Source organism: Diaphorina citri, unplaced genomic scaffold, assembly GCF_000475195.1.
Source record: "Diaphorina citri unplaced genomic scaffold, Diaci psyllid genome assembly version 1.1 scaffold726, whole genome shotgun sequence".
NCBI lineage: Eukaryota > Metazoa > Arthropoda > Insecta > Hemiptera > Psyllidae > Diaphorina > Diaphorina citri.
In genome coordinates, this window is record NW_007378159.1 from 2,326 (window position 1) to 74,286 (window position 71,961).

Below are 71,961 nucleotides of genomic sequence, written 5' to 3' on the forward strand. Positions count from 1 at the left end.
TGTTCAAAAAATTATCAAGTGCATTTATTACTTGAGGAACTGAGGGCTCTGGAAGGATTTCTGAAAAAAGATAGTTCTATTGGAGGTTGGAGTGGACGAGAAACACTATTTCGCTCTGTCGTCGGCCCGGGGATAATATTGTGGCGGTGATTCCGATGGTATTTCCTCATTCCAAGTCCTTCAAGTCAAAATGTCACAGACAAATCGGACAAGACTCACAGGAATCAAACATTTTCACAAACCTCACTGGTGTAATGTGAGCCTCAGGCTTCACCCTTCACGGTTATACGAGAATGAAGTTCGTAGAAGCTTAACCCAACCTTTAATGCTGTTCGCCACTACACCTAAGCCTCAGAAGCTTCACCTTTCACGGTTATACGAGAATGAAGTTCGTAAAAGCTTAACCCAACCTTTAATGATGTTCGCCACTACACCTAAGCCTCAGAAGGGGCTTTTTGTGTACATACTTACGGAGTCAAGCTGGATACATTGACATTAAACTTCTCTCAAGGAAAAATATTGGTCCCAGTAATGGTTTACCATTTTCACAAACCTCAGTGGTGTAATGTGAGCCTCAGGCTTCATACTTCACGATTATACGAGAATGAAGTTCGTAGAAGCTTAACCCAACCACCTAAGCCTCAGAAGGGGTTTTTTGTGTACATACTTACGGAGTCAAGCTGGATACATTGACATTAAACTTCTCTCAAGGAAAAATATTGGTCCCAGTAATGGTTTACGTGTTAATTTGGACATTTTTGTCTTATTATTAGTAGTATTTTAGTCTCTCAAGCCACACTCCGAGTTTGGGCGATTTCACAACTTAACCCTGACCGTATGAGAGGCTAGCCATGTCACCTGACCCCTAAGCAGTGCGGCGCGGACCCAGTGAGATTCTGACCTTGCGGAATTCTTATTGTGCGCGCGAGAACCCATCATCCTTGCGTGGAGTTTTTAGGTCTTGGTCTAGTTCAAACCTTGGTTTTGAATTCACAGTTTTTGTTCTGCTCTTAACCCTTTCTCTTCGTAACGGGTTGCCAGGGCCATACCGTAATAATGCATTGTCATAATATAAAGGTATTCTGTAAGACCATACGGTGATGTACTGTCCGTAAGGTATTCTTTACGGTATTTTTATACGGGCTCCATCTGAATATTCTAAATCATCCATTGCCCTTGGAGCTTTTTATATCATAAACTTTGGAAACGGGATACCATGTCAAGACAAGTACTAATTAATGCTTTAGTATTAATTAATGATACCTTTTTATTTCATGTACCAATTGAATATCATGTTTTGTCAAAACAATAGCATCCATGAATTTCTAACACCGGAAGGGAGAGTAAGTATCCTGTTCCAACTCAACAATAATAGATCCTTTGACCAGGTGTAAGAAAGGGTCAAATGCCTTTGCAAGGTCTGACAAAGCCCTCAATAATGTTCTGTTATGTTGGGCATTTCTCTTTGAAGAACTGTTAGCCTTTGTATTGATTGTTGCTTTTATATGACTTATGGGTACAACTGTACTTTTCAATATTTTCAAAGGTACAGCTATTGTCATAATATAAAGGTATTCTGTAAGACCATACGGTGATGTATTGTCCGTAAGGTATTCTTTACGGTATTTTTATACGGGCTCCATCTGAATATTCTAAATCATCCATTGCCCTTGGAGCTTTTTATATCAAACGGGTTACCCTTGAATAGAACTGTGTCTAATAGATATTGTATCTCAATAACTCTACAACGCTTCGGACCGTTTGGTTTGACTTAGGAGAAATTTTGTACCCCACTTTCATTCTTCGGCAAATGATAGAAATTTGGTTGTTTTTGGTCCCCTAGTTACTAATTAATGCTTTAGTATTAATTAATTATACCTACTTATATCATGTACCAATTGAATATCATGTTTTGTCAAAACAATAGCATCCATGAATTTCTAACACCGGAAGGGAGAGTAAGTATCCTGTTCCATATATTACATTAAACTGACCATCTGGGACTATCTGTGAAATGTGAATATAACTAGTAGGCTTCATTTCCACTAAAGAAAATTGAGGGACTGGATTATGGACAAATCATGACAGTGATCCACTGTGCTATATTGCAATCAAGCAGACTAAAAGCAACTTGAAATTCTGCAAATATTTTAAGGCCAGCCACTCACTATCAGGTAGAACTGTGGCCTAACGTAGACAACTTCCAATAAAAGCTATTTATCGATAAATCTGCTCATAAAACGCTTCAGGCGTCCATTTTATGGGAAAGTTTCATACGAAATTTGCCGGTGCATCCAAGACCCACTCGAGCTCGAGCGGGTTAACTCGGAATCGTAATTTGAATACGAATCATGTTAGAATCACCTTGTGGCACCCAATAAAAGCTATTTATCTATAAATCTGCTCATAAAACGCTTCAGGCGTCCATTTTATGGGAAAGTTTCATACGAAATTTTCCGGTGTTCTGGTAGAACTGTGGCCTAACGTAGACAACTTCCAATAAAAGCTATTTATCTATAAATCTGCTCATAAAACGCTTCAGGCGTCCATTTTATGGGAAAGTTTCATACGAAATTTTCCGGTGCATCCAAGACCCACTCGAGCTCGAGCGGGTTAACTCGGAATCGTAATTTGAATACGAATCATGTTAGAATCACCTTGTGGCATAGACAAGATGACAAATGGTGCTAGGACGTCTCAGCCAGAACAGTTAAAGCATAGTCTCAACACCAAAACCTTCCAATTCTGGGCGATCTCGAACCAAAAATTCTTCTTCCCCGGACTGCAGTCCAGTGTGACAGAAATCAGCTCGCGTTCAAACGTTCAGTCCCGGTTTACACAAACCTCAGTCGGAGTTTTGACCTCAGATTTGGATTTTTCACAACATTTTACGTAGGACCTTTTATTAATAATATTTTCCCAATTGCAACTCCCCCATTATGTTATCTTTTATAGGTATTGTGATAATTCTCGCCTTGTCACTTGCCTGTTCTGTGTCTGTTGTTATCACAAAAACTGAGTGAGGACTGACGGGAGGCTTGAGGTATGGACTGAACAGGTGTTTACACGTTCAAACTGGGTTTGTTAGGTCACTCCGCAATTTGGCCACCTATTATTACCACATCGAATGACCTATATTCTCAACTCATCAAACCTTGATCTTTCTACCTATAGCTATCAGGGATCAGGATTTGAGTAATTCAGATTAGGCCACTTTAGATGAAGTGACCTGAAATGTCCAAATCGAGCAGTTATTTTCTCAAAATGGGAGATCGCGGTGTCTTTTACTATTATTTTCAGATTTCGATTGTAAACTTACAGACAAACAGAAAACCTCTGTTATTAATAAGATAGTTTCATATAAAATTTCATGTAGGTATGTAGGTACCTACTTATAAACTATACAAAATCATCTAACAATAAATACCTTTGTATATAAAAACACCTATTAAATAATAAGGTACAGACTACAGACGATGTGGTAGCATATGCTGCTAAATAGCAGGAAAGCCTGTATATTAGGGCTATACAACCTGATTTCGAGGTATAATCAGTGTTTACCATATTACTGATATCGATTTCATAACGAAATAACGACTTCAAGTCTTAACCCTGCTTTGCGGACTCAAGTAGTGAACGGAGCACCCTGCTTCTCCTCGCGAACGAACCGCCGATTGGATTTCACCTTGCATTGTTTCGGATCAGTGTTTACCATATTACTGATATCGGTTTCATAACGAAATAACGACTTCAAGTCTTAATCCCGCTTCATTGTTTCGCAACATTCCGCGTCAGCACATTTCTGCCATCAGGAAAACAAATCCGCTGACTTAACCATTATAGTTTGCTGACTAACCTAAATAGTTCTGCGTATAGGTGACATAAGACCTTCTCGGGTTAGCCATGGTGTTTATTTACTTTTTAATGTTGTATAATAGTAAGGATTACGACGACCATTTTGGTTTCTAGCATGCTGATCGGTTAGTGTTTCCGCATTCTACGGAGTTCGTTCCAAGAAGAGAGCCATGCTGCTTGAAAACAAATCTATTGACTCAGCCATGTTGCTATGTTGTTATTCGATCTTGCGCGCTCTTGTGTCATTTGATCTTATGCCATCTTTAACCCTATATGTCATGATATTTTTGTTTTTGACCAAAAAAATATATAATGTGAAAATAGGCTTCCTAAGACTATTCCAGCTTATTTTTTTTAATTTGGTCAAGGATTACGACGACCATTTTGGTTTTTAGCATGCTGATCGGTTAGTGTTTCCGCATTCTACGGAGTTCGTTCCAAGAAGAGAGCCATGCTGCTTGAAAACAAATCTGTTGACTCAAAAAATCATAAAATATCTGAACGCCCAACATGTAAAATTACAACTTTTTTGTTCGTTTAAGATCGAAAATTCATGTACAAAACACACAACTATAGCACAGGACAAAGTTTACGGCCCCCATTAAAGTTTATGTCCCGAAACTGAATCAAAAATTGAATGTCCTACGACGAAATCACATTTTTTAGCTGGGAAAAACCAGACAGCTATAATATAGGTACATAATACCTAGATATATATAGATTCGGCGCGAATTCAAAACAAACTACCTCATTTTTTGTGCGAAATCAAAATCCATTAAACTATTGTACAAAGTTACAAACCTATATGTGCATTATCGTTTAAAATTCACCACAAACTCCTAAATTATCGTTTTTTTTCAAGATAAACTACCGCTATTGTCGTCCAAGCTCACCAACTATGTACTATAAACTACGAGGGTAGGTGACCACAAACTTCGGTAAATCGTACGAACTCAAAAAATATCGTTTAAAATTCATCACAAACTATCGTATAAACTCCTTAATTATCCTTTAACTAAAACCACCACGCCAGCCTAGTTAGCTTAGTTGGTAGTGCGTCTGCCTTCTAAGCGCTAGGCCGCGGGTTCGATTCCCGCCCGGGGCGGATTTTATCCTGATGGGATAATGTTCGTTCTCGGAACGGCTGGCTTTCTCCTATCCTGTCTTCCTTCTCTCTCCGATTTCGGGACGATAAGACCCTAGAGTTACAGTTCCCTCTGTCAAACCTCTTAAAAAAAAAAAAAAAAAAAAAAAAAAAAAAAAAAAAAAAAAAAAACAAAAAAACAAAACTCTTTTTCTTTACTAAATTTTTCGCTGTCACAGTCCAACCAAATTTTGTTTCGCAAATTTTCTTTGGCAGTTAGTTGCTCTCTAACTTTTTACGGTACTTTTTACTCCAATTATTTTTTTACTTAAATTACTTTCCGCTTATTTTTTTCCAAACTAAAATTTTTCTTTCATTTAATTTTTCGTTGGTAGTTTCGAGCAGCTGTGCATCAACTACGCCAACGAACACCTGCAGTACTACTTCAACCAGCACGTGTTTCAATACGAACAGGAAGAATACAACAAGGAGGGTATTCGTTGGCGCCATATTGAATTCTCGGACAATACGCTGTGTCTGCAGCTGGTCGAGGGGAAACCCAATGGTCTCCTGTGTGTTCTGGATGATCAAGCCAAGTAAGTTTTGAATAGAATAGAATAGAATAGAATAAGGAGGGAATTCGTTGGCGCCATATTGAATTCTCGGACAATACGCTGTGTCTGCAGCTGGTCGAGGGGAAACCCAATGGTCTCCTGTGTGTTCTGGATGATCAAGCCAAGTAAGTTTTGAATAGAATAGAATAGAATAGAATAAGGAGGGAATTCGTTGGCGCCATATTGAATTCTCGGACAATACGCTGTGTCTGCAGCTGGTCGAGGGGAAACCCAATGGTCTCCTGTGTGTTCTGGATGATCAAGCCAAGTAAGTTTTGAATAGAATAGAATAGAATAGAATAAGGAGGGAATTCGTTGGCGCCATATTGAATTCTCGGACAATACGCTGTGTCTGCAGCTGGTCGAGGGGAAACCCAATGGTCTCCTGTGTGTTCTGGATGATCAAGCCAAGTAAGTTTTGAATAGAATAGAATAGAATAGAATAAGGAGGGAATTCGTTGGCGCCATATTGAATTCTCGGACAATACGCTGTGTCTGCAGCTGGTCGAGGGGAAACCCAATGGTCTCCTGTGTGTTCTGGATGATCAAGCCAAGTAAGTTTTGAATAGAATAGAATAGAATAGAATAAGGAGGGAATTCGTTGGCGCCATATTGAATTCTCGGACAATACGCTGTGTCTGCAGCTGGTCGAGGGGAAACCCAATGGTCTCCTGTGTGTTCTGGATGATCAAGCCAAGTAAGTTTTGAATAGAATAGAATAGAATAGAATAAGGAGGGAATTCGTTGGCGCCATATTGAATTCTCGGACAATCCAGTTATATTTTAGTATAGGATGACAGGAACAACCCTTTAGCTGTGTAAGTAGGTCATATTCCTAGTTCAAGATCAATTAGGGTCGGTCGTCTCAAAACCTTTGAAAACAAAGACACACTCCAAATCAACAACACAGACATACTTGTGTGTTTCTTCTCAAACCTCCACTCTCCACCATCACCCAACAAGCCAACAACACACTCGAAAACGTAATAAATTGAAAATCCCCAAGAAAAACACTCTTATATTCTTTCTCCATGGTAGTGTGGGATTTAACAATGCACAGGTGAGGCTAGGATGAGTTATCCAGTGCCGAAGGAGACTGACACTAAAGGAGAAATAACCTGACGTTTTAGAATTTAGACTGATATTACAGAGCATCAAAGGATAGTGTTTGTTTGAGGGTTAATTTTCCTATGCTTATGTAGAATAGAATATACCCTGTTTATACTGCCAGAATGAGAAAAGTCCCTTTACTCTAGAGATGGGTAATACTGAATGCATTCACGATCCGGATCCGCGGATACGGATCGAGCGTCGATCCGATTACTTCAGTGAGTACAAAAGTATTCGAATACTTTTTACTCGTAGCTTTACTCCCGCAGTCTAAACAAGGTCTCATGTATTTGGTACAAAATAGGTGTATTTTTTATAAATTAAAACCTTGCTTAAATTAAAAATAGGAAAATTAAAAATTTCATAGGAAAATTAATTTCCATTAAAAAACTTCATAAAGAATACTACAATTGGAAGAAAATACACCTCTGTTACCCGTTCTCAACTACGAGTGGTTATGTGAGCCCTATTTCTCCACCACTTTCCTCTAATTCCAAACTTCCTAGTTACTTCTAATAGATCAGTTGCGCTTACTTGGGTGATGTTTCAAAGTCATAGAGCAGGAAAAATGAGAACCAACTGATTTTTTCTTTTTCTTCTACGACTTCTAGATCCCGAGATAAATCGATTTAAAAAATACCGGTAAATCGTGAACTTTGACGTCACGTTGTTCAGTAACACGTAACACCAGCCTTTAATCAGTGGAAAAAAAGCCTCTAAGGAGTCCCCAAAGACTCCATTTATGTGTGATTCTGTCGAGATAGAGTTAAAACTGAGAACTCTTTTCGTTCAATAGATCAGTTGCGCTTACTTGTGTGATGTTTCGAAGTCATAGAGCAGGAAAAATGAGGACCAACGGAATTTTTCTTTTTCTTCTACGACTTCTAGATACCGAGATAAATCGATTTAAATAATACCGATAAATCGTAAAGTTTGACGTCACGACATATGCTCCCGTAGGCGATGACGTCATAACTCATGACTCCCGCTTCGTTTGTTTGTGCGCAAGCGTTTCTGCGCATTTTGACATTAAGTCTGACGTCACAACTCTTTGAACTTTTTAATTAAAACGGCAATTAAAAATTGAAATTTGTTTGTGCGCAAGCGTTTCTGCGCATTTTGACGTGAAATCTGACGTCACAACTATTTGAACTTTTTAATTAGAACGGCAATTAAAAATTGAATTTTCGACCTTTTAAAGTTACTTTTTCGGAGTTTTGACATCAGATTTGGATTTTTCACTATTTTTTACGAAGGAATCAACCATTTATTAATAATTTTTACCCATTTGCAACTGCTCCATTCCTTGGGTCGATATAATCCTGTTTGATTTTCCGACATGTAACAAGTAAGCCCTATTACGGCAAGTAAACCCTATTGCATGTTTACATCCTGACATGTATGCTAAATGGATTATATAAACGGGGAGTCAGCCAGCGGCTCGCGGCGGGCGGCGGTAGCATGTTCCCATTGTTCACTGAAGTTAAGCAACGTTCCTTGTGGTTAGTAAGTTGAAAACAATTATGTAAATGTTTTAAACAGTTGAACGCCGAAACCTTAGTTGTTAAGTTGAGAAATTGAGATTTTTTTAGAACTATTATGAACTTATGTCCATATAGACTAAATAGATAAATAAATTATTAAAGACCAGTAAATAACTAGTATAGTATGGCTGGGGATTTTACACAGGGAGTATACCAGGCTGAAATTTCCCTTGCTAATGAAATAGCAAAGGTCGAGTGCGAAGAGCATCCACTCGTAGTACCTATTTGTAGACAAAACCAAATGTCAGCCCAAAGTAATCACCCTGGTTTGGGCAGAAAAACGCAGACCTCGTCCAATGTTTAGTGTAAATAGTACATCCACCAATTTTAGTGCAGATAGCACCTCCACCAATGTATGGTTTGCTAAATTATTGTTTTTCAAAAGGATAAGCTTCAAAAGAATATATTAGATTTATAAATTAAAATTATATAAACATAAATAAATAAATAAGAAAAAAAAGTAATAAAAGTTGTTTGAAATGTCAAAAAAAAAAAAAAAAAAAAAAAAAAAAAAAACATCTATGAAAAAAAAAAAAAAATATATATTTTGTAAAAATAATAAAAATAAAAATAAAATAAAATGTTGAAATAAAACCCTGTGACCTAAATTAATACGTGTACAGTTAATAATTTTCTTTAAATTAGGTTGGGTTAGGTCTCTTTGGGGGATAAGACCTTTAGAAACAAGGAAAATACGTAATAAAAAAAACTATCGATAGTTATCGATGGCGCCGACTATCGATAGTTCTCCTCCTCTAGGTCATACATTTCGCGTCTGTTAGCGAGTGAAAGAAGACCAAGTGCTGACTCAACCAAATAGTAACTGAAGTTCGTACTATCAATATTGCTATTGCTCATCTTGTATTTCATCATTCTGAGAGCTATGTGTTGAATTCGCTCGATTGATTTGGAATGAACTTCATATCCTGTGCCCTAAATCACCAAAGTATGGAAAAGTATTTACAATTCCATATTTCGATATGATTCGTCCAAATTCAAAATTCTGCTTTTCCATTGGCTATTACACTTGTAAGATACTTTTCCATACTTTGGTGATTTAGGGCACAGGTATGGTTCTTTCCCAGCTTTTTCCTATCCTGTCTCTCCTGGATTTAGGGACGATAAGACCTCAGCAGTACAATTCCCTCTGTCAAACTTCTTTCACCTCTTTTGAAAGAAAGGCAATTTTGAAGTGGACCAGAACGTGTAACAATGAAAATCAGGGCTTAAAAATCGGTGACAATGAAATACTGAAATGGAGATTGGAGGCGACAAAAAATTTTTTTTTTATGAACTTATGTCCATATAGACTTTTATGAACTTATGAACTTTTATGAACTTATGTCCATATAGACTAAATACCTACCTAGATAAATAAATTATTAAATACCAGTACATAACTAGTATAGTATGGCTGGGGAATTTACACAGGGAGTATACCAGGCTGAAATTTCCCTTGCTAATGAAATAGCAAAGGTCGAGTGCGAAGTACCTATTTTTAGACAAAACCAAATGTCAGCCCAAAGTAATCACCCTGGTTTGGGCAGAAAAACGCAGACCTCGTCCAATGTTTAGTGTAAATAGTACATCCACCAATTTTTAGTGCAGATAGCACCTCCACCAATGTATGGTTTGCTAAATTATTGTTTTTCAAAAGGATAAGCTTCAAAAGAATATATTAGATTTATAAATTAAAATTATATAAACATAAATAAATAAATAAGAAAAAAAAGTAATAAAAGTTGTTTGAAATGTCAAAAAAAAAAAAAAAAAAAAAAAAAAAAAAAAAATACCCAAAATGAACGAAATTATTTACGTCTCAATTTCGATCGAAGAATTTTCGTTCGAAAAAAAAGAATCATATCGCTCTAAATTACCTCAACCTCGTTCTCCGTTGAACGAAAAACGATGTTTGATCAAAAAACGTTCCATAAAAAACATCGGAGCCGGTAAAATAATCCCCACTCCTCCAATCAGTTTTGGTAGTAAAGAGGTGTAAATTGTGTTCGACCGAGGGGAGGGGATAGTACGATCCCATTGAAAGTAAACGTACGTTGCGGACGGCGAGACACGCTCAGAGTACTATCTTGGCCGTCTATAGCGGACACTTTTGAGGAAGTTTGGAGCCTTTACAGTCCTTTGTTAGAGCTGTCTGAAGGTGATTTTTGTTTTGGCCTGAAAAAGTGTCCTTCGCCAAATCAAACCTGATTTTCTATTGCGGACAGTTTTTTTTTCAGCAAAATTAACTTAAAAACAAACACAGATTTAACCGAGTTCTTGAGGTTGGACCGAAAATTAAATTCTGGAGAAGCTCCTAGTTCATTCCTAGACAAAATAATAATTATGAAACGAAACAAAGTCTAACCAAAAGGGACTAAGAAAGTGCCTCTTATTTAAACCAAATATTGGTGGATGTGCTATCTCCACCAAGTTAACATTTAATGACGACGAAAGCAATTTACTGCCTTTGTAATCTGCATGACTGCGTCTGATAAGGTTCTTTTCAATCCAGCCCAGTTAACTTGGAGGGTAACACGCCTGCTTTGTACGCACTAGGTCACGGGTTTGATTCCCGGCCGAGGCGAACTTTATCCTACACAGGATAAGGCTCGGTCTCGGAAGGTGGCTTTCTTCCATCCTGTCCTTTTTCTCTCTATTTTGGGACCATAAAACCTCAATAGTAGTTACAGTTCCCTCTGTCAAACCTTTTGAAAAAAATATTTTTTTTTTTAAAAAAAAAGGTTCTTCTTTCCCTCCGAAAGCTTTGAATAATTTGAGGAAAGTCCGGCCGAATAACAACGCTCTGGAAAGGAGAATTTGAGAGCCTTGTGGTAGTTGTGGTCCTCTTCAATGAAGAATGGAAGACTGAAGACTTGGTCCCAGTAGGGTCAGCACCAAAGCACGTGGTCCTACCTGAGATTGTGAAGTTGTATTCTCTTTCCCCTACTTCGGGGATGAGAATAATTAGAGGCATTAAATCCCATTTGATTTTTTCTCCACCTACAAAGGGGATAATTTTTTAGAGAAAAAAAAATCGGTATAAAAACCATTACCAACTAATGTTACCAGTAATTTTCAATTGAAAAATTCGAGAGATCACATCGATTTTTATTTTAGAATAATTAGAGGCATTAAATCCCCATTCTGTACAGACGAGGCACATTTGATTTTTTCTCCACCTACAAAGGGGATAATTTTTTTAGAGAAAAAAAAAATCGGTATAAAAACCATTACCAACTAATGTTACCAGTAATTTTCAATTGAAAAATTCGAGAGATCACATCGATTATTATTGATTTTTTTCTTTAGATTTTTTTATAAATTTTCGTATTTATTTCCGAAAAAGACTCCTTTTTCATTTCACCTTTTTTTTAGAAAGCCAATTTTTGGAAGAAAATTCAGCTTCCAAATTTTCTTCATTTTATAAATGAACAATTGAATTTATATGCCCATTTTATTGATTTTTTTTCCTTTCGATTTTTTTATAAATTTTCGTATTTATTTCCGAAAAAGACTCCTTTTTCATTTCACCTTTTTTTTTAGAAAGCCAATTTTTGGAAGAAAATTCAGCTTCCAAATTTTCTTCATTTTATAAATGAACAATTGAATTTATATGCCCATTCTTTTTGAATGATTTAGCTTTATTTTTTTCAATGAAAATTAATTTCCCGTGTGTTTAATTATTTAAAAACAAGACATTTTTCAATCTAACTTATTTTCATAGTGCTTTTTCATGTGTAACTTTTAATAATCTTACCCTGTAAATCGGATTTACAATAGCAATTTTATCCTAAAACAAAACATTGAATTCTATTACTGTGTATTTTATAAAAGTGAATTTAGTGAACATTTTTTTTTTCAAATGACAACCTTCAAAATTTAACAAACTTCTTTTTTCGTGTGAACTTTTAAGTACAAATTTTGTGACCTCGACAGCAAATTCCCTCTTGACAATGTTTCTCAACAAATTGGTGATGGGTGCGTTGACAAACGTCAGATGTTTGATCCTCTTCATCTCCGTCCTTGTGTTGTACAAGATCATGTTGTACATCAAAAAAGTCCGCTCTCTGCCACCTGGCCCATGGGGTTTGCCCATCATCGGCTACCTTCCGTTTTTGAAGGGCGATGCACATATAAGTTTCAAAAATCTGAGTGCCAAATACGGGTCCATCTTTAGCACGAAGCTGGGCGATCAGTTGATTGTGGTTCTGAGTGACTATCGACACATTCGAGAGGCGTTCCGCAAGGAGGAATTCTCGGGCCGCCCCCATACAGAACTGAGCAGTATTCTCGGTGGATATGGTAAGTTTTGCATTTGATTTACTTCTTATTTTGATGAATATCATACAAACTACTAAGTTATATTACTACTACTATTGTATTTTGATTCATTCTTTGATTGCAATCCTTTAAGTACGAATTTTTGGATGGAAGAAAGTAGAATGGGCTTTTGAAGTAGGAGTACCTATATATCTTTAAATTAGCACAAATCCTACAATATAAGGACGAAGAACAGGCTTTTAAAGTAGAAATAGTAAAAAAAAAAAAAAAAAAAAAAAAAAAAAAAAACGGTGAAAATTCAATTCAAAATTTAATTGTGCTCATTAAGAGACGACTGTATCAAATGCCTTTTTAAAATTCAACAGGATTTTCTGTGTACATTGCCAATGATCTATTAAATGTCATAACCATATGTAAGTTGATATCATCTAGTTTGCCAATCTGAGTTCAATAAATTCATTGGCCGCCTAGGAATTCCACTTAGCTGCCTCTCAAGGCCGGCGTTACATCTGGTGATTTAGATGCCACTAAAGTAATTCCACTAAAGTTATTACTATTCCACTAAAACTATTACTATTCCACTAAAGCTCTTGCTTCGTTCGAAGACCCGAGAGTCGATTTAGTTCAAAGCTAATCGATTGGGAAATTTCCAAGCGATGTTCTCTTTTCCTACACATTTTTCTTGGTTATCATGTTATCACCATTGGATTCCTTAAAGAGACCCCCTCTTGCTGAAGTTTTTGCAAGGTAAACCACCTCAAAGTTATCTCTGAAACCAAGTCAAAGTACCTCTTAAACCAAGTCTAAGTATCTTATGTTGGAAGTAATCTGAGAGCTAGCTATCAGTTCCAAGACATATTGCTTGGTCGATTTGGAGTCTATGCTAATATGTAATGTCCCATTCGGTTGAAGAGTTGTTCAAAGTTGTTTTCATTGAGATCTTCAAGTATTCCAGTTCTGATAATGTTGAGTTCACTCATAATGCCAATGCTCTTGATAGAGTACAAACTACTAACAGTAGTAACACTTTACCTATTACTGCTTCTTATAATGATACATTGATAGTAATACTACTACTTATAGAGTATAGGCTACTACTACAGTTACTACTTCTACTATTACTTTTAATAAAACATTGATAATAGTGGCACTACTTCTACTTATGATACTCTTCTTAATAGTAATATTACTACTGCTTCTAATAAAACATTGATAATAGTTATATCTACTAAATTTACTACTTCTTATGATATGTTAATGATAGTTTGATAGTGCTAGTGATATCTACAATAACTACTACTTCTAATAATGATATAGTACTGATAGTGGTACTGATAATGTATGTAGGTACATGATATACTGAGTAAGGTCTTCGGACGTATGTATTTAAGATGGTTTTGCACGGTAGCATTGAATTGCCGACTTGTACGTACACTTAGATGACTCACCTATACCGAGTAGGATTAGAAGAGAGAATATGTAGTTAGTAGTTATAGTTAGTTAGTTAGTTATCTAGGATACCTACTAATGAAGATAGTCATAAAATAGGCAACTTACCTAGAATCTAGAAGAACTAATAAAGGTTGGTAAATGAATAAAGGTTAGTATAAAGATTAAAGATAAAGGCCGAAATGGGTTTTCGACCTGCTTAGTAGGTACATATGTATTAAAAACAGAAGTAAATATTAAAAAAACAGACATGAACACTTAAAAAAGAACCTCAAATATAATAAACAGTCTTGATGAGTCCCATTTTGTTAACACCTTCTGGGAAGAGTGACAACGTTTGTTAAGTTTCAAAGATAATATTTTCAAAATTTGTCTGCATTTTGCTTCATATATTCTTTCTGGTGAAAGAGTGCCTCAACTTTTCCAAGCATTTTCTCAATTTCCTCTTCGTAATTTTATACATACCTATTTAGGTAAAACCGCCTCTGTATACTTAACACCTAAACCTATACTGGAACTTATAAACACTAACATACATAGATCCATAGAACCTATAAGCAGTGGTTTACAATAGGATAAGAAGAGAATAGTTGTTAGGGAATCTATTCAAGACACACAAAAAAAACAAAGTTTTACAATACTCCAACCATATACAGAATAGATATACTAAACTAAACAGAATAGACAATCTATTCAAGAGACTCAACAAAAAAACCGCACGTCCTTTATAAGCCGGCCGGAATCAACAATACAAGAAACTAAGTCAAGGTCGGGCGCGAAATTAATTCACGATGTGTTGTGGAAGCAGTCGCGAACCCTGAGCTACCTGTAGGTGCTGATATCAAAGAGTGGATGCTAGAGAGATTACGAGTAGGTATACCTATCATAGAAGAAGAAAATCGTGATAGGGATGCCATAATTGAAAATTTTAATCTTCAGCAGAAGATTGTACTCGTAGAAGAAAATTAAATTATGAGATGAAATCGTTTTAAAAAAAAAAAAAAAAAAAAAAAAAAAAAAAAAAAAAAAAAAAACTACAAACCTGGAAGCAGTCGCGAACCCTGAGCTACCTGCAGGTGCTGATATCAAAGTGGATGCTAGAGAGGTTACGAGCATACCTATCACAGAAGAAGAAAATCATGATAGGGATACCATAATTGAAAATTTGAATCTTCAGCAGAAGATTGTACTCGTAGAAGGAAATTAAATTATGAGATGAAATTATTTAAAAAAAAAAAAAAACATCAAGGATAGACTCGCTTTCTCAATTTTTTGTCAAAATTGAGTAAGGTCTTCGGACGTATGTATTTAAGATGGTTTTGCACGGTAGCATTGAATTGCCGACTTGTACGTACACTTAGATGACTCACCTATACCGAGTAAGATTAGAAGAGAGAATATGACTGTAGTTAGTAGTTATAGTTAGTTACCTAGGATACTAATGAAGATAGTCATAAAATAGAATCTAGAAGCACTAATAAAGGTTGGTAAATGAATAAAGGTTAGTATAAAGATAAAGGCTGAAATGGGGTTTTCCACCTGCTTAGTAGGTATGTATTAAAAACAGCACTTTTCTCTCAAAGGTCCGTGTGACCTGCCGTGCAGCTGTTCTCACAGTAACCTTTCGGAGTGGCGTCATTTTTGGGTTCGTTGACCCAGGTGTTTTTTTATGCAAAGGACCCCAAGGATGGTTCTGTTTGACGTTCTAATTTTAATTATCCTGAAAACATCTTAGGGATACCTTTTGTGTCCATGGGCAGCTGTCTCTTGTAACTTGGGAATCACCAATTATTCGTAATTAGGTGCTTATCTTAAAATAAAAATCGGTGTCTTTTTACCTTCAGATTTTTGAAAGTGATGGGCCAGGTATAGTCCTCTATTAAAATTACTCTATTTTACCACTTGAATATAATTCATCCTAATGTCAAATTGGTAACCTTCTTTTTCACCCCTCTCTCCCTGACCCACACGCAGTCCACCAGGCCCAACGTTACCCTTTCGTCCCCGCGTTTTTTCCAGAAGAATTGTATCAGTTATAATTTTCATTTTATTTAACCTTTTCGTCCCCGCGCTTTTTTCAGAAAGAGGTCAACGTGTTCCTCAAGTCTCTCCAGGCGCAAGCGGAGCTGTGCGGCGCCACCGGTGTTGACGTCAACCCTCTCCTGGCCACCTCCATCTCAAACGTTATCTGCTCAATCGTAATGAGCGTGCGGTTCTCCAACGAAGACCCTCAGTTCAAACGGTTCATGCATTTGATAGACGAGGGCTTCAAGTTGTTCGAAACGATGGCCGTGGTGAACTTTCTGCCGTTTGTGAAGTACCTGCCTGGGTTGAGGGAGACTCGCAAGACGTTGTCCAAGGTAAGCGAAACCCTTAAAAAATGTAGCCAGCCTAGTTAGCTTGGAGGGGTGTTGGGTCTCCTTAGGAGATTTAAGAAGTGCTAAGTCGTACGAGAGTTTTCACTTTTCAGTTAATCCCAGCCAGTCTAGTTAGCTTGGTTGGTAGTGCCTTGTTAGCGCTTTTTTAGTGGCATTCCTTTCCGGGGTCAAACGGTTCATGCATTTGATAGACGAGGGCTTCAAGTTGTTCGAAACGATGGCCGTGGTGAACTTTCTGCCGTTTGTCAAGTACCTGCCTGGGTTGAGGGAGACGAGGAAGACGTTGTCCAAGGTAAGCGAAACCCTTAATTACAAACAAACAAACAAACAAACAAACAGAGATCTCAAGTTAAGTAAAACCATGTAAAAAATGTAGCCAGCCTAGTTAGCTTGGAGGGTGTTGGGTCTCCTTAGGAGATTTAGAAGTGCTAAGTCGTACGAGAGTTTTCACTTTTCAGTTAATCCCAGCCAGCCTAGTTAGCTTGGTTGGTAGTGCCTTGTTAACGCTTTTTTAGTGGCTTTCCTGTCCGGGTTCAAACGGTTCATGCATTTGATAGACGAGGGCTTCAAGTTGTTCGAAACGATGGCCGTGGTGAACTTTCTGCCGTTTGTCAAGTACCTACCTGGGCTGAGGGAGACGAGGAAGACGCTGTCCAAGGTAAGCGAGAGCCCTTTATGCCTGATCTTGACATTTTTTTAAACATATATTTAAATATATTGAAATAAAGCGGCTGCCAGTCTTTGGCTGGTTGCAAATCACAGCAAAGTCAGTTAATCCAGAGATTAAGTCAGTTAATACGGGCCTGTGTAAATCAAAGGGGTGACGTCAGAGGTGGGGTTAATGCCTATGGCATTCTATACCACCCCACCCTAATGGATGGAACAGCTCTAACACCCAATCTTATCAAAGAGAGTTTTCACTTTTCAGTTAATCCCAGCCAGCCTAGTTAGCTTGGTTGGTAGCGCGTCTGCCTTGTAAGCGCTAGAGCGTGGGCTCGATTCCCGCCCGGGGCGGATTTTATCCTGAACGGGTAATATATTCGTTCTCGGAACGGCTGGCTTTCTCCTATCCTGTCCTCTCTTTGATTTCGGAACGATAAGAGGATAAGACCTCCGTCGCTTCGTTACAGTTCCCTCGATCAAACCTCTTGGTAAAACTTAAAGTCATCGTGTCTTCACCCGTATGTGTCACCTATTTTCCAAAGCCACCACTGTCCGGGTCGAATTTTATCCTGAACAGATAATGTTCCTTCTCGGAATGGCTGGCTTTCTCCTATACTGTCCTCTCTTCGCTTGTGGGACGATAAGGCCTCCAGTTACAGTTATCTCAATCAAACCTCTTCAAAAAAAGGTCCTCCCTCTTTTGTTGTAATGTCTTCCGAAGTATGTAGATTGTAGGTATTATGTAATTAAACCATAAAATACATGAGACCTTTTAAAGGGACTGCTGAGGTAAAGGGATTTTTTAGTCTCATTCGAGCAAGTCTTTATCTGAACTGTTACTCTGGAGTTTCCCAAAGTCACCGCCTGTCTTAACCCGTTCCTCCCCTATTTTCCAAAGTCACACTGTCTTAACCCATTCGCTCCCTCTGTTCCAGAACCGAGTCGAAATGGGCGCCTACTTCCAGGAGAAGATCAACGAGCACCGCACCACTTTTGACGCCTCCAACATTAGGGATATGCTCGACTCCTATCTGTTCGAAATCGAGAAGGCCAAGATGGAAAACCGCAGCGACCAACTGTTCAACGGCAAGAATCACGATCGCCAAATGCAACAGATCATCGGTGAGTAGTTGAATACCAACGCTTGAAGCGGTGGTGTCGAAAGGTGCCACCGATGGACTGGGTTGATTAGTAGCTGGACTGCTTTTTACTTTCCTTTTTATACACAAAAAGGCTCCAAGGCTTAGGTGTAGATGCAAACAGCCCTAAAGGATGGGTTTAGGTTATGTGAAATAAGGCCTTTTTAGACTATTGGCATAATGGGACTTTTTAGTATTAGTAGCTGGATCACTTTTTTGTACACAAAAAGCCCACTCTGAGGCTAAGGTGTAGGGGCAAACAGCCTTATAAGATGGGTTTACCTTATGTGAGGCCTTTTTAAACTACATATTGGCATAATGGGACTTTTCAGTCTTAGCCGACAGTATAAATAAAGTATACGAGTAACTATTGAATGAAAGTAACATAATTCCAGATGAAGTTGATGGCAATGGACAGAGAACAATGGCTGTCTCGACAAGGCGATGCCTTTAGAAGATGATGATGGCTGCAATAATGAAAATAATCTATTTAGCGGTTTCAACTAAAAACATAATTCCAGATGAAGTTGATGGCAATGGACAGAGAACAATGGCTGTCTCGACAAGGCGATGCCTTTAGAAGATGATGATGGCTGTAATAATGAAAATAATCTATTTAGCGGTTTCAACTAAAAAGCTAAAAAGCAAAGACTCTACTTAAAAAAGTTCATAGGGTAACAAATTGAAAATAGTAAAAACTTATCTAGGTCCCATGAACTCAGAATACTGAGGTGCATTTTGCGTTTCAACCTGTGCTAATAAGAGAAAATCTAATTAGACTCTACCAGAAAAAATAAAACATGCTGGATGTTTTTAGCCACAATTACCAATATGCCAATGTTGTCATGCGCAGTAAAAAAATGCCTCACAAATTCAAACACTTTTTCCCACCAATGAATTCTCTAATCCAAATTCTCGTTGTGGCCATACTATGCGTCGAGATAGATGCGAAATCAAGAAGAAACCAAACCGAAGCCAACCTATTAACCGTCACTGCTCGCAAAGGAAGAAATCAAAGAAAAGTGGCAAATCCAAGTCAAAAGAACAGCGACCTGCTAAACATGAAACAGAGGAAGGAGAAAACAAGGTAGTCGCGTCGAGATAGATGCGAAATCAAGAAGAAACCAAACCGAAGCCAACCTATTAACCGTCACTGCTCGCAAAGGAAGAAATCAAAGAAACGTGGCAAATCCAAGTCAAAAGAACAGCGGCCTGCTAAACATGAAACAGAGGAAGGAGGAAACAAGGTAGTTGGTATGCTGCGCAAAATCTCCCCCTTCTTAAAAAAAGCAAAACAACCCTCGAAACGAACCGACAGTTCACAAGAGGAACTCTGTACGAAATATGGAAACACAAGTCGATACCAGACCGCCAGGAATACTGTCACCTGGAGTGAAAAAACCCCACCGGGTTCCGACAAATATTCACAAAGTAGATATCGAAGACGAAACGGATCACCCTATTTTATGAGTGACATGCGGAGTGTTTCCTTTCCAAAATCCAATACAACCGACTACTTTAAATTTAACCAGGAAGAGAGCACCAAAAGACATTTAGACTCTTTTTGCGGATCAGGTTACACGCCGAGAGCAATCTGCAGATCCATGTCAAGTTATAGAACAAAGCCCGACTCTGACTACACTTCATCCAAATCAATTTACAAACCCAGATCATACATGTCACAATCAAATTCTGCTTCAATAGAGAGTGCGTCAAAGAGAAGAAACTTCAAGTCAACTACAAAACTAGGGCCGATACCACTAGCAACCTCGATATTAGTAACAAAATCGTCTTGTTACTGCAGCCATTGCTTAGGAATGACAATGTTCCGACCCGATTATTGTAAGAATTTTCGAACCCTGGGACAAACCTCTCAAAGAGCACACCCCTCGAGAGGTCCTAACAATGGAAATCTATCAAACAATGCCATTCCACATTACAATAGCCCAAAGAATTCTATCCAGTCCAGCGATGAAGGAAGTTTCAGAGCAATGCAAGGGCCAAACAGAACAGCCAGTAGCTCTAACAATCGTATGGAATATAAGGATGATATTGCCAGAGATGACAGGAATAAGTAACAAAATCGTCTTGTTACTGCAGCCATTGCTTAGGAATGACAATGTTCCGACCCGATTATTGTAAGAATTTTCGAACCCTGGGACCAACCTCTCAAAGAGCACACCCCTCGAGAGGTCCTAACAATAGAAATCTATCAAACAATGCCATTCCACATTACAATAGCCCAAAGAATTCTATCCAGTCCAGCGATGAAGGAAGTTTCAGAGCAATGCAAGGGCCAAACAGAACAGCCAGTAGCTCTAACAATCGTATGGAATATAAGGATGATATTGCCAGAGATGACAGGAATAACTATAGCAGAATACCCAACCAAGATGATGTGACGAATACCTATAGCAGAATACCCAACCAAGATGACACGAGGAATACCAAAAGCAGAATACCCAACCAAGATGATGCGAATCTAGCTGCGCACTCTGCGCAGTATCCCGTTGTCAGAAGAAAAACGTCATTGATGCAAATTTTATACCAATCGTTTCCTCTTTCCCCGCAGGCGATCTCTTCTCGACCGGCATGGAGACCATCAAGAACACCCTCCAATGGTCTCTCGTCTACATGATGCACTACCCGGCCGTCGCAAAGGCCGTCCAGGACGAACTAGACACTGTGGTCGGCCGCAACCGGCTGCCTACTCTGGAGGATATGCCGAATACCCAACCAAGATGATGCGAGGAATACCTATAGCAGAATACCCAATCAAGATGATGCGAGGAATACCTATAGCAGAATACCCAACCAAGATGACACGAGGAATACCTATCGCAGAATACCCAACCAAGATGATGCGAGGAATACCTATAGCAGAATACCCAATCAAGATGATGCGAAGAATACCTATAGCACAATACCCAACCAAGATGACACGAGGAATACCAAAAGCAGAATACCCAACCAAGATGATGCGAAGAATACTTATAGCAGAATATCCAACCAAGATGATGCGAAGAATACCTATAGCACAATACCCAACCAAGATGACACGAAGAATACCAAAAGCAGAATACCCAACCAAGATGATGCGAGGAATACCTATAGCAGAATACCCAATCAAGATGATGCGACGAATACCTATAGCAGCATACCCAACCAAGATGACACGAGGAATACCAAAAGCAGAATACCCAACCAAGATGATGCAAGGAATACCAAAAGCAGAATACCCAACCAAGATGATGCGAGTCCGAGAATTTCATAGCACGCATCAGATAGGAATGTAAAGAAGAATGAATGTGAGATTCTGTGACCAGGTGACTAGACACCGTCAAAGTACTATCCCGGATGTCCCAAGTATTCAAGTATATTTTTAGTATGTATTTAGAATATTTAGATATTTAGGCTGTCCTAGGTATTCAGGCACCCACTGTAGCTGTGTCGCTGACAACTTCAGCAGGGGCGATAGCACTTTGAATGCACCGCTTTCTAAATGGAGCGCTAAAGTAAAGCAACGATGTGCATGGTAAGCTTTCGGATGGGTGACCATCGGGGCATTCGCTTACTGGCTTTTCCCAACCCCACTCAGGCTGGGTGGGAGTAATGTGAGAAGCTGGGCAGCTTGTTGCCCAATGGTGGGTGAATCTTTCGTCGCTAAAAACCTTTTCGGGTATACATCAGTGACGTTAAGCAGTAATAGAAAGTAAATAAAAAGTGAGGATATAATTCAGTTCCTGTCTATCGACTGGAACCCATACTAGGACTAAGACCCATAGTCCATACAATTTAGATCGAAGGATATTACCTAAATAGAATGAAAGGGGGGGGGGATAGGGAGACTATAGGTATATCTAGGCATTGTGGAAATGATTGAGGATTTTAATCGATGTCGATCGACCATAGAATGATTTAAAATCCAAATCGGTATCATTCATAAGAATTTAAGATCGATCCGGCCTGCGGGGACACTATACGGGCCCGACTTTCAGTACTCGATACTACTCGATCCCCGGTACTCGACACTACTCGGTACTCGATACTACCCGGTACTCGGTACTACTCGGTACCCGTACTACTCGGGTACTCGAACTACTCGGTACCCGTACTACTCGATTCCGGGTATTACTCGATACTCGGGTATTACTCGACAGTCGAGTAATACTCGAAAAGTCCGGGTACTCGAGTACCCGAGTAATTGGGAGCACTAACTACTCGGTACCCGTACTACTCGATTCCGGGTATTACTCGATACTCGGGTATTACTCGACAGTCGAGTAATACTCGAAAAGTCCGGATACTCGAGTACCCGAGTAATTGGGAGCACTACACCGAGGCCACCATCTTGGAAACGCTGCGCCGTTCCAGCGTTGTTGCCCTGGGCACAATTCATGCCGTTACACCGAGGCCACCATCTTGGAAACGCTGCGCCGTTCCAGCGTTGTTGCCCTGGGCACAATTCATGCCGTTACTCGGTAAGTTAAATCAGCTACCGTCTAATATTTGGACAGAAAAGAACCATTCATAAGGCAATAAAATTTCTCTTATGATTCATGCCGTTACTCGGTAAGTTAAATAAAGATACACAGGCGTGCTTACTGGAACTTGGCCCGGCGCACTGCCGTGCGCTCAGATCAGCTACCGTCTAATATTTGGACAGAAAAGAACCATTCATAAGGCAATAAAATTTATCTCAGGGAGTTCCCTTTATTCATGGTTCTTTTCAGCTTAATGTATATTTTATTTACCTTTAAACAGTGTTTTTCCGCCACTCACGCTCAGACGGTCTGAGCGTCTGAGCACTCGCACTCGGGCGGTCTAAGCGTCTGAGCACTCGCACTCGGGCGGTCTAAGCTTGAGTGTCTGGCGTTTGAGCCTACTTCGTACTTATCACAAATCTCAAGACATTCTGGTTTTCATTTAGGCATGTTGGGTACTTTGCCCACTAATAGTATAGGTTCAACGCCCTCTTTAAATGTGAAACACACAAACAAATCTTACACCAAGAACACAAACGAGTACCAAACCGGCAATTGGACACCGAAAAAAAAACTGATGAGACCAAATAACCGCGCTTTCTGCATCAGCGAAAAACACGATACCGAAAACCTCCAACCTGGACACTATTGGTACCTACTACAGAGTCTACACACCTAGGAGTGTCTCAAAACATGCAAACAAAATACCAAATACTTTTAAAAAACCTACTACTCCACTACTACAAACCTAGGAATATCTGTAAACACGAACACTATCCTAAGAACCTTACTAGATACTCCACACAGAAAAACCTTACTACAAACTTTACTACTTCGCACACACACATACATACAACTCACTACAAAAATTGTTGACACATCGATTCGTTCCAAACTATAACCGCGCTTTCTGCATCAGCGAAAAACACGATACCGAAAACCTCCAACCTGGACACTATTAGTACCTACTACAGAGTCTACACACCTAGGAGTGTCTCAAAACATGCAAACAAAATACCAAATACTATTAAAAAACCTACTACTCCACTACTACAAACCTAGGAATATCTGTAAACACGAACACTATCCTAGAACCTTACTAGATACTCCACACAGAAAAACCTTACTACAAACTTTACTATTCGCACACATACATACAACTCACTACAAAAATTGTTGACACATCGGTTCGTTCCAAACCAAAAAAGTGTTTGATAATACTAGTAGATACTATCCACTAAATCCACTTAGTAACGGCGTAGTATAGTGGATTTAGTATTCTAGTGGATTTGTAGTTCAGGTTAATAAACTTTGGTCCTGGACGACTACCTTGAGACACGCCGGGCATAGGGGTTTACCATAGGAGAACTCGACGATGTTAAATGCTAGAGACTAGTCCGAAGTTGGAAGGCAAACTTGAATTCAAATTAAAGACTTGATAAGATATTAGTTTTTTTTTATACATGAAGTGAACAATATACCTACCTAATATGTAAACTTTAATACAACTAGATAAACATTAGTCGTTTTTTTTACATGAATTGAACAAGATATCAAGATAATTATGTACACCTATGTATGTACATACATAAAGTGTTACACGAGGTTGTATTAGTGTTTAGTGTTGGTGACAAACGAAGATTTATCTTGTGGTTTAATCGAACTTTATATTACCTGCTTTGATGGTGTAGAGATCGCCTGGTAAGCAGGGGGGCGTTAGTTCAATCCTAGGCGAGGCATTTTTACCATTTATTTGGGGATATTGGGAATTTGAAAACATAATAATGGAGTGCTAAAGGTTAGATGTAACATGTAAATTACATGTAACCTGCCATAATATTTCAATGAATGAATTGAATTGTTAGGACTTTGGCGCTAGTGATGGTGTAGAGATCGCCTGGTAAGCAGGGGGGCGTTAGTTCAATCCTAGGCGAGGCATTTTTACCATTTATTTGGGGATATTGGGATTTTGAAAACATAAAGGTTAGATGTAACATGTAAATTACATGTAACCTGCCATAATATTTCAATGAATTAAATTGAATTGAGTTGTTAGGACTTTGGCGCTAACTTCACATAGTCTTTTCACTTAAGTCCATATAATTTTACTATTATTCAAAATTATTAGTTTTTCTAACCATAACGGTTTTTCCTCTTCTGTTGCCCCGCAGGGATGTCAAATTCAACGGATTCACCATTCCTAAGAACACCCAAATTGTGCCCCTCCTCCATTTGGCGCTAGCTTCACATAGTCTTTTCACTTAAGTCCATATAATTTTACTATTATTCAAAATTATAAGTTTTTCTAACCATAACGGTTTTTCCTCTTCTGTTGCCTCGCAGGGATGTCAAATTCAACGGATTCACCATTCCCAAGAACACCCAAATTGTGCCCCTCCTCCACGCAGTTCACATGGACCCTGAACTTTGGGAATCACCTGAGGATTTCCGCCCAACCCGGTTCCTCACGCCTGAAGGCAAAGTTACCAAGCCTGAATTCTTCCTGCCTTTTGGAGTCGGTAAGTTATTTTTTTTTTTTTACTTTCCATTACTTTATTTATTTTTCTTGAGAAAAGAGCTATTTGAAGGCTTTTGAGGTATTGTACTGCGGTATTTTGTGAGATTTTCTTTCTTCGAAGAGTTTTGATAGAGGGAACTGTAACAAGAGAGCTCTTTTCATCCGTACATCGAAGAGAAAAGGAGGACAGATCGGAGAAAGCCAGCCAGCGTGTATGCCTTTTCACGGAGCCGAATGTTCCACCAAAACGCGTAGAAGGCTCTTCCTAAAATTGAGACGAATCGTGTCTTTCCCACCTTAAGACATGGGATGTGTTCTAATCCACTCGACTCATAAACGTTTTTCTAATGTATTTAATTCTAATGGAAACGTTTGATTCCTGTTTGTTTCACAGGAAGGCGGATGTGTCTGGGAGACGTTCTGGCCAGGATGGAGCTGTTCTTATTCTTCTCTACTCTGATGCATACGTTCGGGATTGAGTCACCACCGGGACAACCACTGCCTAGTCTTAAGGGCAATGCTGGAGTCACCATCACCCCTGACAGTCACAAGGTAAGACAACCTTGAGTCACCACCGGGACAACCACTGCCTAGTCTTAAGGGCAATGCTGGAGTCACCATCACCCCTGACAGTCACAAGGTAAGACAACCTTTTTTTCCTCTTTTAGATATATTTTTACTATAATTGTTTATATCCCTTCGTAGATTCGTATAAGCTTAACCCATCTTTTTGGGGGCAGTTGCCCCTACACATCAGCTTCCTATATTCCTTCCTTTTACATCACTTCCTTTTATACCAAAAACTTCAGCAAATAGGTCAGCGAAAGTTTGTACGGTAAGACAACCTTTTTTTCCTCTTTTAGATATATTTTTACTATAATTGTTTATATCCCTTCGTAGATTCGTATAAGCTTAACCCATCTTTTTGGGGGCAGTTGCCCCTACACATCAGCTTCCTATATTCCTTCCTTTTACATCACTTCCTTTTATACCAAAAACTTCAGCAAATAGGTCAGCGAAAGTTTGTATACGTGCCTATTGAGGAAACTGCTTCTTCTTGTTCTGTCTTCAGTAAGTCTTCCTTTTCTCTTGATTCTTTTCCAATCTCCTTAGTTTGTCCATTCAAGTCCATGCTTCTTGCACAAGTCTTCCTTCTCTCTCTTCTTAGTTGGTCCTCCATCGCTTTTCTTTTTCTACTCCTTCTCTTTCTTCTCTCTTGATTCTCTTTCAATCTCTTCTTAGTTCGTCCTCTATTGGTTCTTGATCTCTGCCAGATTACTTAAGGAGGTCTTCCTTTTCTCTTGATTCTTTTCCAATCTCCTTAGTTTGTCCATTCAAGTCCATGCTTCTTGCACAAGTCTTCCTTCTCTCTCTTAGTTGGTCCTCCATCGCTTTTCTTTTTCTACTCCTTCTCTTCCTTTTCTCTTGATTCTCTTTCAATCTCTTCTTAGTTCGTCCTTTATTGGTTCTTGATCTCTGCCAGATTACTCAAGGAAAAGGCTAGCAGGAAAAGTACTTCTTGATGAGATTAACGTTGTGTGTGTTTTTCTTTCTTCTGAATACATTAACACATCGAGTACTATAACAGTCGAAAGAAAGTATCCAAAATTGTGTTCATTTAAATAGTGTTCGTATTTTCTTGGAATAGAGAAAAGTTGTCCAATCTAGAGCCCTGGTATAAAACGGGGTTCCTTTTTAGCTTTTTACAGAGAAAACTCTACAACACTTCAAGGATGTTTTTTGTTGGATAAAAATGAATTTAAAAAAAAAATCGAATTGAATTGAATTGAATTGAATATATCCTGTTTATTCTGCCAGGATGAGACTTAAGAGTCCTTTTACCAACCGAGATAACTGAAAAACGATATGCTCATGTCCACTAAAGTACCAAAACTGCTTCTTCTTGTTCTGTCTTCAGTAAGTCTTCCTTTTCTCTTGATTCTTTTCCAATCTCCTTAGTTTGTCCATTCAAGTCCATTGCTTCTTGCACAAGTCTTCCTTCTCTCTCTTCTTAGTTGGTCCTCCATCGCTTTTCTTTTTCTACTCCTTCTCTTCCTTCTCTCTTGATTCTCTTTCAATCTCTTCTTAGTTCGTCCTCTATTGGTTCTTGATCTCTGCCAGATTACACAAGGAGAAGGCTAGCAGGAAAAGTACTTCTTGATGAGATTAACGTTGTGTGTGTTTTTCTTTCTTCTGCGTACATTAACAGATCGAGTGGTATAAAAAAGCACTTTTATTGATCATTTTTACTGTCATTAGCTCATTACCATAATTATTATTATCATTATTATTTTAATTCTTATCACTGTCACCATTATTATGATAAGTATTATTATAATTTTATTATTATCATCATTATTATCAAGTTTTATTAATACTATTAACAGTTGTCTTGACCATCGACATCGTTCATATTCTCCGGTCTTCCATTTAAATCAAGGTCCAAAATATAATACCTACGTATTGTGATAGTTTTTTTTCTTGGTTGTTTTTCGCTCTAATGTGAATGCACTCGGGTGAGGTCAAAGCTGCGACGTTTGGCATCATGTTTCGCATTCGGACTACCAGTGGCGTAGCGGTGTTTGATATTAGGATTGGGGTTTAATGTCGTTTTATTAATACTATTAACAGTTGTCTTGACCATCGACATCGTTCATATTCTCCGGTCTTCCATTTAAATCAAGGTCCAAAATATAATACCTACGTATTGTGATAGTTTTTTTTCTTGGTTGTTTTTCGCTCTAATGTGAATGCACTCGGGTGAGGTCAAAGCTGCGACGTTTGGCATCATGTTTCGCATTCGGACTACCAGTGGCGTAGCGGTGTTTTAAATTAGGATTGGGGTTTAATGTCGTTTCATTAATAAATAAATAATTACATTCCATTGAAATGGGGGTCTTTTCTTACGAAATTCCTGTGTGCGGAGTTCAGTACTATTGCACCCCATAATTGACCATCGACATCGTTCATATTCTCCGGTCTTCCATTTAAATCAAGGTCCAAAATATAATACCTACGTATTGTGATAGTTTTTTTTTTCTTGGTTGTTTTTCGCTCTAATGTGAATGCACTCGGGTGAGGTCAAAGCTGCGACGTTTGGCATCATGTTTCGCATTCGGACTACCAGTGGCGTAGCCGTGTTTGATATTAGGATTGGGGTTTAATGTCGTTTTAAATACACGATGTGGGGAGAAGATTTAACCAAATTATATGAATTTTAACCAAATTAATTCTTTAATAATACACAAAGTAGACATAGGAATAGGACTGAACCTTTTCGATACCTGACTTTTCCAGTAATGATCTCTTGTAGGTAATAATACGGTACGTTGAAGTAAATAATACAGTCGCCACAATTTAATTTGTATCTATTACTTCCATCATAGACGTATAATAAACCTACGTACCTTCATACAACACTAGACGCTTCATTTTGAACTCTTTCCTTGATTGATTTGAACACAAACCTGGATGGAAGCAGCTTAAGTTAATACTCGTAGGAATATGGGTATGTCTTTTACTTGAAGTTACCGCGAGCTGAAGAGCACTAGAGAGGTCAGCTATTTATCTGAACTATCTAAAAGAAAGGTCTATTTGCCTAAAGCTTGGTCCATTAGGTTTAATTATTTATCTTTATGTAGGTGCATTTGTGTTCAACAATGTTGGACAGCATTTCATCGTAACGTAAACAACTATGATCTCATCGACAGTAGCTTTGAAGAACTTGTGTGTTCTAGTTCGAAACTCAAAATATTTTAGGAACCAAAACCCCCAAAAAGGGTGTACGACTCTCATGCCAAAGCCTCTGGAAGGCTTGAACCAAAACCAGGTAAATAAATATGGACACTATTATTAGTGTTATTATGAAGACCAATATTAGACATACTTCTTACTTACTTAGTGCTTGTTAGGTAGGTACTTCATACGTGATGGACTTTTACTCTTATACAGCAGAGAAAATGATGGATATGGAGATATTCTAGGAAGTCCTCTCTAAGACATTAAAATCAACATTGTATAATCAATCACCTATTTATTTCAGATCGAAAAATCCACCCAGAAGAAAAAACGTGACAGTACTGAAGCGTTGAGAAAATTAGAACAAAAACTAAAGGAGAATGAGAACAAGAGATTTGAAAAGGAGAAAAAGAAAGAGATCAAAATATTGGAGAAGGAAATTAAAAAAGAAGAAAAGATGAGGGTCAAAGAGGAAATCGAACGCGTCAAAAGTGAAAGCAAATCTCGACAAGCTGCAAAAAAGCTGAAGCTAGAGGCTAGTAATGGGCCTGTATGTAAAACAGAGGAAGAGTATGAACAACTGAAGAATCTTTATGAGCAAGTAAAGAACAAATTGGAACGTCTTGAAAAAGATTTGAAATCAAAGAGGAAACATTCTAAAACAGATGATAGTGATGATGTTTCAGATGATACAAGTTCTGATTCCGAACCAAATAAAAGAGTGCATGAAAAGAATTCCAGAAAACCGCAAGGGAAAGTGTCATTTAATGAAAGCCTTAGGAAAGACAAGAAAACCAGGAAACCTGGTAAAAGCTGCAAAAAAGCTGAAGCTAGAGGCTAGTAATGGGCCTGTATGTAAAACAGAGGAAGAGTATGAACAACTGAAGAATCTTTATGAACAAGTAAAGAACAAATTGGAACGTCTTGAAAAAGATTTGAAATCAAAGAGGAAACATTCCAAACCAGATGATAGTGATGATGTTTCAGATGATACAAGTTTTGATTCCGAACCAAATAAAAGAGTGCATGAAAAGAATTCCAGAAAACGGCAAGAGAAAGTGTCATTTAATGAAAGCCTTTGGAAAGACAAGAAAATAAGGAAATCGGGTAACAATACTCAGACGAAGAAAAATACCAGAGATTCGTCATCTAGAAACTCTTCCAAAGCTAGAGATACCAAGAAAGATAAGAAAAATACCAGAGATTCGTCATCTAGAAACTCTTCCAAAGCTAAAGATAACCGAAAATCTGATAAAAGCGCCAAGAAGAAAACAAACACATCTAGGGATTCATCGTCTAGAAACACTTCTAAATCCAGAGGTGACAAAAGGCATGATTCTCCCAAGAAGGTGAAAAAGATCAAAACCAAGAAAGAAAAACCAAAGGAAGACAAACTCGAAGAGAAAAAGAAACCCAAGAAGAAACAAAAGAAACTGAAAGTAAATTACGCGCTGTTACCGGAGGAACAAAGCACAGCCTTCAATCGGTCAAAACGTGAAAAATCCAAAAGGTTTTGCATAACAATTTGTGACAGTGAAATTAATTCGCGAGGGGAAAAACCAAAGGAAGACAAACTCGAAGAGAAAAAGAAACCCAAGAAGAAACAAAAGAAACTGAAAGTAAATTACGCGCTGTTACCGGGGGAACAAAGCACAGCTTTCAATCGGTCAAAAAGTAAAAAATCCAAAAGGTTTTGCATAACAATTTGTGACAGTGAAATTAATTCACGAGGTTCACCTAATAGTTCGATCTTTATAGTTGAAGTTTATCACCGCGATGCTAAACGAAATAATAGGTTGAGATGGAAGTGGCGTGGCTCAGAGATGACTTGGTGGACCCCAGCACTTTTTGCAAATTGCGGCCAATCATGCAAAAGCGAAATAAGTGTGAGGTTGAAAGATAATTCCAAAAGGTAAAGGAGAGACACTAGGAAGATAAGGAGAAAGTTGAGATGATGATGGATCTAATAAAAAAAAAAAAAAAAATTTGTTGAAACTTCTAAATTTGACATAGTCTCACTTCTTGCCAATGAACCAAAATATCCAACGATATTTAGCGACTTGGATTTGAAACATACTGAGACAAGAGGAGCTGAAAATCTCAATTCATCGAAGGTGTTTTGGCACTAAAAACTGACCATCGAAATTTTGACCCGATTACATTACTTTCCTTCCTATAGGATAAGGAAAGTAAAAAAAGTGAAATTAGACAGTTATACTTACATTGAACTGTGAGGAGACAAAGGAAGAGATAAGAAATAGAAATAAAAGAGATCGTGGAAGAGAGGAAGACACAGAGCTCAAATTTCAGATGAGTATTCCGCATAATCATCGAGATAACTATGGGACACTGTCGCTTTTCCCCCCAGAAGTGCAAATGATACATCCACTATTTTTCACTGTAGCTAGTTGAGGCGAGAGACAGTTATACTTACATTGAACTGTGAGGAGACAAAGGAAGAGATAAGAAATAGAAATAAAAGAGATCGTGGAAGACAGGAAGACCCAGAGCTCAAATTTCAGATGAGTATTCCGCATAATCATCGAGATAACTATGGGACACTGTCGCTTTTCCCCCAGAAGTGCAAATGATACATCCACTAATTTTCACTGTAGCTAGTGTGAGACTTTCTTTCGTAAGTGCGTTTGACACATCCACCAAACAAATCCTAAAACTTTCGAGTCTAGGCCAAGTGTAACAGGAAGACCCAGAGCTCAAATTTCAGATGAGTATTCCGCATAATCATCGAGATAACTATGGGACACTGTCGCTTTTCCCCCAGAAGTGTAAATGATACATCCACTAATTTTCACTGTAGCTAGTTGAGGCAAGATGTGAGACTTCCTTTCGTAAGTGCGTTTGACACATCCACCAAACAAATCCTAAAACTTTCGAGTCTAGGCCAAGTGCAATACCAGTGGACTCATAGGCTACAGAGTGGAGCGTAGAGCAAAGAGCATAGATCTTTGCTCTACGGTTTGCTCTACCTGCTCGATGCTCGCTTCAGTTTTTAGCATAACCATTACTATACACCACTGTTGATTACAAGACCCAGAGGTCTTGTTACACACTAAAAACACCCGAGAACACGACTAGCATAATAATTAATAAGATGTTGAGTATCTATTAAAGTACTCGGTACAGCAATACGTAAGTTCTCCTACTCATTTGAAGATACCTCGAGTACCCTCTGTAGAACTGGCTTTTGATGGTATCCTGGCCATTCTACAGGGCGTTCAAAGTTGCCAATCTGATAAGGGGTGTCTGGATGGGCAGTTGAAGAGACATGTGACAGGGGTGGGTGAAATTTTGTTTTCTCTTGGAGGGTTTCAGCAGTCATTATATATAAATTCTGTGGGTCAACTTGATAAGGAGAACCGAAAAGGCAGATATATTTAGCAGAACTTCAAAGAATTATTACAGTTTATTTATTAAAAGCCGACATGTTTCGGAGGCACTCCCTCCATCATCAGGGCTACAGGAAACACTAAACGAGGTACACTGAACACAGAAGACTAGAGGGGATCACAGAAAGAGGGTAGGTATAAATTTTGTTTTGTTTGACAGATTTGTGTTTAAGGCCGGCCACTCCAAGCTAGGTCTTTCCGACAGTCGGAGCTTGAGTGGCCGGCCTTAGGAAGGTCGGCTCCACATTGCCTAACGGGTTGAGCATCCACTGTAGATAGGTAGCTTTTTGGGAAAATGATCAAGTAGGTATTTGTTCTTGAATAGACATTTGTATTGAAATCCTCCATGTCTCCTCCTGGACTCCTGGACAATGGACTCCAGAGTCAGTAGAAGAAGAATACAATATTGCTTACTTGCGTATACACTGTACACTCTGGGCCTTTAGAGGATAAAGACATGAGGACGAAACAACCCCCATACCCCATTGAGCATTTAAATCCTGCGTCCCATATAAATACATACTTTGGTCGTCTGTCTTAGAACAATTACTATTTTTTCCATTCAAACCTGTAATTAAATTGGATCTATTCCTCCACCAAAGACCCAGGTGGAACAACCACAACAACATGATGGGTCATCCGATCCGAGGCTAAAGGTCACGCATTGCAACTGAACTCTGAAGAATAACCCCCACTGTATAATTATTCAGTATTCACTGATGTTCTAAATACAACGAAAATCTTGCTAAATGTGACACAAGATATTACCAGATACAGGTCCGAATTATTTATCTTCGGTACACCAGGAAAACAGACTTTGAATGCCCAGAGACTAAACTATTAACATGAATATTGGGTCATTTATGAAGAATCTTTTGTTAGGTATTTGCGGTCTTCTGCTATTTAGAAGTTAATCCCTTTGGCCAGTGGGTCTATCAGGCTAATGAAACTGTAGCAAATAATTTTGGGGTTCAATCTTTGAATCTTGTTATAGGTATTTTCGGTCTAGGTCTAGTGTTTCTTGGGATGGTCTTGCGTTTCTTGGGTTGACCTGTCGGTCGATGTCGTTTCGTCGATTGACCATCAATAAATTCCAGACATTCTTTGAAAATTATATGATTTCAAGTCCAATTAAGAACAGTTTGAAAAAAAAAGGTAATGTCAACACCATCCAGTAACTCGCGAGTTCACGCAAAAATAATCACCCATGACTCAGCGACACTACTGCTAATTGATTATTTACCTCCATCATCAGGGCTACAGGAAACACTAAACGAGGTACACTGAACACAGAAGACTAGAGGAGATCACAGAAAGAGGGTAGGTATAAATTTTGTTTTGTTTGACAGAATTTGTGTTTAAGGCCGGCCACTCCAAGCTTGGTCTTTCCGAAGGTTTCGGAGCTTTAGTGGTCGGCCTTAGGAAGGTCAGCTCCACATTGCCTAACGGGTTGAGCATCCACTTTAGATAGGTAGCTTTTTGGGAAAATGATCAAGTAGGTATTTGTTCTTGAATAGACATTTGTATTGAAATCCTCCATGTCTCCTCCTGGACTCCTGGACAATGGACTCCAGAGTCAGTAGAAGAAGAATACAATATTGCTTACTTGCGTATACACTGTACACTCTGGGCCTTTAGAGGATAAAGACATGAGGACGAAACAACCCCCATACCCCATTGAGCATTTAAATCCTGCGTCCCATATAAATACATACTTTGGTCGTCTGTCTTAGAACAATTACTATTTTTTCCATTCAAACCTGTAATTAAATTGGATCTATTCCTCCACCAAAGACGTGGCATCCATTCCAATTTATTTAGACCGCTGGAGGGGCTTCATTAATTCATACTTTAATCAAATTCATATTCAATTGGAGATAAATAATTACTAACCCTGCATTCCAGAGGGAATCACTCTGTATTCTAGTTGGCAATAAAAAAGAGCTAATAAATGAAGTTAGTTACCAGGAGAAAAAAGATCGCTGTAAAAAGTGTCAAGGCTTTGAACTCTCGGACCTCTTACTTTGGTTTACTAGCAGATACTTTTACTTTTCAAATAAAAAAAATAAAGAAACACGAGGTTATAATTCTGTGTTATTTTTTTGTATGCATTTTGTGTTAGATTTATACGTGTGTATGTAGGATTGTACGTGTGTGTGTATGCAGATACTAGAACTAGTATGCCGTGATTGGAGCCTGTTCAGTGATCGGTGGCCCAGTGTGAAAGTAGGTGATATGGAACGAGCGAAATGGAAAGAGAGAAGAAAGATAAGAAAGATTTTGTGGGGAGCTCCGAGTCTGTCCTGAGTGACAAATCCGAATCGGAACTTTTTGGGTTGGTGGTTGGAAATGGTGTGTATCCTTTTGATTCTCACTTTGAGGTAATTCTTTCGCAAAAGCTTTTGACTTACTCAAACCCATTTCGTGCCATAAGGTTGTTTCATTGGCTCCTGCACTTGAAGAGGCATCTCACTCGTATTTTACCAATCGTATAAATAATAAACACTCGATTTATCGTACACACATATAGCAGGATACATTACTATCTCAATTCGAATAGTCAGGAGAACCCCATACATCGTGTAATAGTCATATACATATCGGCTTGTTATAGTCCAGTTTCGCCAAAGGAGAGGCTCCCACACCGTGCTGAAAAGGTCAACGATATGATCGGAGCAAATCTTTCGAATATAAAATATAATTGTTTAAAAATATATATTTATAGATAGATGTTTTAAAATATATGTTTGTAAACAAATACACGATGTGGGGAGAAGATTTAACCAAATTATATGAATTTTAACCAAATTAATTCTTTAATAATACACAAAGTAGACATAGGACTGAACCTTTTCGATACCTGACTTTTCCAGTAATGATCTCTTGTAATAATACGGTACGTTGAAGTAAATAATACAGTCGCCACAATTTAATTTGTATCTATTACTTCCATCATAGACGTATAATAAACCTACGTACCTTCACATAACACTAGCTATGATATAATATTGTCAATAACGCCTTATCCCTCAGGACTCTGAGCTACTGAGATGATTACACCATCTCGACAGAACCTTTCCTTGATATTAGGGGCAGTGTGATGTCTTGAGCTTGATGTTTTGTGGAATGTCTATAGTACCTATTATGTGCTCGATGATAAACAAAATGACCTAGAAGTCCATTCAAAATCCTAGAATACCTCAATGGAAAAGTTCCGATATCTCTTTCGCCAAAGGAGAGGCTCCCACACCGTGCTGAAAAGGTCAACGATATGATCGGAGCAAATCTTTCGAATATAAAATATAATTGTTTTAAAAAATATATGTTTATAGATGTTTTAAAATATATATGTTTGCAAATATATGTTTTAGAACTTTATAAACGTCGATATTTTATACGGATTTCGACACTGAGCCCGAAAAGGTCCCTGGTCACCGCCCCCTTAGGATGATATAATATTGTCAATAACGCCTTATCCCTCAGGACTCTGAGCTACTGAGATGATTACACCATCTCGACAGAACCTTTCCTTGATAGGGGCAGTGTGATATCTGAGCTTGATGTTTTGTGGAATGTCTATATGTAGTACCTATTATGTGCTCGATGATAAACAAAATGACCTAGAAGTACATTCAAAATCCTAGAATACCTCAATGGAAAAGTTCCGATATCTTTCAATAACGCCTTATCCCTCAGGACTCTGAGCTACTGAGATGATTACACCATCTCGACAGAACCTTTCCTTGATAGGGGCAGTGTGATGTCTGAGCTTGATGTTTTGTGGAATGTCTAGTACCTGTTGTGTGCTCGATGATAAACAAAATGACCTAGAAGTCCATTCAAAATCCTAGAATACCTCAATGGAAAAGTTCCGATATCTCAATTCCACATCTCAATAGAAAGTCTCTATAAAAGATATCATGTCGAATTTCCATAACTCAATGGAAAATATCAAACAACTCATTTCCATAACTATCAATGGCAGAGGCTCGATATCTCAATCCCATATCTCTCAATGGAAAAGGTCCCACACTAACGATAGTCAATAATAGTCAGTTGTCTCTTTGTCCATAACTTTCATGACTATTCTTAAAACAATAGTACTCAAAAAGATATCATGTCGAATTTCCATAACTCAATGGAAAATATCAAACAACTCATTTCCATAACTATCAATGGCAGAGGTTCGATATCTCAATCCCATATCTCTCAATGGAAAAGGTCCCAGACTAACGATCGTCAGTTGTGTCTTTTTCCATAACTTTCATGACTATTCTCAATCCCAACAATAGTACTCAAAAAGATATCATGTCGAATTTCCATAACTCAATGGAAAATATCAAACAACTCATTTCCATAACTATCAATGGCAGAGGCTCGATATCTCAATCCCATATCTCTCAATGGAAAAGGTCCCACACTAACGATAGTCAATAATAGTCAGTTGTCTCTTTGTCCATAACTTTCATGACTATTCTTAAAACAATAGTACTCACCATTCATTGCGACATAATTTCCATAACTCAATGGAAAATATCAAACAACTCATTTCCATAACTATCAATGACAGAGGTTCAATATCTTAATCCCATATCTCTCAATGGAAAAGGTCCCAGACTAACGATCGTCAGTTGTGTCACAAACCTCTGACTCCTTAATTTCATACTTTTACTTGCTAATTAGATGGCATTGAACAGCACATACTTATGTATTTCTGTACAGTATAGGGTTTTTAAATCTTTTCATGCTCAGAGAATTTTTAAAGTATCACACTTTTTTCTGAAATTGTGGGATAGAGGGAACTGTAACAACGGAGATCTTATAGTCACGAAATCGAAGAAGGAAAGAGGACAGGATAGGAGAAAGCTATCCGCTCCGAGAACGAACCTTATCTGTGTGAGATAAAGTTCGCCCCGGGCGGGAATCTACAAGGCAGACGAGCTACCCTCCAACTAGGCTGGTTATCCAAGAAGTTATAAAGTCTTGAAATCCAATCCTGATCCCCGATTTTGTGTTGCACTGATGCAATTTTAATACCGCATTCACAAAGTACGCGTAGGTATTCCACAATGCACTCGAAGACCTCAGAGAGATTGAAATGCACACGTCTTGAGATTAAAAGTGAAATTTTTGTACGCAAACATAGAGGTAATACTCTCAATATTATTATCTGACTCCTAATAGAAATATACTGGGAGTCTGGGACCTAATGAATAGCTTACAAAATACTGGGACCTAATAAATGGCTTACAAAACATTCGGACCTGAACGTAATCGTAATGAATAGCTTACAAAATTAAGGGGCTTTTTCGAGAGGTCTTTATAATGCGGGTTGAGCTTTAATTAATTTGTTCCATTTGAGACGATAAGGTACTCATTATGTCTGTACAAATGTGCACTGTGTGTTTATGTAGGAGGCATTTGTGTACTGTGTGATTACAGCTAATGATATTTTGAGAAGCTTGAGGAATCTTCGGGGTCCTAATCTTCAGTTGGTTCCCAAAGTATTCCTTGAGGACCTTCTGGTGAGAATGTTTGTATTTGTCGGTTAAGACCATTGTTTTCCATTCATTTCAATACTAAATTTCGGTCTGTGCGTTGGCAGTGGACATTGTGAAGAATTTAAATTAAAACAGCTATATTAATAGAAACTTAGAAACAGCTGTGATCCTGCATGATAAATTGGCAACAGTGTGACTCATCTTGCTGACCAGGGACATCTAGGTGCACGAACTGGCAACTCTATCACGAAAAGCAATAAAGCCTTATTTAAAACCATGTTCTTGCCTTTGGGAAACACATTGAAAGGCGCTGTATAGTACCACTGGTTTACCTTTGTTTTTGATTTTCAATTAAAATGTTAGTTTATGTTATGACTGTTATGAGGATTCGGATAGGAACTTTACCAGTTTTGTCTCGTATTTCATATCAACACCCTTGACGGTGATACCAATGAAGCTATTAAAGTCGACAAACTTAATAGACAAACAAAAAGGAACCAGTTTTCTGATCTCTTGGATCCTGGTCAAATAGAGCCCACTGGCGAAATTTGCCTATTAATGTCTGTACATTTTAATTAATTTACAGTACGAAGCGGTTCTTTAAAACTATGTGTTGTGTTCTTAGGAATATGGGATTTGGTTGTCCAGGCAATAGGTAGCCTTATCGTGTGTGATTGGTATTTGTTTAACTGTTACTCGTATGTATAGCTCGTACCTCCTACCTTCAATGGCATTTTTCATATCGATCTCATCGACAGTAGCTTTGAAGAACTTGTGTGTTCTAGTTCGAAACTCAAAATATTTTAGGAACCAAAACCCCTCAAAAAGGGTGTACGACTCTCATGCCAAGGCCTCTGGAAGGCTTGAACCAAAACCATGGCAGGTAAATAAATATGGACACTATTATTAGTGTTATTATGAAGACCAATATTAGACATATGTACTTCTTCTTACTTATTTGAAAGAGAGTGTAGGTTTGACAAAATACACGATGTGGGGAGAAGATTTAACCAAATTATATGAATTTTAACCAAATTAATTCTTTAATAATACACAAAGTAGACATTGGACTGAACCTTTTCGATACCTGACTTTTCCAGTAATGATCTCTTGTGGTAATAATACGGTACGTTGAAGTAAATAATACAGTCGCCACAATTTAATTTGTATCTATTACTTCCATCATAAACGTATAATAAACCTACGTACCTTCACATAATTGAATAGACTCGTCTAGCTGTAATATCTCTTGGTACAGGACCTACATCATTGTGAACTTGACATTGTTTACAGAAATAGATCTCTTGTTAGGTCTCTGTTCTCACAGTCATTTACGTAACCGTTCACTTTACGACCTTTTTGTAGTTTTGTTGTTGTTTTTAGTAGATTGGTAGTTCTTCTGTCATTTGGTATAATATGGATGCTAATATTTGTATGAGTGTCTTGCTTTTGAAGATACTATTCTGGGGGTTTTTGCCTACAAACAAAGGATGTCTAAAGTTTGGGTGGTGAAAAGTACGTAAGGGTTCTTTGGCAACTTTCCCTAGCAAGTAAAGCTATCTCTCTCACAAACCTGGATGGAAGCAGCTTAAGTTAATACTCGTAGGAATATGGGTATGTCTTTTACTTGAAGTTACCGCGAGCTGAAGAGCACCAGAGAGGTCAGCTATCTATCTGAACTATCTAAAAGAAAGGTCTATTTGCCTAAAGCTCGGTCCATTAGGTTTAATTATTTATCTTTATCTAGGTGCATTTGTGTTCAACAATATTGGACAGCATTTCATCGTAAACAACTAATTTTTTTGTGCATTGAACACCAATATTGATCAAAAATCAACACCGGTGTGTACAGAGCGAGAACTCTAAGACCAAGCAATCCGATAGTTCGAAGCCAGGCCTGAACAAAATAAATTTTACCTGATTTTCCTCGTGATTTCAAGAAGCAAAAAAACATGGTTTATCAAAACACACGTTTCAATTTTCCTCACGATTTTCACGTCGTTTTCCTCCGTATCGATTTCCCTCGGCTACACAGATTACTCGAAAGATTACGATCAATTAAATTAATTAAGACGAACTTCATGATATTGTTTTACTAGCATAATTTAATCGGTTTTTCAAAACACACGTTTCAATTTTCCTCACGATTTTCACGTCGTTTTCCTCCGTATCGATTTCCCTCGGTTACACAGATTACTCAAAAGATTACGATCAATTAAATTAATTAAGACGAACTTCATGATATTGTTTTACTAGCACAATTTAATATTCTCATATGAGGACGACCTTCACCTAATAGTTCGATCTTTATAGTTGAAGTTTATCACCGCGATGCTAAACGAAATAATAGGTTGAGATGAAAGTGGCGTGGCTCAGGGATGACTTGGTGGACCCCAGCACTTTTTGCAAATTGCGGCCAATCAAAAGCGAAATAAGTGTGAGGTTGAAAGATAATTCCAAAAGGTAAAGGAGAGACACTAGGAAGATGAGGAGAAAGTTGTGAAGATGATGGATTTAATGAAAAAAAAAAAAAATAATAAAAGTGAAATTAGACAGTTATCGTAAGTATTACTTTAAGTAGTACCTATAGCGAAAGTATTACCTCATAATGTCGATTCTCGCCATTCATTAGGCCATTGTGGACGATGAATATTACAAATATGCAGAGGAACTCCGCCAAAATGGAACCAAGAGTTTGTTTTTTGGGCAATACGTATCTTGAAACAATATTCCGTGGTAATGCATTCGCGGCCCTTCGAACTCTTGACGTTCGCTTTCCTCCCGGCAAGCCTGGTTCGTTGATCTTGTAAAGAGCTTCGGAAAAAATAAAATTATGCACCTTTCTTTTGCACAAATACCTAACTTTTATGTTTGTAGGCAGCCTCTCAAAAAAGACTTTAATGTAATGAGTATATCCAACCAATTTTTAGTAACTGCATCAGAATTCAGAATCTAAACAGTTTAAAAAGGGGGACACAAATCTCCAACCTTTTGCACAAATACCTAACTTTTATGTTTGTAGGCAGCCTCTCAAAAAAGACTTTAATGTAATGAGTATATCCAACCAATTTTTAGTTACTGCATTAGAATTCAGAATCTAAACAGTTTAAAAAGGGGGACACAAATCTCCAAGGGGTACCATATAGGGCAAGTTTCCCCTAGGTAAACCTACTTATTTGCATGCATTATCCATAATATTATTTATTGTTATACCAGGTGGAACAACCACAACAACATGATGGGTCATCCGATCCGAGGCTAAAGGTCACGCATTGCAACTGAACTACCAGGTGGAACAACCACAACAACATGATGGGTCATCCGATCCGAGGCTAAAGGTCACGCATTGCAACTGAACTCTGAAGAATAACCCCACTGTATTCATTGGTTTTCTAAATACCACGAAAATCTTGCCAAATGTGACGCAAGATACAGGTCCGAACTTTCTTCGGTGCACAAGGAAAACAGACTTTTAATGATCAGGGACTTATACGAAAATTGGGTCATTTATCAAGAACCTTTTGTTAGTTTTTTGTGCCGTTTGCTATCTAGAAGTTAAACCCTTTAGTTAGTCAGACTTCCTGTAGCACAAAATTTTGGGTTTTATTCTTGCTAGTTGCTGGATTTTCTGTCTAGGTCTAGTGTTTCTTGGGGTTGTCTTGCATTTCTTGGGTTGACAACGCGTCAATTGACCATAAGGAAATTTCAGACATACGTACCTACTTAGGATTCTTTGGATATTGTATAATTTCAAGTAAAAAAAGACAAACAAACAGTAATGTCAACACCATCCAGTAACTCGCGAGTTCACGCAAAAATAATCACCCATGACTCAGCGACACTACTGCTAATTGATTATTTATTTTTTTATCAACTCGAAATCAACCTTTGGCTCGCAACGTACACTAACTCCTGTTGCAATGGAAGGTGTATAATTATAAAAACGAAATAAATTATACAAGGTACCCAGCGTTGCATTATTTCATTTAGGTTATCGACTCATTATTGCTATTACTACATTAGTCATTTAGTCATTCGGGTAAAGAGGTAAGTTTGTGTACTTGTGGGTTAGGAAGGTGAAATATTGAGGATAAACGTGTCCTCTGCAATAATGTGTGAAAAACAGCACATAATATTCCTATAATACCTATGTATAGGTATTTAATGTTTTTTTTTTTTTTAATATAATTCGTATTTACGTTAACCAAACCAACCTCAGTGGTGCAGCACGGTGGATTTTGAATCTGGAAGTTGGTGGTTCAACAAGTCAAGTCATAGAATTTAGCATAGTGTATTTCATAGCATAGCTTTCTGATTAGTAGATAGCTTTCTGGTTCCCAAAAGAGTGCGCCTTCGGGCCACACATCCAGGTACTTCCTGATTTCAAGGACTTCCGTGGGAACATCACACGATTTTGCCAGGGGGCCATGCCTTTTCCATTTATTAGGAATTAGCTTAGAAGAGCTGCTTTGAATAGGTACCTAGTTCTTACCTATATTGAATGAATACATATATGTTTGTATATGACTGTATATTGTATAACATTGTGTGTATGCAGTGGCGGTTGATGTGATGGGGTGAAAATGGGGTGCCTCTCCCGTAGTATAAACTCCCTCCCTCATCCCTCCCAGCCCATCCCTCATCAGATGGGCGAAAAGAGATACAATTTAGGTGCTGGGTCAATATGAGAACACCAAAAAGTAACCCGCTGAAATATTTACATACCTCTGTTCGAAATACACATAGGTTGTAGGTATAGGTACACTTTTTTTCCTCAATGGTTGGTCCGCACGATGCGTGCATCGTGCGGACCAATGGTGGACATTGAACCCGAAACCTTCGGCATGGCAAGCAAGCGCGTTACCTCTGGACTAACTGAGCCCCCTAAACTGTATACTCAGGTGTAGCCCCCAACAAGAATTAATAAAAGATTTTAGGGAGCATCCTGCATGACCTGCATCTCAGAGTTTTGCGGTACGAAATGTTGTATTTCGGATGTTTAGACTAAAAGAGTAAAGGGACTTTTTAGTCCTATGCTGGCAGTATAAAAGATGTACGAGTATTGTATTCTATTTTTGGGCGGGCACACTGCATTTCTAGTACGAAATGTTGTTTTTTTGGGGAGGATTGTAGAGTCTTCTAACACGGTCCTGCACTGGTTGGTTGTATCTGGCACAATAAGAACTTCTCAAGACCGCTGCGGGCTCTGCGTATTGCGAAAAGTTCAAAGTGGAAGATAATGAAGACACAGGAAGAACGAAATGTAAGAAACAGAAAAGGAAGAGGAGGAGGAGGATTAGAACGAAATGTAAGAAACAGAAAAGGAGGAGAAGGAGAAGGAGAGAAGGGAATGGATAAAGAAAGGAAAAATGGGTAAGGAAAAGCCAGAGGAAGAAATAATGTCCCAGGCTCGTGTTTAAGTTTGAATTTGTGCGTTTTTGGAATAAAAATGTGGGAAAAATTAAATATGTATGGGATAGAAGGACATCTTTTAGGAATGAATATCCATTTGGAATACCGAATTTTTTGCGGTTTGAAATCGAAGGCAAAGTGAACTTTGAAGTTCCTTCTTTCTTTACATTGAGAACTAGACTCTGAACTGTGTCAATCAGTGCTACAATGGCAGGATTTTAGATCAAATTAAACCACATAATGTAGGTACACAAAACATTATAGCCATAGAGAGAACTGACGATCGCCTACACCATCGAAAGGACTGACAATCTCCTGAATCCAGTCCTGAACGAAAGGTAGGTATTTCATTCAAAAGGGAGTTCCTGGAAAGGTAAGAAAGAAAAGAGGAGAGAACCAGAAAGACAATGGGAGAGAGGATACCCTGATACAAAAGCAATGGGAGGAGAGGACAAGGAAGAAAATAAGTAGAGAGGAGGGAGGGTGGGAAGAAGGAAAAGAGGGGAAGGAGAGGGAGAAAATGGAGGGTGAAAGGTGAGGAGGAGAAATTGGAGGGAGGGAAGAAGGAAGTACGAAGTCGCAACAAAGACAAAAAGTCGAAGCAGAGGAAACTTTTCCTCAATGGTATCGGATATCGGATTTAAAATACCTGAAAATACAGGAAGAGGAGGAGGAAAAGAAGAAGAAGAAGAAAGAGGAGGAGGAGGAGGAGGAGGAGGAGGAGGAGGAGGAGGAGGAGGAGAAAAGAGGAAGAGGAAGGTAGAAGAGGCTCAATCCCAACAATAGTACTCACCATTCATTGCGACATAACGAGATCCAATTAGCAACGACCTTGAAAACTCTTGCCATCTTGTCAGCAGAATCGTGGTTCACCACATACCCCACCGAGAACCAATGGTACCAAAGGTGGACCTTGTCCAATCTCTACTTCATGTGTATTGTTTATTGTTTTGCAATAGCGAACATCTTACATATACTAATGAAAAGTTGGTATCGGTTTGTAATATCTCTTGGTACAGGACCTACATCATTGTGAACTTGACATTGTTTACAGAAATAGATCTCTTGTTAGGTCTCTGTTCTCACAGTTATTTACGTAACCGTTCACTTTACGACCTTTTTGTAGTTTTGTTGTTGTATTTAGTAGATTGGTAGTTCTTCTGTCATTTGGTATAATATGGATGCTAATATTTGTATGAGTGTCTTGCTTTTGAAGATACTATTCGGGGGGTTTTTGCCTACAAACAAAGGATGTCTAAAGTTTGGGTGGTGAAAAGTACGTAAGGGTCCTTTGGCAACTTTCCCCAGACCGTAAAGCTATCTCTCAGGAGAACTCTCCATTGAAGTAAATCTTGACCATTCAGCAAATATCTGCCTGGATGACCGTGCCTTTTAAGGGCTACCAAAGTAATATTCAAAAATTTACAAAAAGTTGGCTTGTCAACAAGACCTATAAAAACAGGGGTGCCAAAATTAACCGCGACCTTTGATTCGACAGGGCAAACTGCGAAAACAGTAAGGCTAATGAAAGAACTTTCAAAAGCCATAAATCCTATTCGAAATGATTATAATAATGTCGAAATTATCTCGTGGTACTGTCGGTTCATTCTAGCTTTCATCAGATGGAAAAGCTTCTTCTTTCAGGGACAACTCAGAACTTGCCAAAAATTTCCACAAAATGGATGGACACTCAACACACAACGAGAACAATCGCAGGACTACTAAACATCTAAACCAATAACGAAAAAAAAAAACAGTACTGAAAATTGTCCCTTTCTTCGGTGAATATAATATACTCTAAGGCCAGCCACTCACTATCAGGTAGTCCTAACAGGTACACCTGATCAGGTCCACCTGTCAGGTTTCCCTGATAGTGCGTGGCTGGCCTTACGTAGGTACCTACGTCATTCTAGCTTTCATCAGATGGAGAAGCTTCTTCTTCCAAGGACAACTCAGAACTTGCCAAAAATTTCCACAAAATGGATGAACACTCAACAAACAACGAGAACAATCGCAGGACTACGAAACATCTAAACCAATAACGAAAAAATCGCCCAGACTATTCTTCTCTTCTTGTAACGTTGGCCGGTGGACTATGCAAAAAGTAAGGTATCGGGGTGAACAAATCTTGAGGTGCTTTTTGCATGTTACGTAGGTATGCGAATATGAATAGGATTGTTTATTACTCATCTAATTGCAATGCTGTACGTGATTGGAGCCTGTTCAGTGATCGGTGGCCCAGTGTGAAAGTAGGTGATATGGAACGAGCGAAATGGAAAGAGAGAAGAAAGATAAGAAAGATTTTGTGGGGAGCTCCGAGTCTGTCCTGAGTGACAAATCCGAATCGGAACTTTTTGGGTTGGTGGTTGGAAATGGTGTGTATCCTTTTGATTCTCACTTTGAGGTAATTCTTTCGCAAAAGCTTTTGACTTACTCAAACCCATTTCGTGCCATAAGGTTGTTTCATTGGCTCCTGCACTTGAAGAGGCATCTTACTCGTATTTTACCAATCGTATAAATAATAAACACTCGATTTATCGTACACACATATAGCAGGATACATTACTATCTCAATTCGAATAGTCAGGAGAACCCCATACACTATGTATGGTAAAAAATGCCTAGAGAAGTTTATTATGTTTCTCCATTTTGTGCTTGCTTGTAGGTATATTTCGCGATACCCAACTTTTAGCAGTAGGTAAGTATTACCGAGTCTGTCCTGAGTGACAAATCCGAATCGGAACTTTTTGGGTTGGTGGTTGGAAATGGTGTGTATCCTTTTGATTCTCACTTTGAAGTAATTCTTTCGCAAAAGCTTTTGACTTACTCAAACCCATTTTGTGCCACAAGGTTGTTTCATTGGCTCCTGCACTTGAAGAGGCATCTCACTCGTATTTTACCAATCGTATAAATAATAAACACTCGATTTATCGTACACACATATAGCAGGATACATTACTATCTCAATTCGCATAGTCAGGAGAACCCCATACGTCGTGTAATAGTCATATACATATCGGCTTGTTATAGTCCAGTTTCGCCAAAGGAGAGGCTCCCACACCGTGCTGAAAAGGTCAACGATATGATCGGAGCAATTCTTTCGAATATAAAATATAATTGTTTTAAAATATATATGTTTATAGATGTTTTAAAATGCGTATTGCGAAAAGTTCAAAGTGGAAGATAATGAAGACACAGGAAGAACGAAATGTAAGAAACAGAAAAGGAAGAGGAGGAGGAGGAGGAGGAGGAGGAGGATTAGAACGAAATGTAAGAAACAGAAAAGGAGGAGAAGGAGGAGGAGGAGAGAAGGGAATGGATAAAGAAAGGAAAAATGGGTAAGGAAAAGCCAGAGGAAGAAATGTCCCAGGCTCGTGATTAAGTTTGAATTTGTGCGTTTTTGGAATAAAAGTGTGGGAAAAACGTTTTAAATATGTATGGGATAGAAGGACAAGTTTTGGGAATGAATATGCAATTGGAATACCGAATTTTTTGGGGTTTGAAATCGAAGGCAAAGTGTACTTTGAAGTTCCTTCTTTCTTTACATTGAGCGCTAGGCTCTGAACTGTGTCAATCAGTGCTACAATGGCAGGATTTTAGATCAAATTAAACCACATAATGTACATAAAACATAATAGCCACAGTTCTGTCAGAGAACTGACAATCGCCTACCTACACCATCGAAAGGACTGACAATCTCCTGAATCCAGTCCTGAACGAAAGATAGGTATTTCATTCAAATTTTTATTTATTTTTTATTTATTTGATTACACGCTAAGCATCACGGCCAATTTCATTTAGATCAAATTAAACCACATAATGTACATAAAACATTATAGCCACAGTTCTGTCAGAGAACTGACAATGGCCTACACCATCGAAAGGACTGACAATTTCCTGAATCCAGTCCTGAACGAAAGATAGGTATTTTATTTAAAAGGGAGTTCCTGGAATGGTAAGAAAGAAAAGAGGAGAGAACCAGAAAGACAATGGGAGAGAGGATACCCTGATACAAAAGCAATGGGAGGAGAGGACAAGGAAGAAAATAAGTAGAGAGGAGGGAGGGTGGGAAGAAGGAAAAGAGGGGAAGGAGAGGGAGAAAATGGAGGGTGAAAGGTGAGGAGGAGAAATCCAGAAAGACAATGGGAGAGAGGATACCCTGATACAAAAGCAATGGGAGGAGAGGACAAGGAAGAAAATAAGTAGAGAGGAGGGAGGGGGGGAAGAAGGAAAAGAGGGGAAGGAGAGGGAGAAAATGGAGGGTGAAAGGTGAGGAGGAGAAATTGGAGGGAGGGAAGAAGGAAGTACGAAGTCGCAACAAAGACAAAAAGTCGAAGCAGAGGAAACTTTTCCTCAATGGTATCGGATATCGGATTTAAAATACCTGAAAATACAGGAAGAGGAGGAGGAGAAGAAGAAGAAGAAAGAGGAGGAGGAGGAGGAGGAGGAGGAGGAGGAGGAGGAGGAGGAGGAGGAGGAGGAGGAGGAGGAGAAGAAGAAAGAGGAGGAGGAGGAGGAGGAGGAGGAGGAGGAGGAGGAGGAGGATGAGAAAAGAGTAAGAGGAAGTTAGAAGAAGAGGAGGAGAAAGAAGAATACAACTAACAACATGAGCACATAATAAACCAAACGCGGTAAAGGAAAGGGTTTTTGATGCTCTTTGAAGATTTTTCCGAATTTTCATAACGAGGGCAAACATAAATATGCTCAATTTTAAATGAGTTGAAATGTTGTGAATATCTGCATACATGTATGGATAATATATTATGTAATATGTTACCTATGTACCTATATTATTCGTATATGTATTATCTGTACCTATGTATTGCTATCTAAATACTGGATAATCTGGATATACCTATTTATTATGCATGTGCTCTGTATAAAACTTATAGTTGGATACAAATTACAAACATAAGTAGGTATACGAATAATTTTACTTTCCATCTGCCACGTGGAAAGTTCATCTTATTTCAAATGCAAACTTCGCGTTGGGTTTAGTATTGATTGCTTGTCATCAATTTACTCAACTGGCAATAATAGAAAACTCACTAATAAATGTCTCCCCCCCACTTCTGCCCCTCCCCAAACGATACTCCTTTACTTCCCCTTTTTCTCCCTCCTTCTTCTCCTGGTTAGTTTCTATTTCCTTATCTTTTCCTTACTTTTCGTTACCTGCTCTCATTCCCTCTTCTTCTTCTTTTTCCTCCTCCTCCTTTACCCCTCCTAGTTTTCTCTACCCTTATCTTTTCCTTCTGCTACTTTTCGTTACCTGCTCTCATTCCTTCTTCTTCTTTTTCTTGGTCTTCTTCTTCTTCTCCCAGCACAGTATCTTTCTTAATACCGCGTCAGTTGGTTTATCTTCCTCTCTCTTACCTCTTCTCCCCTGTACTTCTTATCTTCTTCTTCTTCTTCTTCTTCTCTTTCCCCTCGTTTTCCTATAGTTTGTATCCCCTTCCTTCTTAGCTTACTTCCTCCTACCTGTTTACATAGTATTCCCTCACCTCTCCTAACTTTCTCCGTCCCTCCTAGGATAATTTCATCTCTTTCTTTCTTCTTGAACCCTTCTTATTTCTCTATCTCTCTCTCTCTCCTTCTTCCTCCTCTACCTTCTTTTTCTCATTTATCTCACTGGTTCTCCTCCTTTTCTCTCTCTGTCCCACTTCTCCAATCTTTCTCTTCTTCCTTTTCCCTCTCTATTTCTCTTATCTAATTCGTCCTCTCTTTTTCCCCCTCTCTCTCTCTCTCTCGCTCTCTTGGATAAATCCCTTCCCAATCTCTCTTTTCCTTCCTCTCTCACTTTCTTTCAATCCTTCCTTCCCCATTGAACATGCACAACTCAAATATAATACATTTCTCTCTCTCTCCTCTTTCTTTCTCCTCCTTCTTCTTCCTCCTTCTTCTTTACAACAATCCGTTGATTGTTAGTAAGGTAACTAAAAAAAAACTAGGACACTATGGGTTAGCACTTATCTTCCTCGAAAAACTGTCAATAATGAGACAACAGCAGTGAATTGAGTGAATACACTTTGAACACATTATAGTTCCTAATGGATCACTGATGTTAATACCGTTGGGCGTGTTTGGTATCCGGATGGGTGACAAATCTGTCAAACATATGCGGTTGGCTTCTTCTGGCCCCACTCAGCTCAGAGTTAGAACGTTGGACTCGTAATGCACGGACTGCGGTTCGAGTTTGGAAAATCTTTTTTTCAAGTTTGGAAAAGTCTGTGGATACTTGGATAGTTAATAATATAATTATTTGATTTTAAACCTGCCTAGTTCTGTCCAAATATCTCCGTGAGGGGGAGCATCAATAGTGATTTTTTTATGAAAACTTTGCACGTATCTTCCTCCCGAAATAGCGGGAAGAGAAACGTGCAAACTTCCAGCATTTTCATTATTTCTTTCTATTTTCTCTATATTTTTTACTTTTTTACTTCTTGATTTTAAATTACAACAATTTTTCTCTCGTTTTTTTGTGGAAGGAAAAATTCTTGCCATGAGAGAAAAATCAGAAATGCCTGCCTTTTCCATGCCAATGATGCTGTTTTTGCCTCTGAAAATAGGAGAATTTTGTATGAATAGAAAACCCCATTTGGTGTGAGGTTTTTCCAACGACGCGAGAGGAGAAATTGGAGGGAGGGAAGAAGGAAGTACGAAGTCGCAACAAAGACAAAAAGTCGAAGCAGAGGAAACTTTTCCTCAATGGTATCGGATATCGGATTTAAAATACCTGAAAATACAGGAAGAGGAGGAGGAGAAGAAGAAGAAGAAAGAGGAGGAGGAGGAGGAGGAGGAGGAGGAGGAGGAGGATGAGAAAAAGAATAAGAGGAAGAAGAAGAAGAGGAGGAGAAAGAAGAATACAAACCCCCAACAACATGAGCACATAATAAACCAAACGAGGTAAAGGAAAGGGTTTTTGATGCTCTTTGAAGATTTTTCCGAATTTTCATAACAAGGGCAAACATATGCTCAATTTTAAATGAGGTGAATTGTTGTGAATATCTGCATACATGTATGGATAATATATATGTAATATGTTACCTATGTATATTATTCGTATATGTATTATCTGTACCTATGTATTGCTATCTGAATACTGGATAATCTGGATATACCTATTTATTATGCATGAGCTCTGTATAAAACTTATAGTTGGATACAAATTACAAACATAAGTAGGTACACGAATAATTTTACTTTCTATTTGCCACGTGGTGTGGCGTATGGTACAGGTGGGCCAATAAATGGTACGTTTTTTAGGTGGGCGAATAAATGGTACACTTACCCTATTAGGTAAGCTTTTGAAACATTTTTCACTTTGTGCACAGCTCAGACTGACTTCAATTACGTTCCATGTGAAAGGGTAAGTGGTAGGTGGAGAAGTGCTTGATGTAACATTTTTGATCTTTTGTTATAATGAACTTTTCAAGTCCTTACAGTTTTGAAAAACAAGGCAAAGTTCTTCAGAGCGCAACTAGGAGAGTAGAAATTAATGAAAAATAAAATTTTACCTTTCATTAAAGCCTGTTCGGTGTTGACAAAGGCTGAAGTCTGCATGGGCTGTTTTCAATTCTATGGTTGTCCCTCACGTGTTATCCCATACATCCCTCTTACTACAGACCTGCGGAAGAAGAATTATTGATGTTATTGAAGTCTATTCTACGAAAGACTCTGCACATCAAACTTTTTACTCCAAGCTCAGAAAAAAGTTGACAAACGGTAGGTACGACGTTGTTCTGCACGTGGAGTAAGAAATAAAGAGTGTACATTTGTTACCGCAGATTTGTTCATAGAAAGAGACCTTAGTGCCTTAGCGTCAGCGATGGCTAAAAACAAATTGAGTGAAAAATTCTTCGGCCTCTTATTCCATCCAATTGCTGCTACCTGCTGCTATGTAGCAGGCACTTCTCGTCAAGCTCATTACCTCCTGTCAACTTGTCTCAAGCGTTACATAAACAGGCAAGTTCCAGGAATTCCAGGACTGAAGACGACTTGGGGACGCAATATCGAGTTAAAACTTGGGACTCTCACTTTCTTCGTTCTTTTATTGTCGCTCTATCCAGTCACCCCGTAAGATTTCGACTTTCTTCAAAAACTTTGCCTCTTCCTTATTTAATCAGAAAATTTCGCCTCACATGAAAAGACAGGCGGAACAATTTTCTGCCTCGTAAAAACACAAGTTTTATTCCCGCTGTTCATAATCTAGGAAAGATTTTTTTTCGTTCGTTGACGTAAGGCGTAAGGAACGTGTATTTATACGCTTACAAACTACCTAGGCTCAGGGCTGGTCACAGAGAGGGTTCATCCGGCCCCATTTTCCCCGAAACCGGGCACCACAATGGGGCCTGAAACAAGCCGGTCTTAGCTCCTGGTCTTTTTTTTAAAATAAGTTTCCATTTATATTTCATCGGCAAAAAACTCAGAACATACATTTTCCATATAAATGGTATACCCACCCGTATAAGCAGAGCTTGTGCCACGGATGGCGAAAAACTACCAAAGTTGTATCTTCCTTTCCGAATGTCTGTCTACTCTTCTGAAGCTCGTTTCCCCTCTTTTGGTGTGATAACGCCTGTACTAAACCATAGGAAATACAAGATGGTGCGCCATTGGAATCGACGTTTTCACCTAATAGTTCGATCTTTATAGTTGAAGTTTATCACCGCGATGCTAAACGAAATAATAGGTTGAGATGGAAGTGGCGTGGCTCAGGGGTGACTTGGTGGACCCCAGCACTTTTTGCAAATTGCGGCCAATCAAAAGCGAAATAAGTGTGAGGTTGAAAGATAATATTCCAAAAGGTAAAGGAGAGACACTAGGAAGATGAGGAGAAAGTTGAGAAGATGATGGATTTAATGAAAAAAAATAGCAAACTGCGAAAACAGTAAGGCTAATGAAAGAACTTTCAAAAGCCATAAATCCTATTCGAAATGATTATAATAATGTCGAAATTATCGCGTGGTACTGTCGGCGTGCAATTTGAATGCGAAATCAATATAAAAACTGCAACATTACTATGTATGGTAAAAAATGCCTAGAGAAGTTTATTATGTTTCTCCATTTTGTGCTTGCTTGTAGGTATATTTCGCGATACTCAACTTTTAGCAGTAGGTAAGTATTACTTTAAGTAGTATTCCTTCACCTCTCCTAACTTTCTCCGTCCCTCCTAGGATAATTTCATCTCTTTCTTTCTTCTTGAACCCTTCTTATTTCTCTCTCTCTCTCTCCTTCTTCCTCCTCTGGCTTCTTTTTCTCATTTATCTCACTGGTTCTCCTCCTTTTCTCTCTCTGTCCCACTTCCCCAATCTTTCTCTTCTTCCTTTTCCCTCTCTATTTCTCTTATGTAATTCGTCCTCTCTTTCTACCTCTCTCTCTCTTTCTCACCCTCTCTCTCCCCCCCCTCTCTCTCTTTCTCACCATCTCTCTCTCTCTTTCTCACCCTCTCTCTCTCTTCCCCCCCCTCTCTCTCTCTCTCTCGCTCTCTTGGATAAATCCCTTCCCAATCTCTCTTTTCCTTCCTCTCACTTTCTTTCAATCCTTCCTTCCCCATTGAACATGCACAACTCAAATATAATACATTTCTCTCTCTCCTCTTTCTTTCTCCTCCTCTTCTTCCTCCTTCTTCTTCTTTACAACAATCAGTTGATTGTTAGTAAGGTAACTGCGAATAAATGGTACACTTACCCTATTAGGTAAGCTTTTGAAACATTTTTCACTTTGTGCACAGCTCAGACTGACTTCAATTACGTTCAATCTGAAAGGGTAAGTGGTAGGGTAGAGAAGTGCTTGATGTAACATTTTTGATCTTTTGTTATAATGAACTTTTCAAGTCCCTTACAGTTTTGAAAAACAAGGCAAAGTTCTTCAGAGCGCAACTAGGAGAGTAAAATTAATGAAAAATAAAATTTTACCTTTCATTAAAGCCTGTTCGGTGTTGACGAAGGCTGAAGTCTGCATGGGCTGTTTTCGAATACATGGTTTTCCCTTATACTCGTACGTTATCCCAACCCCATTATTACAGATATGCATGCCGAAGAAAAATTGAAGGCTATTCTACGAAAGTCTCTGCAATTCAAACTTTTTACTCCACCCTCAGATAATACTGACAAATGGTACATTTTTTCTGTAAGTGGGGTAAAATGAGGACTAGTGAGTAGTTGGGAAAGTAGATTTTTTTCATGGAACAAGGCCTTGGTGCCTTAGAAATAAGTATAATCAAATTGGATGAAAAATTATGTCATCAATTTTCTACCTGCTGCTGCCATGTAGGAGGCACTTCTTGTCAAGCTCATTACCTCCAGTGAACTTGTCTCAAGAGTTACATAAACAGGCAAGTTCCAGGAATTCCAGGACTGAAGACGACTTTCGAAGTGCTTTCTAAGGAGAAATTAAGAGCTTTTCAGCTTCGAGTTGACAGGAGCAGTAAATACTAATCAGTGTTAACTGACAGCAGTTGTAAACACTTCAGCCTCTTTTGATATCAAAAATGGTCACCTTTGACACCAAACAGACAGTATGACACTGGGCTATGTTTTATACCTCTGAATCGTGAAGACGACTTTAACAAGTGGGAAGGAAAGTGGGAAAGGGGAGGGGGCTCAAATAGTATTACGCAACAGAAGAGGAAGAGAAGGAGTTTGTTTGAAAATTGTGTCTGCCATTTTAATTAGGTTTGGGGAAGAATCTTTTCCAGGGAAAATTGAATCGAATAGGCATCACTAGTACCTATTGAAAACTTTGGTGATGGAGGAAATTTTAGACCGATGAATTTTGGGAGAGAAAGAGAGAGAGAGAGATGCATGAGAGTGAGAAAGGTGAGACCGGTAAGGGCAGTTGAGATGAAGGGCTAATTAAAAACTAATGGACTTTGTGCAGAACTTAGATTGATACCTATAGGTAAGGGCGGCGAAATTCAGAAATAGCTAACAGTATAGAATAAGAATGGTATGCAAGAAGATAGAGAAGCTGAGTAGTTTTTAGCATCGAATCATTGAAGGAAGATTGATAATGATAAGCATAAAACACTTTGGATAATTTCAAATTCTCAAGAAACCTTGATCAGAAAGCATTATAGAGAGAGAGAGAGAGAGAGAGAGAGAGAGAGAGAGAGAGAGAGAGAGAGAGAGATGCATGAGGGTGAGTAAGGTGAGACCGGTAAGGGCAGTTGAGATGAAGGGCTAATTAAAAACTAATGGACTTTGTGCAGAACTTAGATTGATGATACCTATAGGTAAGGGCGGCGAAATTCAGAAATAGCTAACAGTATAGACTAAGGATGGTATGCAAGAAGAGAGAGAAGCTGAGTAGTTTTTAGCATCGAATCATTGAAGGAAGATTGATAATGATAAGCATAAAAACACTTCGGATAATTTCAAATTCTCAAGAAACCTTGATCATAAAGCATTATACGCCAGCCTAGTTATCTTGAAGGGTAGCGCGTCTGCGTTGTAAACACTAGGTCGCGGGTTCGATTTATCCTAAACAGATAAGGTTCGTTCTCGGAAAGGCTTTCTCCCATCCTGTTTTCCTCATCTCTCCGCTTTCGGGACGATAAGACCTTGGCAGTTACAGTTCCCTCTGTCAGACGTAAACAAAGGCATTATGGCCATTCCAACTTCCAGAGTTTCCCTTTCTGGACATGAACACTGACACATTTTGTATTAGAAATCTTATTTATCCACTCGTAATGATACTGTTTGTTACTGAATCCTCAAAAAACTCCAATGGCATTACCTTCAATTTCATACGTTCGATTTAAATTCCACAGGTAGATACTTTGATTAAACCCAAGTACTTTTTAATCTCTTGGAAACTCTCAAGCAGTAGGTCATTGATTTGAACACATTGTTGATTTGTATAAAAAGGGCTCCAAATTTGAAGAAACTGTCTTTTTGATCGAATGTAGGAAATGGTCAAATTAGCATTGTGAAATTTTATACTCTAATCTCTAATTAAAGTCACTGTCAAATTAATAGAAACAACGTATGCAGGGACAATCTACGAACAGGAAGTACTTTTATGTTTCTTACAAGACCCTGTACTCGATGGAGCACATTACAAATTACACTGCAAGTACTTTATTCCTATCTCGTGTATTGGATAGGCAAAAAACTATATTGAACAAATGGGTAATAATGGAACTCGGGATACTTTCATACAATAGATAGCGGATAAATAGTATAAATAGTCATACTGATAGCTTCTGCGTTGTAAACACTAGGTCGCGGGTTCGATTTATCCTAAACAGATAAGGTTCGTTCTCGGAAAGGCTTTCTCCCATCCTGTTTTCATCTCTCCGCTTTCGGGACGATAAGACCTTGGCAGTTACAGTTCCCTCTATCAGACGTAAACAAAGGCATTATGGGCCATTCCAACTTCCAGAGTTTCCCTTTCTGGACATGAACACTGACACATTTTGTATTAGAAATCTTATCTACTCGTAATGATACTGTTTGTTACTGAATCTTCAAAAAACTCCAATGGCATTACCTTCAATTTATACGTTCGATTTAAATTCCACAGGTAGATACTTTGATTAAACCCAAGTACTTTTTAATCTCTTTATATTGAACCTGCTCGTACGGAGATATCCCAGTAATGGTCTGAGCCAGTGTGCAAAGAATTCATGCTTCCTAGATCTATTATAGATCCGAAACCAGCCGAGTGGTGAAGGGTAAAGGCCATGGGAGCGTGGAATGTACGTGCTGCTCCATATCGTACGACTATATCTCAGACTTTCGTCAATGAGGCCCCGGCCACTTGGACTGTTGGGTTTTCGACTCTTTCTTTTCTTTTTGGCAAATGTTCAGCCTTTTAAAATGGGGTCAAAGAACAGAAAGGTGCTGGTGTTCAATTACCTATTCCTCCACTTATTATGATACCCTAATAGTCTCGAGTACTTAGCGCTAATACTAATAACCTACATTGTAGACAGGTATGCTCTAGTGGCGAAGCGTGAAAACCTGAAGGGTTTTTCACCTGAAATCTGTTTTGAATCCACTCAACTGAAAGACTACACAATCCGTGTTAAGATATCCATACATCCTCTAGTAATAAATTTCCAAGGTGTCTCATATTTTTAACGGATGGGTCGGGTGCCACTGACTTCAATGAAGACACATGTATCGGTTATTTGTTATTTTTATGATTCTTTCATATTTTTCTATAAGTTTGTCTACTCCATGGTCATTCTCATTTGCTATTATTACACGCTCCTTCCAGATTTTTATTTTCTTCGTCATTTACACACTTCACTTCACTAATTTGTTTTCTATTCATGATCTTTGTATTCTTCTTTCTTTATTACATATTATTTTTTTTTCCACACAGATATTCTTGTTTAGTGCTTCTTCGGTGCAGACTTAGCGGCTCTTGAAGACTTTTAGAATAATCTGTGGTAGCAGCTCTTTTTTCACGTTCTCTGGAATAGAGTTGAAATTTAATCGTGTATTATGCAATTATTTATAATGTAGTTCTTTTTGCATTATCTATCACTTTTAAATGTAATATGATATTTTTACCGTTCTTGCTTTTGCTTCTAATACCACCTCTTTTAAAATTATATACACTAATATTATAATGCGATATGTCTGACTGTCTGTATGACAGTTCCATCCTTGAGATATTTTCACACCAGACAACCGTCTTTATCAATATCTCACTTGCAACCGTTCGTGTTATCTGTTCAAGTATCCATTGCTGGACAAAGGTCTCTACTTCTTTCCTCCATTGAAATCTACCACAAATACCCCATAGTATGCCCCTTCAAATAGAATGCTCTGACAAGAATGATGATAATGATAATGTGACGTGCTATGGAAATTTCTCGGGTTCGCCACTGGAGGACAGACATACCCTGAACTATTAACCATGCTATGAAATATTAATATTTTATGGTAGATCATGTTTCAATGAGCAAATTCTGATGCTTTCAATGGAGAGTAATTATCGTCATAAATAGACAGGGTGTTTAAATAACTAGTTGTCAAAGCTTTTATTCTTGGTCCACATTAATTTTTGGGTTTTCTGAGGAAACTCTTAGCTAATTTATGAAATAGTGAAGGTCCAGAGTCGAGAGGTCTTAAGTTACAAAGGTTGTCCACTTTGCGCCAGAACTAAATGCTGGTGCAGAGGAGGATGACAACATTGATGGACCTCTAAAGCTAATCAACATTGCGGGTGGTTGGTATCCAAACTGGTGACCATTAGGGTAATGCCGTGCTGCTACCTTTACCTGGCCCTACTCAGGTTGGCTGAGGTTCACGTGAGTAGCAAGTAGCTTTTTGCCGGATATATGATAAAATCCCCTTCACTGCAGACCTCATCAGTTATACGTTATACAGCGACGTCCAACCTCTATCAATAGTAAATGTATTTCCCTTTAGGAAAAAAACTGTCGAAAGGGAACCGGTTCCCTCTTGGAAACTGAAAAGACACCCTTACTAAACCATAGGAAACCCAAGATAACGCGCCATCGGAATCGATTCTGCCAAAAGTTTCACAAAAGGAAAATACATTCACACTGTAAGTATGTATGAGAAAGCCAGCCGTTCCGAGAATGAACATTATCCCATCAGGATAAAATCCGCCCCGGGCGGGAATCGAACCCGCGGCCTAGCGCACTAGGCAGACACACTACCAACTAAGCTAACTAGGCTGGCTGGCTGAAGTTTGTGCGAGTAAGAGGGTAGAACTTTGTCGCCGAATGAACTATAAAACCCCGTCACTAAAGACCTCAGCAGTTATGTTAAACCTCCATCAATAGTAGCTATGTATTTCCCTTTAGGAAAACTGTCGAAAGGGAACCGGTTTCCTCTTGGAAACTGAAAAGACGCCCTTACTAAACCATAGGAAACCCAAGATAACGCGCCATCGGAATCGATTCTGCCAAAGGTTTCACGAAAAGAAAATACATTCACACTGTAAGTGGTATACCATATCTCACCCATTTTATTATCCAGTTATCCACAAATTTGCTTCAGGTATAGATTTCAGAATGTCAAATTGTGGGGGTAATAATGTACACTCGGTTATGACTTGAACTTTCATCTTCTTTCAGCATTCCTCTTCTTGGCAACTCTTTAAGAATATAAACAAGACCCATAATGTTATTAAATATTATATTGTCAAGTTAATATTCATGGCCATGAGCCACCTCCAATAGCTAAGCATAATATGAGAGATTTGTAAAATTCTACATTTTATTAACACAACAGTTAAGAGAGACCGTTCTATTATGTCTTTCTTTTCAAAGATCCAAAAATTTAACACAGATTTTCCCTTTGAAGTGTTCGAGCATTGAAGATTTCTCCAAAGTTCGCTCAAGTGGAGATAATGAAGATATTCACAGGATTCAAGATGCTGGAAGAGAAGATTATGCTGAGGAAGAAACACAAATGAAGGGTCTCTTGTACATGAAGTGAAGGTGCCTTTTGGCCGTTTCAAGAGGTTTGGAAAGTATTAGATACAATTTTGTTCTCAAGTGCTTTCGTATAACCATCCTCTCGACCCCCTTTTTTACATGGTTTTTTCCTTGCATGCATAATAATATTAGGTACTTCCTTCTTTTCTTCTGGAAAATTAGAGGTTATGAAAATACGTATCTTCTATCCATTTTCCCATTAGCTATAGTTGCCTCTCTCTCTCTCTCTCTCCAATCACGATTCTAACCACCGTAATAAATACATTGAAAATTAGGTAGATCTTGTTTAACTGTCATCAGAACCCACAAGTATTCCACCTATGTACGTATGTAAGAACAAAATATTATGTAGTAGAACAATTCTCACATAAAATGATTTAAATGGTGCTAGACACAGATTTATGTAAACCTCCAACAACTAAAGCAAAACAAAGTATCAACTAATGTGGTTAATGGAATACCTCTTGATATAAAAACTGCACCAACTCAGAATAATCACAGAACCCTGAGTCATCTTTGCAAAGGGGATTTTTTTTTTTTTTTTTTTTACATAAAGCACTTAAGAGATGTATTAAAAGTTTTGGATGGGGTCCAAACATTAGTTTTAAAACAGTAGCTGACACCACAGATTTTTTTCTCCTACATACCTACTTAGCATATAACTTTAACTAGATATTAGTATTTCTGGCAAAGCACAAAGCTTTCCCCCTAATGTCTGATGACAACAATCGAAATTAGTGGCATTTGTGGCGGATGTTTTACTCTCCATTCTCCAATGTACAAAGATGCATAGCAAATTATTGTTTGATTCTTTTTAGATTTCTGCATTCTTTTTGGGCACCTATTACATGGGATATCACGAAATTCTGAGCTATGTTGTTATTTTGCTGACGTTTGCCATGCATCCCTCCTTGAGCAGAAACTCATCCCCAAAAAGTGCAATTCAATATTATGTTTTCATCATCAAAACGTTTCATAATTGGACATAGAAGATAACAGTTTGAATAACAGGACTTCTAGTACTAAATGACCACTTATATCCTTATCCAACTATCCCACAATAATTCTCCTCTGGGGAAGTAGGAAAAACTGAAAAATCTAGTCCACTGATGGTATTGGTTTGGACATCCATTAGTAGTTCTTCTTCAGCTCAGGAATAAATTACACTTCTATAATACTCCTCAATTTCGTAAACTTGGCCAATTTTCTTCTTTTTTGTCATCTTCTCCTTCTTTTTTTAGCTCTTTTCCTTTGTCTTCTTCACTTCTTATTCTTCTCCCTTATACCCTGTCCACTTAGATCTTCACTTTTTTCACAGCATATTGCGTTTTTCGGGAAGATTTATTTGTCTTTTCTTTTGGACTAGTATAGTTTTTTTGTCTTTTACTTTTTATATTGGCTTTTAAAATAATAAATCACTGATAGGAAAAAATTAAGCTTGGAGAAGTATGAGGAGAGTCCGTTTTCTTTCCTTGCTCTTCTCTTTTCGTCACTCTTTCCCCTTTAGTCCACTTAGATCTTCACTTTTTTCACAGCATATTGCGTTTTTCGGGAAGATTTATTTGTCTTTTCTTTTGGACTAGTATAGTTTTTTGTTTTTTACTTTTTATATTGGCTTTTAAAATAATAAATCACTGATAGGAAAAAATCAAGCTTGGAGAAGTATGAGGAGAGTCCGTTTTCTTTCCTTGCTCTTTTCTTTTCGTCACTCTTTCCCCTTTCTGGTGTAATCTCTTTGACGGTCAAAGTCATCTTTGTGTAAATGAGTTACTATCACCAGATCTAGCATTCTAGACTATTTGTACAAGGGATACCTTCTTATAACTTAATAGCTATTTCTTGTTAAAACTGACATTAATAATGAGAATATTTTTCAATAACAAACACCTACAAAACCTTTTTTGAAATTGAAAAAATAATATTTTTCTCTGAGGAGAAGAAGAAGTCCTCGTCTTGTTTTGGCGGTAGCAGCCCAAGTTTTGTGTATGTTTTTTATTGTGTCTTTGGGTTTCACTGAAAAGATTAACAAAAAGTAGACCGAATCACCTACAAAACCTTTTTTGAAATTGAAAAAATAATATTTTTCTCTGAGGAGAAGAAGAAGTCCTCGTCTTGTTTTGGCGGTAGCAGCACAAGTTTTGTGTATGTTTTTTTATTGTGTCTTTGGGTTTCACTGGAAAGATTAACAAAAAGTAGACCGAATATACTCCTAAAGGCAATATCAGGAGATGTAGAATGGGAGAGAAGCTATAAAATATACATTTGTTATAATCAAAGTGTCAAAAAGAACACTTTAGAACTTGGGATCCTGTCTTGGGATACCCCTCGCGTTGAGTTGAGCACTTCCAAAGTGCTATCTCTACGCAACTCAGTGTTCAAACTCTCATCTATTAGGAGCCCTACCCCATAGGTAGCTAAGGGGTTGGGAGCTTACCTGTTGAGAGATCTTGGGATTGAATCCCGATCAAGACGTTGAATCCTTCAACCACACCCAGACTTATACTCTCAAAATCCAACAATCAAAGTTACAAAGAAGCACATAGGTACATAAGTAATTTGTGCAAACGGTAACTTTGACACATCCACTAAAAATGCCATAGTAGATAAGCAGGGAGAACCATTTTGGTGATTAAAAGCAATTCTAATTTTGATTGAATTGACGTTAATTCTTTGAACTTTTCGTAGAAGTCTGATTCTTGTCCAAGGATTCCTCAAGGACTATCTATATCATTATCGAAGGTGTACAAATATAAAGCAATTTTTCGAACTTTTTTGTCATTAAAAGCCCTTCGAATTTAGATTGAATTTTTGAAGTGACATTACGTTTTTGAAATTTTCGCAACAATAGAAGTCCGATTTTCGTTCAAAGGATTTTTCAGGAACCATTTTCTCTCTCTCTCTCTCTCTCTCTCTCTCTCTCTCTCTCTCTCTCTCTCTCTCTCTCTCTCTCTCGTCATATATCATGATGTTTTCTTTGTCAAACAGAAATTTGCCAATCATGAAAGACATGTTATATAAAGCTTCATGACGTCATAAACACACCTGGCCAGCATTTTTTAAGCGCACATACCTACTTATTCATATTCAATTAGATCCATATTAAGGTCTCATATTTGCCTACCTTATCATTACCCTTCTTCTGATGAGAGTACAGGTATAATGGAAAGGGGTAAAATCTTAGATCCATATTAAGGTCTCATATTTGCCTACCTTATCATTACCCTTCTTCTGATGAGAGTACAGGTATAATGGAAAGGGGTAAAATTGGACAGATTGGAAAGGGTAAAAGCCTGATGTTGGTAATGGATTTGGAGCTTCTAAAATACGATACCTTTGAGTTTCATGTACTTTTGACGCATTCAGTGTTAAAAGTGTAATTAGTGATTTTTGTGTAAAATACTGTAAATTCATCTACCAGATTGACTATTGAAAAAGATATCGTTTAATTAAGCACATCCCAAGCACATCCACTAATTTCACTCTTCTGCACTTTTGCTAACTACCTATGCTGACTACCTATGCTGAAAAAGTGTCACCAAGCAACAACAATACTTACACAAGAGGGGGTAAAAGTAGGGTAAAGTGGGGGTTTCACATTTACCTCACTCACAGATAGGTCAATATTGACTCGGGGTAATAATATTTATTTTTTCCCCACGTCATTGTTAGATATTATCGTACGTATAGGGTGAGATGAGAGATGGGAGTTTGGTTCAAAGTTGAGGAGATGGGAAATTTCCATTTTGTCATTTTTGAACGTTACCTAACGTGACGAGAGACATTGGGTGTAAAATAAGTTTAGTTGCACCCTGTATGTCGACCTGTTTTGATGGATCATACTTAATTACTGCTTACCAACAGGAAAAGGTGAGAATATAACGAGTAATTAACACTTTATCAATATGTTTCTTTTATCTTTTACCAATATGTTTCTTTTATTATCTGGAAATTAGAAGGGAAACAGCTGCCCCATACCCCACTGTTCTGACCAGTACCAAATTTATTAATAACTCTAAAGGAAAATTAGGGACTTTTAATAACAGGGTCAATCCGGCTGCAACTGCAATCCATATTTCTTCTGGAATATCTCTACAGCTCTTGCAACCACCAAGTAATCTTTTCGGCTTCTTAGTAATGAAGTAAATGCAAATGTGGAGGAGAAGGAGGAGGAGAAGACGAAGAAGAACAAGCATAAGAAGGATGGCGGAGGAGAGGGAAGAGGAGGAAATGAAATTTAACAAGAGATGATTAATTGAACGAAAACTGTGATGATTTCAATGACAAAGAAAAAGTTGATGAGCTTTGTTAGAAAACTTTTACTTGGGAATGAGTAAATTGGTATCTAGGTACGTATACATAATATACAATAATATTCGTACCATTGTCATTCAGGGTGGTAAAGGCTAAAATGGGATATTCATGGAGCACATACAGGGTATCCAGAAGTTAACAATGAAAAATGATAATAATATGTAGTTCTACTGTAGGTATGAAGGCAAAACGAGACTTTTTTTTAAAATATGAAAAGGTGTCCAAAATACGCTCAACCTGAATTACAGCGGTTCAGTTTTGGTCATGGGTCATGGTGTCATCATTCCTTTTTGCCTAATCGTGGTAGCCACTTCAGCGTATTCAAAATCTCGTTTTGCTTTCTTTTTTAGAACTTTCTAAAGAAGTAGTATGAGCAAAGTAGGTCTGAGTATACCAGCATACATGTTCGTTACGCTCCCAAAGATACCGTCTCTTGCTTTTTCTTTTGTGAAAAAAATTCCCTACATGCTCCTCCATCTACCTACTTAGAAGTTTTCTCTCGTCATTGTACGAAAACACGAAAAAGAAAAACAAAGGCAGATTGCCAGAAATCCGAATGTATTTACATTTTCTCATTGTTTGTTTATGAACAATGAACATGAACGTTATAATAATAAAGTTTGTTACTTGAGAGAGAGGGAAAAGAATGTAAAATTAAATGAACTTTGTAGGAATCTTCCATAATCTACAAATTTTACAGAGGCTCTTATCCAAACCGCAAACCCCCTTTGAAACCGTAACATGTGAAGGTACAGCCTGATACGTGCTTGTGTGTATTGAGTTGATTATAATATATCAGTAAAAGAGTTATTTATGAATGGGTTATGTGTTTGGATAACTGACTTTAGTCATGTGGATGTAATTTGAAGAATCTAAACATCTTACCAAAAAGTGTAAGGGGATGAAAACAATATCTTTACATGTGAAAGAATCGAAACAACACCATTCTGTAACTTCGAGAAGTTTAAGGAAACAGGAAAGACTTAACTGATAAAGCTGCGAACTAAAATAACAGCAAGATGCACAAAAGCAGAAAGTGTAATATCTTTACAAGTTTATTATTATTATTATTATTATTAAACAATTAAATCAAACTTTATTTACATAATGATTGGTTTTGTTTATGCCTGTCTATCACTAGACCTAGCTTTTTGTTTTATCCACTCCAATAATTTATTCTTCTCTTATTCTCTCTCTCTCTCTCTCGTCATATATCATGATGTTTTCTTTGTCAAACAGAAATCTGCCAATCATGAAAGACATGTTATATAAAGCTTCATGACGTCATAAACACACCTGGCCAGCGCTTTTTAAGCACACATACCTACCTACTTAGTATTCATATTCAATTAGATCCATATTAAGGTCTCATATTTGCCTACCTTATCATTACCCTTCTTCTGATGAGAGTACCTACAGGTATAATGGAAAGGGGTAAAATTTACGAATATTTTCGATTCAGTGCTAAATTCGACACTTTAAGTGAGAAGCTGAACAAAAATATGATAGAAAAGGTCCATCAAGATAACAGAAGTGGGAAGATCTACCGAGAAATCCTCTCGAAGAGGAAGATGCTGTGACGGTGGAAGATATCAAAGGAGCCCTAAATGTGAGAAGAAGTATGAAGATGAGTCTCTTGGATTATCTCCACATTGGATTATCTCCACATTTGCGGGGTAATAATATTTATTTTTTCCCCACGTCATTGTTAGATATTATCGTACGTATAGGGTGAGATGAGAGATGGGAGTTTGGTTCAAGGTTGGGAGATGGGAAATTTCCATTTTGTCATTTTTGAACGTTACCTAACGTGACGAGAGACATTGGGTGTAAAATTAGTTGCACCCTGTATGTCGACCTGTCAGCTGTGGTTAACGCTTCCCATGGAGAATGATGTTGATAGACGTCTGCAATTGATTTCATGAGGGCATTAGGGAGTAAATCAAATAAATTAAATAGGTAATGAAGGGACATCAATAGGTCCGTAGGTCTCTTATACTTACGTAATACTTATGTACCTACATGCAAATTTCTTTTCGTTATTTCTCTTTTCAAAATTTCCATTTTCTTCTACGTAGATAGGTATCTGTTTAAGCAAGATCATGGGTCTGACTGTTTTCTACACTCACAATACTTGCCTATATTTACCTTTGCTATTGTTGAGATCAATATTTGCTTTTACCTGATGTTTATCTCGTTCTAATGGTTTTTAAAAGAAATGAAGTCTTCAATCTCAATGTCAGATTGTTTACTTTCTTTTACCTGAAATAATAAACGGGGCTGTGGTATTATTCATTAGGGTAGAATCTAGGCATTACTCGTAAGTCCATTAGATACTAGTATTAGTTGACACTTTGTTTGTCCAAACAGCGTAGCGGTCCTGTTTGTGTATCGGTCAGATCAAGTCTTGGAATTCAGACCTGAAGACTGGTGGTCCATGTCCTTTCTTTTATTTCTCTCCCCGCTTTCAAAAGTTCTTCGAAAGTTCATGGTGGATGTGCGATTGTGCTGTAGGTTTGGATACTTTTTATGTTTCCTCTCCCGCTCTGGAGATCCCTTTGGAAATTAAAGCTTAAATTTAAATATAGTGGATGTGTCAAATACACTTTTAGTGGATGTGCCATATTCCTTTCTTTTGTGATAGTAAAAATCGATGATGGTTACATTAGATTTTTTTCTTTTTACTTTCCTTTTTTAGTAGTAGCTCAGTTAATAGTGTCGTTCATTTCCGAATAATATAGGGTGACTGTGCCAGTAGTCGATCATTTTTCACGTTTTTAAGTTTCAATTAGCTCTGGTTCTATTGTTGGACACTGTTATATTTTAATTTTGGTGTCAAATTAAAGCTAAGACTTCAAATTTTTTATGTATCTTATTTTTTATAGCAATATCTTTTGTTTTTATGCTTTTTTTATAGCTCAAACTCATTTTTCAGAAAAGCACTAGTTCTCGATCAGTGTGTATCTAATTTCGATCAAAAAATGCACTAGTTCTCGATATCTCGATCACCTGTTCTAGTTGTTGATCATGCATTGCACTAGTTGTCGATCATTTGTGATTTCATATAGTTTATTGGGCTATTGCAAGGAAAAGTTATAGTTTAGAATTAAATTTAATCAGAATTCTTATTTTCACCAACATTAACTTTGGGAAAAATTGAATAAATTGATATACCGACCTATTATGCTGCTGGATCAACATGGTTGACAATAAAACAATGACGTTTCTATTCCCGATCAAATTGGCCGACAATAAAATCACTATGTCCGAAATCTTGATCAAAATTATCGAATATAAAAACACCATGTATTAGTAGTCAATCAGACTGATCGTTTATGGAATTACCATGTTTCGATCATTTTTTTTTTTTTTTTTTCAAATACATATTCCGCAAATGTAATAGAAAGTCGTGTGATGTTCACACCAGATTTTTTCTTTTTACTTTCCTTTTTTAGTAGTAGCTCAGTTAATAGTGTCGTTCATTTCCGAATAATATATTATCAAGATTTATGCTGAAGATTCCTGGAGGACTAAAAAATCCTCAGAATTCATCTCTGCATGCTGCATGTCAGCAAGCCTGTACAACATGATCAATCAATTACCGTACAGATTATCATCACGACTGAAATATTTATACTGTCACCATCACAAGTATCATCTTCGTACGGACAAAATGGGGTAACTTTGACTTAAATATTTTGACAAGAAAGAAACAATTTTATTTTATCCGTTGATGTTTGAGTTAAACGTACCAATTCAATGCCAAAAACTCTACAGGGATAGAGAAGTAGGTATCCATTTTCGTTTTGACAGAGGCAGACGATTTTTTTTTATGACGAAAATTTTTTTCGACTGTACACTTTTTACTTTTTGACAACCCCAGTTATTACCAGTCGATCCAAATATTAATGACTGAGACAGTCAAAGAGAAAAGAGAGTCCAAATTTACCCCACTTGGTCGACAATTCGACATAGAAAGAAGATTTCACTTTACATTTTATTTTTGTGATTCATAATTATGATCAGCCTACTCGGAATTAAATATCACACAGCGATCTTAACTAATAAATTAATATTAAATCTAGCATATTTGTATAAATCTATAGGTATACCATCTGAGAACGTTTCTAATTTAATTTATGTTACAATGGGAGGGAGAAAAATATAATTTATGTTCTAGAAGAGAAATAATCCACGAGATCCTACCCCCACGATTAAGAAGACATTAATTTATTTCTTCGTAAAAAAATATAATTTATGTTCTAGAAGAGAAATAATCCACGAGATCCTACCCCCACGATTAAGAAGACATTAATTTATTTCTTCGTAATTATTATTGATATTTTTAATTTTTAATCACTCAGCTGTTGATATCTACCTCATTTTTATATTTTTTAATATTAACAAAACATTTTTGCTTGCTTGATGAAGGATGGGCGAACTTTACGACCAAAGCATTGTTTACCGTTGGGTGGTATCAGAAATACGTGGATTATTTCGCTCACATTAAATACAACTTGTTCATTTTGTACTTCGAATAGCACTCAAACCTGGAAGCTCTTGTTAACAATTCAAGTTTTACAGGCAGCTATGTGTGTAGGTACTAAAAAAAAGGACATACATTCCTTCCTATAAGATAAGGATGGTGAAGAAAGAAGATTGTTTTATAAGCTGTCTCACTATTCAAGTACCCATTTAAAGATTTTAAAGTGATACTCTTGAACTTCCGAAACACTTTACCTGATGCCGGTGTAGGTAAATAAAAAAAAAAAAAAAAAAAAAAAAAAAAAAAACATACATTCCTTCCTATAAGATAAGGATGGTGAAGAAAGAAGATTGTTTTGTGTAAGCTGTCTCACTATTCAAGTACCTATATTTAAAGATTTTAAAGTGATACTCTTGAACTTCCGAAACACTTTACCTGATGCCTTTCGATGAAATAAATCTACACTATCTTTATTGGCATTCAAAAATTTCCTAGCACCTTTTCGGCCTCCTTTCCATGGGCCTTATCGATCAAGACAATCTTAGCACCTTTTCCCGTCACACAATATGAGGGTATCATTCGTCCGATTTTCAAACCTGATACGAATATTTTCGATTCAGTGCTAAATTCGACACTTTAAGTGAGAAGCTGAACAAAAATATGATAGAAAAGGTCCATCAAGATAACACAAGTGGGAAGATCTACCGAGAAATCCTCTGGGAGAGGAAGATGCTGTGACGGTGGAAGATATCAAAGGAGACCTAAATGGAAGAAGTATAAAGGTGAGTCTCTTTTTGGAAATAATAAATGCTGTTGGATTATCTCCACATTTGATCAAAACTATCTAAGGAGGTGAAAGTGATACCTTTGCAGGATCCTGTATCAAAGGAACTCTTGCTGATGTTGGTAATGAATTTGGAGCTTCTAAAATACGATACCTTTTCATGGACTTTTGACGCATTCAGTGTTAAAAGTGTAATTAGTGATTTTTGTGTAAAATACTGTAAATTCATTTACCAGATTGACTATTGAAGAAGATAATTATCGTTTAATTAAGCACATCCACTAATTTCACTCTTCTACACTTTTGCTAACTACCTATGCTGAAAAAGTGTCACCAAGCAACAACAATACTTACACAAGAGGAAAAAAAGTGAAAACAATAATGTTCTAATTCTTAGTAATGAAGTAAATGCAAATGTGGAGGAGAAGGAGGAGGAGGAGGAGAAGACGAAGAAGAACAAGCATAAGAAGGATGGCGGAGGAGAGAGAGAGAGAGAGATTAGAAAAGGACAATGTGATGAGGGTGATCGAAAAAGACGAATAAAGAGAGGGGAAGGTGGAAAGAGAAAAGGAGAGGGAGAATGGACACAAGAGAAAGTAAGAGAGAGAGAGAGAGAGGAAAAAGGGAAATTGGGAGAAAGAGAGGGAGAGGAAGCGTGAGAGTAAAGAGAGAGAGAAGGGAGAAAGGAAGAGAGAGAGAGAGAGAGAGAGAAAGATGTCTTTCAAAAGGGAGACTAGGTATTTGCATTGAAATTGAATAGAGGATTTCAAAAGGCTGTCTTCATTTATCTCTCTCTCCTTTCCCTCCTCCTCCTCCTCCTCTCTCTCTCTCTGTTTATTTCTGTTTGTTTTGAAATTTGAAAATTATTATAAAGCGTTGAAACTTTCATTTAAGTTCTTAGATTGATATCTTTCCCAGGAACATTCACCAATATAGTTAGGTATGGGTACAGACAACTTCAGTCCCAATGATACTGGACAGGAGAGAGAGAGAGAGAGAGAGAGAGAGAGAGAGAGAGAGAGAGAGAGAGAGAGAGAGAGAGAGAGAGAGAGAGAGAGAGAGAGAATGAAAGAGGGATTTAGGAAAAAGATAATTGTAAAGGGTGTCTCAATAAGAGCGCAAGATTTGATTTGATCTCAACAAGATAAATAATTTTATTATTCCAGAGGTATGTGTACAATGTACATGATTGTACATTTGTACATACATACCTACCTAGATCCTCGACTTCTAGAATAAGGAATTAAGGACGGGGCTTTGCCTACATCGCTTTGAAGTCACTAGAACAAAGAATTGTTCTGTTTTTCAGGCGTTTAATTTTTTTAATTCACTTAAACAATTTTTCGAAAGAAAGGAAAACGAAGGAGATTAAATAATTTTTCCCCTAAGCTGGCGTAATGTAATTAATTTAATAGCATAAAAGTGCATAGAACATTTTAATATAAATATTTTAGTGGATTAAACATTTCTGCATGATGTTTCGAACCTTTTCCTATCTTGGGGCATTTCGTTTGAATTTAATGGGTTTCGAAGATAATAAAAAGGAGGTTCTGTGAGAAAGATAGAGCAATAGAGAGAGAGAGAAAGAGAGAGTGAAAGAGAGAGAGAGAGAGAGAGAGAGAGAGAGAGAGAGCATTGCTAGCATTAATTGTGGTAATTAATTTACATTTTCTTCTGGAGCAGGAAAGAAAAAAAGGTAGATTTTTATGCAAGTGGTTGTTCTTTTGTTCTGAAAGTTGCAACCTTGAAAGCCCTATCTTGATTTCTATCTTGAAAGCCTTATTATTCTCTTGATGTCTTCTATAGGCCTTCACTTACCAGTTAATATTAAGATGTCTGAATGCCTGTTGGTTTTGCCTCTCTATGATCTGCCTTTTCCTTCAAGTGGTTGTTCTTTTGTTCTGAAAGTTGCAACCTTGAAAGCCCTATCTTGATTTCTATCTTGAAAGCCTTATTATTCTCTTGATATCTTCTATAGGTCTTCACTTACCAGTTAATATTAGGATGTCTGAATGCCTGTTGGTTTTGCCTCTCTATGATCTGCCTTTTCGTTCCATAACCTGTTAAAAAGAGTCCCCAATCTAGAACCCTGGGTACACACCTTACTAAAATGGAAAATATCTGAAAAATAGGTTAGAACAAGCTGAAAATTAGATCAGAAAGTGCAACTCCACAGGGTTGGTGGTAAAATCAAGGGAGGTGTTGGGAAAAACTGAAAATTACTCGAAAACTGAATCACGATCGTAAATTACCTCCGCTTTCCCTTCAGATTTACCACGAGCACATGGTAAATTGAATAATACTTTTAAATGCAATGAGTATGCAATTTTCCTCTCCTAATACCGTACGAGAATAGGAAGCGTGATCGAGTCAATGCTGCTTCCCATATGTAATGTCTTCGGTGTGTAAATAGAAACAGACTGGGTGGCCTGGAAAATTCTTGTAGCGCCACTAATAAAATCTTACCAGGAAACCATAACTTCATACAAAAAAAAGCCCACTCTGAGGCTTAGGTGTAGGGGCAAATAGCCCCAAAAGATGGGTTAGCTTATACGAATCTTGGTCCAGGAAAAGTTAATTTGAAAAAAACATTGAAAAGAAGAAGAAGAAGAAGAAGAAGAAGAAGAAGAAGAAGAAGAAGAAGAAGAAGAAGAAGAAGAAGAAGAAGAAGTAGAAGTAGAAATTATGTGGGAGGTTTGGCGTCTCCACTAACTTTAGAAGATATGTCACTTTTCCCATGATATCGTAAGTCGTAACTGTACTTGAGCTCTGTCCATACTGGTGTCAAATGGGTAGATTAGATGCCTCTATTGTGGACGTGGCAATACATACATTAGATTTGAACGGTGAAACGATCATCCAAACACCCTTGTGGACCGAACTTAGAATGGTAATTCTGCCAGTGGAGATGACAATTTTCTTTTGATTGTTGTGGTATAGGTGAACTGACATCTCTCATCTCCAGAGTCCTTCAAATATGACGTTTATTTTTCTTAAAATATGACTCTAAAAATATGACTTTATGACGTTTATTTTTCGTGAAATATGACTCTTATTTTCGTCAAATATGACGTTTATTTTTCAAAAATACCTACACATAACCCAATATACTAAAAGTAGATTAGCCGAGAGTAGGTATTTTTAATCAAATTTCAACAGGAAGCAATAGATCAGTTGCGCTTACTTGGGTCATGTTTCAAAGTCATAGAGCAAATCTGAGTTTTTCACCGTATCTTTTAAAGGCTCTTACAGAACATGAGCATTTGAAAAGCGAGTTAAAAAAGCACACAGTGTTTTTTTTCCTTTTTTTTTTTTTTCATTTGTTCTTAGAGAGAACTGTAAAAACGAAGTATGTACTATCTTCTCATTTGTCCCGAAATGGGAAGAGATAAGGACTGGAGAGGAGAAAGCCAACCGTTCCGAGACTCCAACAGTGTATGAGGTCTCTGATTAGTGCTGCCACCAACGGAATTCCATCGAACTACATAAAGAACAAGGGTGCATATCAAAATATACTCACTTGGAAGGTTTATAAGGATCCCCTCATGAGGTCTCTGATTAGTGCTGCCACCAACGGAATTCCATCGAACTACATAAAGAACAAGGGTGCATATCAAAATATACTCACTTGGATGGTTAATAAGGATCCCCTCTTCGTGAATGATAGGTTGACACCAAGATTCTTTGTGTTGAATATTGTGGTTGGCCAGCCTAGTTAGCTTAGTTGGTAGCGCGTCTGCCTTGTAAGCGCTAGGCCGCGGGTTCGATTCCCGCCCGGG

The 71,961-nt window shown here is 37.9% G+C and overlaps 2 protein-coding genes across 2 annotated transcripts; both read left to right on the forward strand.

The window, feature by feature from the left end:
- The first annotated feature begins 12,083 nt into the window (after positions 1-12,083).
- Positions 12,084-28,283, forward strand: LOC113468411 (cytochrome P450 18a1). Its single transcript, XM_026825272.1, has 9 exons — positions 12,084-12,509; positions 13,401-13,552; positions 16,019-16,297; positions 17,914-18,100; positions 20,690-20,853; positions 22,522-22,598; positions 24,945-25,120; positions 25,514-25,671; positions 28,200-28,283. The coding sequence occupies exons 1-9, from the start codon at positions 12,161-12,163 to the stop codon at positions 28,281-28,283; spliced, it is 1,626 nt and encodes a 541-aa protein (XP_026681073.1). The 5' UTR covers positions 12,084-12,160.
- A 629-nt stretch (positions 28,284-28,912) lies between these two features.
- On the forward strand, positions 28,913-58,602 carry LOC113468412 (glutamic acid-rich protein-like). The gene is made up of 6 exons (XM_026825273.1): positions 28,913-28,948; positions 29,162-29,422; positions 29,724-30,476; positions 47,595-47,693; positions 49,923-49,991; positions 58,468-58,602. The coding sequence occupies exons 1-6, from the start codon at positions 28,913-28,915 to the stop codon at positions 58,600-58,602; spliced, it is 1,353 nt and encodes a 450-aa protein (XP_026681074.1).
- The last annotated feature ends 13,359 nt before the right edge of the window (positions 58,603-71,961 follow it).

Excerpts from the sequence above, each read along its gene's own strand:
- LOC113468411 (XM_026825272.1), top strand. The coding sequence starts at position 12,161 with ATGTTTCTCAACAAATTGGTGATGGGTGCGTTGACAAACGTCAGATGT. Across the intron at positions 13,553-16,018 it reads CTTATAATGATACATTGATA|AAAGAGGTCAACGTGTTCCT; the intron begins GTAATACTACTA and ends CGCTTTTTTCAG. Across the intron at positions 25,121-25,513 it reads CTTCCTGCCTTTTGGAGTCG|GAAGGCGGATGTGTCTGGGA; the intron begins GTAAGTTATTTT and ends TTTGTTTCACAG.
- LOC113468412 (XM_026825273.1), top strand. The coding sequence starts at position 28,913 with ATGCCAAAGCCTCTGGAAGGCTTGAACCAAAACCAG. Across the intron at positions 30,477-47,594 it reads AGAAACAAAAGAAACTGAAA|AAGAAGAAAGAGGAGGAGGA; the intron begins GTAAATTACGCG and ends GAGGAGAAGAAG. Across the intron at positions 47,694-49,922 it reads AGAAAGAGGAGGAGGAGGAG|GAAGAGGAGGAGGAGAAGAA; the intron begins GAGGAGGAGGAG and ends CTGAAAATACAG.